Source organism: Theropithecus gelada, chromosome 8 (assembly GCF_003255815.1).
Source record: "Theropithecus gelada isolate Dixy chromosome 8, Tgel_1.0, whole genome shotgun sequence".
NCBI classification, from domain to species: Eukaryota; Metazoa; Chordata; class Mammalia; order Primates; family Cercopithecidae; genus Theropithecus; species Theropithecus gelada.
The window spans coordinates 146232621-146301426 of NC_037676.1; the positions used below are offsets into that span (position 1 = coordinate 146232621).

The 68806-nt window shown below is 55.2% G+C and overlaps 3 protein-coding genes across 4 annotated transcripts; 2 read left to right on the plus strand and 1 right to left on the minus strand.

The window, feature by feature from the left end:
* The first annotated feature begins 2060 nt into the window (after window positions 1-2060).
* SPATC1 (spermatogenesis and centriole associated 1) lies at window positions 2061-41193 on the plus strand. 2 transcript variants are annotated; one of them, XM_025393451.1, is made up of 5 exons: window positions 2061-2386; window positions 34789-35343; window positions 35447-35986; window positions 36111-36250; window positions 40706-41193. In XM_025393451.1, the coding sequence occupies exons 1-5, from the start codon at window positions 2176-2178 to the stop codon at window positions 41033-41035; spliced, it is 1776 nt and encodes a 591-aa protein (XP_025249236.1). In that variant the 5' UTR covers window positions 2061-2175; the 3' UTR covers window positions 41036-41193. The 2 variants fall into 2 exon arrangements, with proteins under 2 accessions (XP_025249236.1, XP_025249238.1); XM_025393453.1 differs by lacking the exon at window positions 36111-36250.
* Window positions 41194-43180: 1987 nt separating this feature from the next.
* On the plus strand, window positions 43181-44429 carry SMPD5 (sphingomyelin phosphodiesterase 5). Its single transcript, XM_025394347.1, has 3 exons — window positions 43181-43984; window positions 44071-44143; window positions 44383-44429. Exons 1-3 carry the CDS (start codon window positions 43181-43183, stop codon window positions 44427-44429), a joined length of 924 nt encoding a protein of 307 aa, XP_025250132.1.
* An 862-nt stretch (window positions 44430-45291) lies between these two features.
* Window positions 45292-58198, minus strand: OPLAH (5-oxoprolinase, ATP-hydrolysing). Its single transcript, XM_025394275.1, has 27 exons — window positions 57875-58198; window positions 54073-54296; window positions 53810-54001; window positions 53185-53284; window positions 52978-53101; window positions 52702-52897; window positions 52285-52450; window positions 52056-52194; window positions 51912-51979; window positions 51504-51769; window positions 51264-51376; window positions 51003-51173; window positions 50680-50817; window positions 50447-50585; window positions 50209-50321; window positions 49849-50000; window positions 49078-49238; window positions 48819-48920; window positions 48568-48742; window positions 47200-47384; window positions 46974-47120; window positions 46758-46892; window positions 46445-46594; window positions 46166-46323; window positions 45914-46074; window positions 45721-45818; window positions 45292-45498 (listed from the first exon to the last, which is right to left on the minus strand). Exons 1-27 carry the CDS (start codon window positions 58107-58109, stop codon window positions 45352-45354), a joined length of 4155 nt encoding a protein of 1384 aa, XP_025250060.1. The 5' UTR covers window positions 58110-58198; the 3' UTR covers window positions 45292-45351.
* Between the last annotated feature and the right edge of the window lie 10608 nt (window positions 58199-68806).

Here is a 68806-nt window from a genome sequence, read left to right on the forward strand (position 1 = left end):
TCAATAAGGTGGGGACAATGCCTGCTATGACTAGCACTGAACCCCCAATTCCTAACACAATGCCTGCCACAGTCGGTGACAACACTGGCATATACAAAAGGAAATAGAGATGGTGCATCAGTCAGAGTTCTGTTATATTAGGAGATTTATTTTAAGGGCTTGGTCACATAATTGTGGGGGCTGGCAAGTCCAAAATCTGTAAGGCAGGCTGGAAACTCAGGCAGGATTTCTATGCTACAATCTTCAGGCAGAATTCCTTCTTTTCCAGAAAACTTCAGGTTTTTTTCACTCTTAAGTTCTTCTGCCAGGCACAGTAGCTCACACCTGTAATTCCAGCACTTTGGGAGGCTGAGGCAGGAGGATTGCTTAAGCCCAAGAGTTTGAGGCCTGCCTGGCCAATGTGGTAAGACCCCATCTCTACAAAAAAATGTTTTAAATAAAAATTAGCTGAGTGTGGTCGCACACACCTGTAGTCTCAGCTACTTGGGAGGCTGAGGCAGGAGGATCGCTTGATCATGGGAGGTCGAGGCTGCAGTGAGCTATGATGGTGATACTGCATTGCAGCCTAGGCAACAGACTGAGACCTTGCCTCAAAAAAAGTAAATCAATAAGTAAGGAAATAAATAAACAAATTTCAAAATTAAAAAAATAAAGTTTTAAAAAGTGATTCAACTGAATGGATGAGGCCCACCCAAATGACTGAAGGTAATCTCCTTTACTTAAAGTCAGCATAATAGCTTCACAGCAATGTCTAGGCTAGATTTTGACCAAACACCTGGACACTATAGCCTAGCAACATTGACACATAAAATGTAACCATAACAGACGGCATCAACCCAAGAGGCCAACAGTGAAATAAGACCATGATAAGCTAATTTTCACATGTTGAAGGAAAACCCAACAGATACACTCTATAAAGTTAGAGGGATGACTGAAGAGACCTCAACTCTGGGTCTTGGGACTCTGGTCCCTGGGGCCAGAGTGACTGAGCCAGGATTACAGTCTGAAGCATTAGAGGAAGGGTAGGGGTAGGCCCCCCATTGTGAGGTCCAGGTAGAATGCTCAACTCAGACTGATCCCAGCCCTGGCTGACCTTCTTCCCCTTCCTCATTCCCACATTCTACCAGGAGTCTGCCCTCTGGCCTGTACCTGGACTTTGCTATCCTCTCCCTGCCCTAAAAAGAGGTTTGAGGTAGAACAGCCACAGAGCCAGTGGAGGCCACTAGGACACGGCCTCACTCAGTACTCAAGGTCAGGACCGTAGAGTTATCTGCAGATAGCTCTAAGAGAAGGGTAGCATGATGAGGACTGAGTCCTGAGTTCTTAGAGCCAAGTGAGGGATACAGTCTTGGTTTCTTGAAGGACTAAAGTCAGGAAAATTCAAGGAGCTGAGGAATAGAGATCCAAGTACAGAGAAGGCACCGATGGGAGATTTTGAATAGAGAACCCTGAGTCACCAGAAATGGAAACTCCAAGTTGTAGAGAGCTCCTGGACCAGCAGTAAGATAGAGACTCTGAGCACCTGGGTCAGAAGAAATAATGGGCGAGTGTCCAGGCCTTCAAGACACAGCATCCCAGGAGAAGGCTGAGAGGTCAAACCCAGGCATGTTCAAGATCACAAGGAAGGGGCATTCTGGCCAGGAAGGTGGAGTGGTGGGTTTTCGTTCAACAAATATTTACTGGTTACCTACAAACCTTGTGCCAAGCCCTTTGCTGGACACTGGGGTTTCCAGGAACGTGTTACAATCCTTGACCTTACTGTAAAGCCAGTGGACAGCGTTAAGGAACTAGCACGGAACTGGAACCGGGGGAAGTGCTATGACACAGGACACATCTGCTGGGGAAACCCAGCGGGCAGCAATTAACTTGCGGTGGGGGAGAGGAAGTTTCACAGAAGAGGCACCGTGAGGGTGAAGTTGGCCAGAGAGAAAAGGTCAGGACATTCCAGGCCAGGGCAAGGCCTGTGCATAGGCCTGGTGGCATGGAGAGCTGAGTGTGTTAGAGCAGAGAGGGCAAGGAGGAGGGCACAGCCTCTGACCTCACAATACCCAGGGCCCGCTGGGCCAGCCTTGCAGACTCTGCACCCTCCTTCAGCCCGGGCAAGGCCCGGGGCCCTGGGCAGCCTCCAGGTGCAGTGCCCTCCCATAGGCCGCACCCTTCCCACTGCCCCAGGGCATGTCTCTACTCACCAATTATGAGGGGCTTCGGCATCAGATAGAGAGGCTGGTGCGGGAAAATGAGGAACTGAAGAAGCTGGTGCGGCTCATTCGGGAGAATCACGAGCTCAAATCAGCGATCAAGACTCAGGCAGGCGGGCTCGGCATCAGCGGGTTCATGACTGGGCTTGGTGAGGCAACAGCAGGCCTTCCCTCACGCCAGAGCAATGGTAAGAGGCCTTGGTCCCATGAGAGTGGGGAGGGAAGCGGGTATGCACCAGAGAGGACAGACTCGGTGTGCTGAGGTCTCAGGAGGTCATGGAGGGAATGCCCTCCTCCTTGCTCCTCTGCAGCTTGGCAATGAACCCTGGCACCGCTGCTCTAGAATGGTCACAAGCGGCTTCCTGGGTGCTGCATCCTTCACCTTCACATGGCATCTGAGATCGATAGCTCTCCTCCGTGCCCCTCTTTCTGAATTCCCAAGCCATCTTGTCCACACCCCTGGCTCATCTTAGTGGAGGCTGCTCCCAGGCTGTGGGTCCAGGACCTGTCCCTCCACCCTCAACCAGCCTACCCACAGCACAGCTTCAACACTCCACTAGAAGTCAAGATCCCCTACAGATCCTGCAGGCTCAGTGAGTCACTGGAACTTGACTCACTCCAAACTAGACATGCTGGTTAACTTGGGTGTTTCCAGAGGGTAAAGCCCTTCAGGCTTGTGCTCACTCCCCTCCTGTCTTAATTCCCTGCTCCCTACCCACTGAGTTCCCTGCCATACAACCTGACTGTGGCATAGGACTGGTCTCCAGTTCCCCCACGCTGATCACGAGCACACAGACACCTCGTTTTAAATGTTACACCTCTAGTGACACAGAGACAACAGACAGGGTAAAAAAAATCATACACATGGGGCCAGGTGCGGTGGCTCACGCCTATAATCCCAGCACTTTGGGAAGCCGAGGCAGGCAGATCACCTGAGGTCAGGAGTTTGCGATCAACCTGGCCAACATGGCGAAACCCCGTCTCTACTAAAAACACAAAAATTTTCTGGACCTGGTGGTTCATGCCTATAATCCCAGCTACTCAGGAGGCTGAGGCAGGAGAATCACTTGAACCTGAGAGATGGAGTTTGCAATGAGCCAAGATCACACCACTGCACTCCAGCCTAGTTGACAGGGCGAGACTCTATCTCAAAAACTAATAATAGGCTGAGTGCAGTGGCTCACCCAGGAATCCCAGCACTTTGGGAGGCCAAGGTGGGTGGATCACCTGAGGTCAAGAGTTTGAGACCAGCCTGGCCAACATAGTGAAATCCCATCTCTACTAAAAATACAAAAAGTTAGCCAGGTATGGTGGCACACACCTGTGGTCCCAGCTACTCGGGAGGCTGAGACAAGAGAATCCCTTGAACTGGGAGGTAGAGGTTGCAGTGAGCTGAGGTGGTGCCATTGCACTATAGCCTGGGCCAAAAGAGTGAAATTTCAAAAGAAAGAAAGAAGAAAGAAGGAAGGAAGGAAGGAAGGAAGGAAGGAAGGAAGGAAGGAAGGAAGGAAGGAAGGAAGGAAGGAAGGAAGGAAGGAAGGAGAGGAGAAGGAGGAGAAGAAGAAGAAGACGAGGAAGGGGAAAAGGGGAAGAAGAAGAATAAGGAGAAGGAGAAGGAGGAGGAGGAGAAGGAGGAGGAAGAAAGAAGAAGAAGGAAAGAAACAAGGAAGGAAGGAAGGAAGGAAGGAAGGAAGGAAGGAAGGAAAGAAAATTTTCCTGTTTAAGAAGCTAGACTCTGGTTTCGTACTCCCAGGCTAACCAAGCAAGCCCTCTCCTCCCAGCTTTCATTCTTAAGGGAATCCTTGGACCACTTCAGATCTTCCACCTCCCCAAAGGTCAAGTTTTGAGGGTGAGGAAAAGCTTCCTGGAGGAGGTGAGCCCAGCCAACTGGTTGTGAAGGGGAAAGGAGCATGCCACAAGTAGAAGTTACTCATACAAATGCTTGGCCCCAGGGATTGCAGGAATGAGAAACAGATGTGCAATTAAAGCCCCGACCCGTGTGTGTGTGTGTAATGTGGGTATATGTGTGTGAATGTGGTATGAGAGTATGTGTGGTACACATTTATGCACCACACATACTCTGTAGTGTAAGTATGGAGTGTGTGGTATGGGTGTGTGAATGAGTGTGTATGAATGTGTATAGGAAAATGTGCATGATGCTGACTCTGGGCAGGCTGCCTAGGAGTTAGCCTTGTTCACAAGGAGCAGTGCTGTAAAAAGAAAATTAAATCTAATTTTTAAATTTTTTTTTTTTTTTTTTTTGAGACAGAGTCTTGCTCTGTCAATCAGGCTGGAGTGCAGTGGCACAATCTCAGCTCACCGCAACCTCTGCTTCCTGGGTTAAAACGATTCTCCTGCCTCAGCCTCCTGAGTAGCTGAGATTACAGGTACGTGCCAGTACACCCGGCTAATTTTTCTTTTTTTTTTTTTCTGGTTTTTTTTTTAGTAGAGATGGAGTTTCACCATGTTGGCCACGCTGGTCTCAAACTTCTGACCTCAGGTAATCTGCCCACCTCGGCCTCCCAAAGTGTTGAGATTACAGACATGAGCCACCGCGCCTAGCACAGGGAGCAGTACTGTAAAAAGAAAATTAAATGTAATTTCCAAATATTTAAAATTTTTAAAAAATAAAACATATAAAATAAAAATGAAAAGAAGGAAAATGTGGGCCGGGCACAGTGGCTCACGTCTGTAATGCCAGCACTTTGGGAGGCTAAGATGGGCGGATCACCTGAGGTCAGGAGTTCAAGACCAGCCTGGCCAACATGGTAAAACCCCATCTCTACTAAAAATACAAAAATCAGCCAGGTGTGTTGGCACACGCCTGTAATCCCATCTACTCGGGAGGCTGAGGCAGGAGAATGGCTTGAGCTCGCAAGGCAGAGGTTGCAGTGAGCCAAGATTGTGCCACTGCACTCCAGCCTGGGCAATTGAGTGAGACTCTGTCTCAAAAAAAAGAAAAAAAAGAAAAAAGAAAAAATAGGCGGGGCGCAGTGGCTCACGCCTGTAATTCCGGCACTTTGGGAGGCTGAGGTGGGGGGCTCACGAGGTCAGGAGATCGAGACCATCCTAGCTTACACGGTGAAAACCCGTCTCTACTAAAAATACAAAAACAAAATTAGCCGGGTGTGGTGGGGACGCCTGTAGTCCTAGCTACTCGGGAGGCTGAAGCGGGAGAATGGCAAGAATGGCATGAACCCGGGAGGCAGAGCTTGCAGTGGGCAGAGATCGTGCTGCTGCACTCCAGTCTGGGCTGGAGACTTTTGAGGCTCTGTCTCAAAACAGAAAAAAAGAAAGAAAGAAAGAAAGAGAGAAAGAGAGAAAGAGAGAAAGAGAGAAAGAGAGAAAAGAAAGAAAGAAAGAAAGAAAGAAAGAAAGAAAGAAAGAGAAAGAAAGAAAGAAAGAAAGAAAGAAAGAAAGAAAGAAAGAAAGAAAGAAAGAAAGAAAGAAAGAAAGAAAGAAAGAGAAAGAAGGAAAGGAGAGAAAGGAGAGAAAGGAGAGAAAGGAAAGAAAGAAAAAGAAAGAAAAGAAGGAAGGAAGGAAGGGAAAGAAAGAAAGAAAGAAAAAGAAAAGAAAAAAAGAAAGAAAAAGAAGGGAAGGAAGGAAGGAAGGAAGGAAGGAAGGAAGGAAGGAAGGAAGATTAGCTGGACATGGTGGCAGGTGCCTGTAATCCCAGCTACTTGGGAGGCTGAGGCAGGAGAATCGCTTGTACCTGGGAGGTGGAGGTTGCAGTGAGCCTAAATTGCGCCACTGCACTCCAGCCTGTGCAATAAGAGCAAGACTTCGTCTAAAAAAAAAGTGCATGTGTGTGTGAGAGGATATGGTGTGTCTGCTTTGACAGTGTGTGATTTGTGAGTGAATGTGTGCATATGGCTGTGTGTGTGTTTGTGAGTTGCTGTGTGTGAATGTATGTAAGAGTGTATGTGGTATGTATGTGTTATGTGGGTGTTTGAGTGTATGTTGGTGTGTGTCTGATTATGTGAGTATATATGGTGTGTGTGTGTGGTGTGTTCATGTGTGACAGGGGCCAGGGAGAGGTGAACAATGCAGCCAGAGGGGTCAGATCACCAAGGACGGCAAATGACATGCTGAGGAGCTTGGACTTGCTCCTAAAGGCACTAAGAAGACACTGGTGGTTTCTTTTTTCTTTTCTTTTCTTTTCTTTTCTTTTCTTTTCTTTTCTTTTCTTTTCTTTTCTTTCTTTCTTTTTTTTTGAGACAGAGTTTCGGAGTTTCACTCTTGTTGCCCAGGCTGGAGTGTAATGGCGCAATCTCGGCTCACTGCAACCTCCGCCTCCCTAGTTCAAGCAATTCTCCTGCCTCAGCCTCCCGAGTAGCTGGGACTACAGGCATGCACCACCACGCCTGGCTAATTTTGTATTTTTTTAGTAGAGACGAGGTTTCTCCATATTGGTCAGGCTGGCCTCAAACTCCTGACTTCAGGTGACCTGCCCGCCTTGGCCTCCCAAAGTGCTGGGATTACAGGGATGAGCCACCATGCCCAGCCGAAACTGGTGGTTTCTAACAGAGAATAATCATGTTTGTGCTTCAGCAATGTTCTCCCAGATGCTACGGGGAAAATGGCTTGGAGGGAGAGTAGAGTAGACTGAGACAGGGAGATGGATTAGACTGAGGCTGTTGCGGTCATCCAGGTGGGAGATGACAGCATGAGCTACAGGTAGAGAGAAATCCATTCACATTATTTAATAAGAAAATGGAAAGCCTAACTGCTTGGATGTGAGGGATGACAAAGAGAGCATCCAGAATGTATCTGTTGTCCCAGCCAAGGCAGATCTCTACAGTTGCCTTGGAGAATCTTTCTCTGGCCACTTCCTCACCCTGCCTGTTCTCCTTGGCCATTCCCTGTGACTGGCCTCCTTCATAGAGTTGGGTTCTTATTCTTGATTTGCCCTCATGAACTCGGCCTTCAGTTCCTCTTTCTGGGTCTACCCTTCTCCCTTATGCTCTGTGCACAACCCTACCTCTGAAATCCCCCTGGTCCAGAGACCTGGCCCAACCCCATTTAGGAGGAACACAGGAGGAAACAGCTTGGGAGGTATGAACAGGGCTTGGTCTGGTGGGCTGTGGGTGTTTATAAGCATGTGCACCAGGCTCCTCTCAGTGCAGGACAGAGCTCAGATGGGAAGCGAAGGGGTGCAGAAGGGCAGGGCCAGGGGACCAGCTCTCTCCAATCTACCACATCCTGGCACAAAACTCCAGAGAGTACAAGAATTTCAAATTCAAATCTGACCTTCCAGGTTGTTACAAAGGTTTATTTGTCAGGTTAAGAAAACAGAAAGTAGCCGGGCGTGGTGGCTCAAGCCTGTAATCCCAGCACTTTGGGAGGCTGAGACGGGTGGATCACGAGGTCAGGAGATCGAGACCATCCTGGCTAATACGGTGAAACCCCGTCTCTACTAAAAAGTACAAAAAACTAGCCGGGCGAGGTGGTGGGCGCCTGTAGTCCCAGCTACTCGGGAGGCTGAGGCAGGAGAATGACGTAAACCCGGGAGGCGGAGCTTGCAGTGAGCTGAGATTGCGCCACTGCACTCCAGCCTGGGTGACAGAGCGAGACTCTGTCTCAAAAAAAAAAAAAAAAGAAAAAGAAAACAGAAAGTAGTTTAACAGTTAGCCTGAGTAGTAACTTTTAACTACTCTGACATTTGGTAAATGGGCTTTCATTTATGCTCTTGACATAAATGCTCTTGACCACAGCCCTGCAAATGTTAGAGGTGAGCTTGGGAAAGGCAGTTTTGGAGGAAGAAAATGAGTTGCATTTGGGACAAAATGATTTTAAGATGTCCACACAACATCCACGTGGAGTGGCCAGAAGCAGTAGCACTATGAGCCTGAAGTTTGGAGAAGTCAGGTCTAGAGAGAAAAGATTCAAGAGTTACTGATAATTCAAGCTGAGGTAGGGGGTGAGGCCATCTGGGAAGAGAGTGCACAGTAAGAGGCTGAAGGACAGATCCTAACTGAGGACAGGTAGAGGAGCTGGCAAAGGAGCATGCAGAGAGGCAAGGGAAACTTCAAAAGCAGAATGTCACAAAAGCCAAGAGACAGCTTCAAAGGGGACAGTTTCAGCAAGGTAAAGGACAGTGTCAGCAAGAGGTCAAGCAACAAAAGTACTAAAAATATCCATAGCATTTAGTGGACAATTCATGACACTGGCATTCATGACCTTGGTTAGAGTGATTTCAACCATCATAGGTGGAATGACCGACCAGGGTGAGGTGAAAAGTCAGCAAGAAAATGGAGAGAAAAGATGATGGAGATACTTAATTCAAGAAGTTTGACCTTGGGGTGAGGGGAGTGGACAGGGAGAGGGCAGTAGCTGGGAAGGCATGGGGTCTAGAACTTCTTTTCAAGGTGGCAGAGACCTGAGTTTGTTTATATGTGGAAGGAAGAGGCCAGGAGAGACTGTTGGAAAATACGCAAGACACAAAGGAAGAGAGTCTCTTCCACTGTCCTGGAAGGGAAGGAGGAAGGAGAGCATGAGTGTGCATGCCAGGTGGTGGGAAGCTGAAGGAACTCCAGACCTATGGCTTCAATTTTCTCTGTTCAAATGTTCTTCTCTGAGAGCAAGGATGGAGCAGGGAGGTCTGAAATAGACTAATAATGGGGGGCCGGGCACGGTGGCTCACGTCTGTAGTCCCAACAGTTTGGGAGGCCGAGCCGAGCGAATCACCTGAGGTCAGGAGTTCAAGACCATCCTGGCTAACACAGTGAAACCCCGTCTCTACTAAAAATACAAAAAAAAAAAAAAAAAAAAAATAGCTGGGCATGGTAGCAGGTGCCTGTGGTCCAGGCTACTCAGGAGGCTGAGGCAGGAGAATGGCATGAACCCGGGAGGCAGAGCTTGCAGTGAGCCGAGATCGTGCCACTGCACTCCAGCCTGGGCGACAAAGCGAGACTGTCTCAAAAAAAAAAAGGGGAGGGGGAAGGAACTGAGAGAACTTGGAGGGTCTGACTGAATGGCGCAACCATCTCTGGGATTTGCAAATGCGGCAGCCATCAATCTCCTGCCTTCTCCAGCAGCATTTGGCAGCCTGAGGGCAGGCATGGGGGAGGCAACCAGGCAGTGCTGAGGATGGCTCAGCAAGAGTTCAGGGACATAAAAGCTGCTCTGGCTGAGAGGGCAGCCAAAACTAAGAGTGTAATCAGATGGAGAGAAAATAAAGAGGCCTTTGAGTAGAGATCTGGAGAGGCTCAGAGACCAGGTGGCCAGGAGCGATCTCTGACCAAGACAGAAGGTACAACTGTGTGGTCAGTGTGGGTAATCTGAAGAGGCAGGAAATCAGAAAAGGTTGGCCGCTGGCCGAATTAACTTCACCAGGACAAAACAGGCACCAAGAGCTTCAGACTTGGCTCTGTGCACAGGGCAGGTGGGAGATGCAGCCAGGACAGCATTCAGACTGCAGGGCCTCCTGCTCCTGAGGGCTCAGGGACTTGCAGGGAGATATGGCTGTTGGAGTAGCTGAGGAGACAAGAAATGAGGGCCAAGATGGGGGCCCAAAACACTAAAACAGTAACTGCACTGAAAACTGGCTCCTGCCCCCACTGGTCAGATCTGGCTCCTCCACACAGAGGTCAGGTGACGGGTGGGACAGCCGTCAGCATGGGACAGGCAGTCAAGAAAGGAAGACTGAGGGCCTGCTCTAGCCACCAGCATCCTCCCCATCCCAGCCCTCACCATCCCTCCCTCACCTGAGCCCATATACCTACCTGAGGACCCTCTCCCCTTAAGGCCACCTTGTCCTGCTCTCACACTGCCTCCCCCAGGGGCTGCAGCAGGTTTCCTCCGGCAGGGGGCAGCCTTCCCTTAGTTCCAGAGGGCCTCCCAGCACTAACGCCGGCCCCCATGCCACAGCTTCCCACACACCAGAACCTGCCTTGATTTCAGGACCTGCAAGCTCCACAGATGCGTCCAGCCCCTCAGGACCCGTCAATTCCCCACAAGACTCTACCCCACAAGAAACACGTTCCCACTCAAGATCTGTCCCTCCCTACTCAGGACACAGCCTTCCCCTCTCAGGACCCTCCCCGCTCAGGACCCACTTCCCTCAGGATCATCTACCCTCAGGACGCTGTTCCCTCAGGACACTCTTCCCTGAGGACCCTCTCCGCTGAAGAACCTCTCGCCTCAGTACTCTCTTCCCTTGGAATCTTCTCCCCTCAGGACCTTTCCCCTCAGGACTCTCTCCCCTCAGAACCCTTTCCCCTGAGGACTACCTTCCCTAAGGACGCTCTTCCCTGATAACCCTCTCCCCTCAGTACCCTCTCCCCTCAGAATGCTCTTCCCTCAGGACCACCTTCCTGTAGGACACTCTTCCCTCAGGACTCTCTTCTCTGAGGAACCCCTCACATCAGGACCCTCTCCCCTCAGGACCTTCCCCCGCAGGACCCTCTCCCCTCACACCCCTCTTCCCTCAAGATCCTCTTCCCTCAGGAACCCCTTCCCTCAGGAGCCTCTTCCCTCAGGACCCACTGCCCTTAGGACCCTTTTCCTTCAGGACCCTCTCCCATCAAAACCCTCTTCCCTCAGAACCCTTTCCCCTTAGGAACCTCTCCCCTTAAGTATCTCTACCCTCAGTACCTTCTCCCTCAGGATCCTCTCCCCTGACAACCTTCTTCCCTGAAAACCTTCCCCACTCAGGACTCTCTTCCCTCAGGGTATTTTCTCCTGAGGACCCTCTGCCCCAGGACCCCCTCCCCTCAGGACCCTCTCCCCTCAGGACCCTCTCCCCTCAGAACCCTCTTCCCTCAGAGCCCTCTTCCTTCAGGACCCTCTTCTCTGAGTATACTCTCCCTTCAGGACCCTCCCACCTCAGGTCTCTCTCCCCTTAAGGACCTTCTCTCCTCAGGACCTATCATCTACCCTCAGAACCCTCTTCCCTCAGGACTCTCTTCCCTCAGGACCCTCTTTCTAAGGAACCTCTTCCATGAGGACCATTTCCCCTCAGGACCCTCCCGCCTCAGGTCTATCTCCCCTAAGGACCCTCTCCCCTCAGGACCTACCCTCTCCCCTCAGGACCTTCCCCCTTAGGACCCTCTCCCCTCAGAATGCTCTTCCCTCAGGATCGCCTTCCCTCAGGACATTCTTCCCTCAGGACTGTCTCCCCTCAGGACCCTCTTGCTTCAGGAACCCCTTCCCTCAAGACCCTTTTCCTTCAGTATCCTCTCCCCTCAGGACCTTCACCCCCCAGGACCCTCTCCCCTCACACCTCTCTTCTCTCAGGACCCTCTTCCCTCAAGACCCTGTTCCCTGAGTACCCTCCCCCATCAGGACCCTCTTCCCTCAAGACCCTGTTCCCTGAGGACCCTCTCCATCAGGACCCTCTTCCCTGAGGACCCTCTTCCCTCAGGAAAGGGAGGGAAACCTTTCCTGAGAAACCTGTTCCCTGAGGATCTTTTCCCCTCAGGACCCTCCCAACTCTGGTCCCTCTCCCCTAAGGAACCTCTCCCCTCAGGACCATTTCACCTCAGGACCCTCTCCCTTCACACTTCTCTTCCCTCAGGACCCCCTTCCCTCAGGACTCTCTGCCCCAAAGAACCTCACCCCCAGTACCTTCCCCCTCAGGATCCTCTCCCCTCAGGACCCTCTTCCCTGAGGACCCTCTTCCTTCAGGACCCTCTTTCCTGAGGAGCCTCTTCCCTGAGGAGTCTTTCCCCTCAGGACCCTCCCACCTCCGGTCCCTCTCCCCTAAGGACCCTCTCCCATTAGGACCCTCTCCTCTCCAGACCCTCTACCCTCAAGACCTACCCTCTCCCCTCAGAACCCTCTCCCCTCAGGACCACCTTCCCTCAGGACCCTCTCCCCTCAAAACCCTCTTCCCTCAGAACCCTTTCCCTAAGGACCGTCTTCCCTCAGGACTCTCTTCCCTCAGAAACCCCTTCCCTCAGGACCCTCTCCCTTCACACCCCTCTTCCCTCAGGACCCTCTTCCCTCAGGACACCCTTCCCTGAGTACCCTATCCCCTCAGGACCCTCAGTCCTTCAGGACCCTGTTCCCTGAGGACCCTCTCCCATAAGGACCCTGTTCCCTGAGGACCCTCTCCCCTCAGGACCCTCTCCCCTCACAACTTATTCTCTCTGTCAGGACCCTCTTGCCTTAGGACCCTCTTCCCTCAGGAAAGGGAGGGAAACCTTCTTTCCTGAGAAACCTGTTCCCTGAGGATCTTTTCCCCTCCCAACTCTGGTCCCTCTCCCCTAAGGACCCTCTCCCCATAGGACCATTTCACCTCAGGACCCTCTACCCCTCACACTTCTCCTCCCTCAGGACCTCCTTCCCTCAGGACTCTTTGCCCCAAAGAACCTCACCCCCCAGCACCTTCCCCTTCAAGACCCTCTCCCCTCAGTAAGTTCTTCTCTCAGGACCCTCTTCCCTGAAAACTCTTCCCCCTCAAGATCCTCTCCCCTCAGGACCCTCTTCCTTCAGGACCCTCTTCCTTCAGGACCCACTTTCCTGAGGAACCTCTTCCCTGAAGTCTTTCCCCTTAGGACCCTCCCACCTCAGGTCCCTCTCCCCTAAGGACCCTCTCCCCTTAGGACCCTCTCCTTTCTGGACCCTCTCCCCTCAGGACTGCCTTCCCTTAGGACCCTCTCCCCTCAAAACCCTCTTCTCTCAGGACCCTTTCCAAGGACCCTCTTCCCTCAGGACCTTCTCCTCTCTGGACCCTCTCCCCCTACAACCCCCTCTCTCCCCTGTAGAATCTCTCCCCTCAGGACCTTCACCCTCAGGACTCTCTCTCCTCAAGACCCATTACCCTAAGGAACCTCTTCTCTCAGAACCCTCTTCCTTCAGTATCCCCTCCCCAAAGGACTCCCTTCCCTCAGGACTCTTCCCTCAAGACCCTCTCCCCTCATGACCCTCTCCCCTCCGGATCCTCTCCCCTCATGACCCACTTTCTCCCCTGAGGATTCTCTCCCTCAAGACCCTCTTCCTTCAGTATCCTCTCCCTCAGGACCTTCTCCATCAGAACTCTCTCCCCTCAAGACCACCTTCCCTCAGGACCCTCTCCCCTCAGGACCTTCTTCCCTCAGGACACCCTTCCCTCAGGACCTTCTCTTCTCTGGACCCTCTCCCCCCACGACCCCCTCTCTCCCCTGTAGAACCTCTCCCCTCAGGACCTTCACCCTCAGGACCCTCTCTCCTCAAGACCCATTCCCCTCAGGAACCTCTTCTCTCAGAACCCTCTTCCGTCAGGATCCCGTCCCCAAAGGACTCCCTTCCCTCAGGACTCTCTTCCCTCAGGACCTTCTCCCCTCCGGATCCTCTCCCCTCTTGACCCACTTTCTCCCCTGAGGATTCTCTCCCTCAGGACCCTCTTCCTTCAGTATCCTCTCCCCTCAGGACACTCTCCATCAGAACCCTCTCCCCTTAGAACTCTCTCCCCTCAAGACTGCCTTCCCTCAGGACCCTCTCCCCTCAGGACCCTCTTCCCTCAGGACCCCCTTCCCTCAGGTCCCTCTCCCTTCAGAACCCTCTTCCCTCAGGACCCTTTTTCTTGAGGAACCTCTTCCCTGAGGACCCTCCCACCTCAGGTCCCTCTCCCCAAAGGACCCTCTCCCAAAAGGACCCTCTTCCCTCAAGACCCTCCCTTCTTCCCTCAGGAACCTCTTCCCATAGAACCCTCTTCCCTCAGAACTCTCATCCCTCAGGATCCTCTCCCCTCAAAACCCTCTTCCCTCATAAACCTTTCCCTAAGGACCCACTTCTCTCAGGATCCTCTCACCTGAAGAACCTCTCCCCTCAGGACCTTTGCCCTCAGGACCCACTTCCCTCAAGACCCTCTCCCCTCAGGAACTTCTTCCCTGAAAACCCTCCCCCCTCAGGACCCCCTTCCATCAGGACCCTCTTCCTACAATATCCTCTCCCCTCAGGACCTTCCCTTTCAGGACCCTCTCCCCTCACAGCCCTCTTCCCGCAGGACCGCCTTCCCTCAAGACCTTTTTTTCTCAGGACGCTCTTCCCTCATAACCCTCTTCCCTCAAGACTGCCTTCTCTCAGACCCCTCTTCCCTCAGGACCCTCTCCCCTCAGGAAGCCCTCCCCTCAGGACCATCTCCCCTCAGAACCCTTTCCCTCAGGACCCTCTTCCCTCAGGACCTTCTTCCCTCATAACCCTCTTCCCTCAGGACCCTCTTCCCTGAAAACCCTCCCCCCTCAGGATCCTCTCCCCTCAGGACCCTCTTCCATGAGGACTCTCTTCCTTCAGGACCCACTTTCCTGAGGAACCTCTTCCCTGAAGAGTCTTTCCCCTCAGGACCCTCCCACCTCAAGACCCTCTCCCCTAAGGACCTTCTCCCCTCCGGACCTTCTCCCCTCAGGACCTACCCTCTCCCCTCAGAACCCTCTCCCTTCAGGACCACCTTCCCTTAGGACCCTCTCCCCTCAGAATCCTCTTCTCTCAGGACCCTCTTTCCTCAGGACCTGCTCCCCTCAAAACCATCTTCCCTCAGAACCCTTTCCCTAAGGACACTCTTCCCTCAGGACCCTCTTCCCTGAGAACCCTCTCCCCTCAGAACCCTCTTCCCTCAGAACCATCTCCCCTCAGAACTCTCTTCCCTCAGGACCCTCTTCCCTCAGGACCTTCTTCCCTCATAATCCTCTTCCCTCAGGACCCTCTCCCCTCGGGATCCCCTCCCCTCAGGACCCTGTTCCCTGAGGACCCTCTTCCTTCAGGACCCTCTTTCCTGAGGAACCTCTTCCCTGAGGAGTCTTTCCCCTCAGGACCCTCCCACCTGAGGTCCCTCTCCCCTCAGGTCCCTCTCCCCTAAGGACCCTCTCCCCTTAGGACTCTCTCCTCTCTGGACCCTCTCCTCTCAGGACCTACCCTCTCCCCTCAGATCCCTCACCCCTCAGGACCACCTTCCCTCAGGACCTTCTCCCCTCAGAGCCCTCTTCTCTCAGAACACTGTTCCCTCAAGACCTGCTCGCCTCAATACCCTCTTCCTTCAGAACCCTTTCCCTAAGGACCCTCTTCCCTCAGGACCCTCTCCCCTCAGAACCCTCTTCCTTCAGGACCCTCTTCCCTCAGGACCTTCTCTTCTCTGGACCCTCTCCCCCCAACAACCCCCTCTGTCCATGGTAGAACCTCTCCCCTCAAGACCTTCACCCTCGGGACCCTCTCTCCTCAAGACTCACTCCCCTCAGGAACCTCTTCTCTCAGAACCCTCTTTTGTCAGGACCCACTCCCCTCAAAACCCTCTTCCCTCAGAACCCTTTCCCTCATGACCCTCTCCCCTCCGGACCCTCTCCCCTCATAACACACTTTCTCCCCTGAGGATTCTCTCCCTCAGGACCCTCTTCCTTCAGTATCCTCTCCCCTCAGGACCTTCCCCATCAGGACCCTCTCCACTTAGAACTCTCTCTCCTCAAGACCACCGTCCCTCAGGACCCACTCCCCTCAGAACCCTCTTCCTTCAGGACCCCCTTCCCTCAGGTCCCTCTTCCCTCAGGACCCTCTTCCCTCAGGGCCCTCTGCCCTCAAAACTCTCTTCCCTAAGAACTTTTTTTCTAGGACCTCTTACCTCAGAATCCTCTCCCCTCAGGACCCTCTGCCCCAAAGAACGTCACCCCCCAGTACTTTCCCCCTCAAGACCCTCTATCCTCAGGAAGCTCTTCTCTCAGGACCTTTTTCCCTGAAAACCCTCCCCCCTCAGAATCATCTTCCCTCAGGACCTTCTACCCTGAGGACCTTCTTCCCTCAGGACCCTCTTTCCTGAGGAACCTCTTCCCTGGGGAGCCTTTCCCCTCAAGACCCTCCCACTTCAGGTTTCTCTCCCCTAAGGATCCTCTCTTCTCAGGACCCTCTCTCCTCAGGACCGCCTTCCCTCAGGACTATCTTCCCTGAGGACCCTCTCCCCTCAGGACGCTCTTCCCTCAGAACCCTTTCCCTAAGGACCCTCTTCCCTGAGGACCCTCTTCTCTGAAAACCCTCCCCACTCAGGACCCTCTTTTCTAAGGACCTTCCTCCCTGAGGACCCTCTCAGGACCATATCCCCTCAGTACCCTCCTCTCTCATGACCCTCTCCCCTCGTGGCCCTCTTCCCTAAGGACACGCTCTGTGCAGAACTCTTTCCCCTCACGACCTACCCTATTCCCTCAGGACCCTCTTCCCTGAAAACCCTCTTCCCTCAGGACTCTCTTCCCTGAGGAACTTCATCCCTGAGCACCCTCTCCTCTCAGGACCCTCCCACCTCAGGCCCCTGTTCCCTAAGGATCCTCTCTCAGGACCCTCTCACCTCTGGACCCTCTCACCTCATGACCCACTTTCTCCCCTGATGATTCTCTCCCTCAGGACTCTTCCTTCAGTATCCTCTCTCCTCAGGGCCTTCCCCATCAGGACCCTCTCCACTTAGAACCCTCTCCCCTCAAGACCGCCTTCCCTCAGGTCCCTCTTCCTCAGGACCCTCTCCCCTCAAAACTCTCTTCCCTCAGAACTTTTCTTCTAAGGACACTCTTACCTCAGAACCCTCGCTTCTGAGGACCCCCTGCCCGGAAGAACCTCACCCCCCAGGACCTTCCCCCTCAAGACCCTCTCCCCTCAGGAAGCTCTTCTCTCACTAACCTATTCCCTGAAAACCCTTCCCCCTCAGGACCCTCTTTCCTGAGGAATGTCTTTCCTGAGGAGCGTTTCCCCTCAAGACCCTCCCACCTCAGGTCCCTCTCCCCTAAGGACCCTCTCTTCTCAGGACCGCCTTCCCTCAGGACTATCTTCCCTGAGGAACCTCTCCCCTCAGGACTCTCTCCCCTCTGAAAACCCTCTTCCCTCAGGACCCTCTTCCCTGAGGAACTTTGTCCCTGAGGACGCTCCCCCTCAGGACCCTCCCACCTCAGGTCCCTCTTCCCTGAGGACCCTCTCTCCGCAGGACCCTCTCCCCTCATGACCCTCTCCCCTCCGGACCCTCTTTCTACCCTGAGAATTCTCTCCCTCAGGACTCTTTTCCTTCAGTCTCCTCTCTCCTCAGGACCTTCCCCATGAGGACTCTCTCCCCTTAGAACCCTCTCCCCTCAAGACTGCCTTCCCTCAGGATCCTCTCCCCTCAGGACTGTCTTCCCTCAGGACCCCCTTCCCTCAGGTCCCTCTGCCCTCAGGACCCTCTGCCCTCAAAACTCTCTTCCCTCAGAACTTTTGTCTAAGGACCCTCTTACCTCAGAACCCTCTCCCCTCAGGACCCTCTGCCCGGAAGAACCTCACCCCCCAGGACCTTCCCCCTCAAGACCCTCTCCCCTCAGGAAGTTCTTCTCTCAGGACCCCCTTCCCTGAAAACCCTTCCCCCTCAGGACCCTCTTCCCTCAGGACCTCTTTCCTGAGGAAACTCTTCCCTGAGGAGACTTTCCCCTCAAGACCCTCCAACTTCAGGTTTCTCTCCCCTAAGGACCCTCTCCTTTCAGGACCCTCTCTCCTCAGAACTGCCTTCCCTCAGGACTATCTTCCCTGAGGACCCTCTCCCCTCGGGACCCTCTCCCCTCAGGGAGAGGTATAGTCCTCAGGGAAGAAGGTCCTTAGAAAAGAGGGTCCTGAGGGGGGAGGGTTTTCAGAGAAGAGGGTCCTCAGGGAAGAGGGTCCTGAGGGGAGAGGACCTCTTCCCTGAGGACACTGTCTATGCAGGATCGTTTCCCCTCACCACCTACCCTATTTCCTCAGGACCCTCTTCCCTGAAAACCTCTTCCCTCAGGACGCTCTTCGCTGAGGGACCTTGTCCCTGAGGACCCTCTCCCCTCAGGACCCTCCCACCTCAGGTCCCTGTCCCCTAAGGATCCTCTCTCCTCAGGACCCTCTTCCCTCAGAACTCCTTTCCCTCAGGACCCTCTCCCCTCAGGACCCTCTCCCCGCAGTACCCTCTTCCCTCAGGACTCCCTTCTCTCAGGACTCTCTTTCCTCAGGACCCACCCTCTCCCCTGAGGACCCTCTCCCCTCAGGACCTACCCTCTTCCCTCAGGACCTCTTCCCTGAGGATCTTCTCCCCTCAGGACCATCCCACCTCAGGACCATCTCTCCTCAGGACCCTCCCCCTTAGGGCCCTCTTCCCTTAGGACCCTCTTCCCTCAGGACCCACTCTCTCCTCTGTAGAACCTCTCCCCTCAGGACCTTTATCCTCAGGACCCTCTCTCTTCAAGACCCTCTCTCCTCAGGAACCTCTTCTCTGAGAACCCTCTTCCCTGAGGGCCCTGTTCCCTAAAAGCCCTCCCTCTCAGGACCCTCTGCCCTCAGGATCTTCATCCCTGAGGACCCTCTCCTCTCCGGACCCTCTCCCTTCACGACTGCATTTTCTCAGGACCCCTTTCCCCTAGGTCTCTCTCCCCTCAGGACCCTCTCCCTTCAAAACTCTCTTCCCTCAGGACGTTTTTTCTAAGAACCTTCTTACCTCAGAACCCTCTCCCCTCAGGACCCTCTGCCCAGAAGAACCTCAGCCCCCAGGACCTTCCCCCTCAAGACCCTCTCCCCTCAGGAAGCTCTTCTCTCACCAACCTATTCCCTGAAAACCCTTCCCCCTCAGGACCCTCTTCCCTCAGGACCCTCTTTCCTGAGGAACGTCTTCCCTGAGGAGCCTTTCCCCTCAAGACCCTCCCACCTCAGGTCCCTCTCCCCTAAGGACCCTCTCTCCTCAGGACCACCTTCCCTCAGGACTATCTTCCCTGAGGAACCTCTCCCCTCAGGACCCTCTCCCTCTGAAAGCCCTCTTCCCTCAACACCCTCTTCCCTGAGGAACGTTGTCCCTGAGGACCCTCTCCTCTCATGACCCTCCCACCTCCGGACCCTATCCCCTCATGACCCACTTTCTACCCTGAGAATTCTCTCCCTCAGGACTCTCTTCCTTCGGTATCCTCTCTCCTCAGGACTCTCTCCCCTTAGAACCCTCTCCCCTCAAGACCGCCTTCCCTCAGGACCCTCTCCCCTCAGGACCGTCTTCCCTCAGGACCCCCTTCCCTCAGGTCCCTCTGCCCTCAGGACCCTCTGCCCTCAAAACTCTCTTCCCTCAGAACTTTTGTCTAAGGACCCTCTTACCTCAGAACCCTCGCCCCTCAGGACCCTCTGCCTGGAAGAACCTCACCCCCTAGGATCTTCCCCCTCAAGATCCTCTCCCCTCAGGAAGCTCTTCTCTCAGGACCCTCTTCCCTGAAAGCCCTCCCCCCTCAGAATCCTCTTCCCTCAGGACCCTCTTTCCTAAGGAAACTCTTCCCTGAGAAGACTTTCCCTTCAAGGCTCTCCTACTTCAGGTTTCTCTCCCCTAAGGACCCTCTCCTCTCAGGACCCTCTCTCCTCAGGACTATCTTCCCTGAGGAACCTCTCCCCTCAGGACCCTCTCCCCTCAGGACCCTCTTCCCACAGAACCCTTTCCCTAAGGACCCTCTTCCCTGAGGACCCTCTTCTCTGAAAACCCTCCCCCTTCAGGACCCACTTTTCTAAGGACCTTCTTCCTTGAGGACCCTCTCTCCTCAGGACCATATCCCCTCAGTACCCTCCTCTCTCATGACCCTCTCCCCTCGTGACCCTCTTCCCTGAGGACATTCTCTATGCAGGATCCTTTCCCCTCACCACCTACCCTATTCCCTCAGGACGCTCTTCCCTGAAAACCCTCTTCCCTGAGGACCCTCTTCCCTGAGGGACCTCGTCCCTGAGGACCCTCTCCACTCAGGACCCTCCCACCTCAGGTCCCTCTCCCCTAAGGATCTTCTCTCCTCAGGACCCTCTTCCCTCAGGACTCCTGTCCCTCAGGACCCTCTCCCCTCAGGACCCTCTCCCCGCAAGACCCTCTTCCCTCAGGACCCCCTTCTCTCAGGACCCTCTTTCCTCAGGACCTAAGGTCTTCCCTGAGGACCTTCTCCCCTCAGGACCATCCCACCTCAGGACCATCTCTCCTCAGGACCCTCTTCCCTTAGGACTCTCTTGCCTTAGGGCCCTCTCCCCTCTGGACCCTCTCCCCTCACAACCCACTCTCTCCTCTGTAGAACCTCTCCCCTCAGGAACTTCGCCCTCAGGACCCTGTCTCTTCATGACCCTCTCCCCTCAGGAACCTCTTCTCTCAGAACCCTCTTCCCTGAGAATCCTGTTCCCTAAAAACCCTCCCCCCTCAGGATCCTCTTCCCTCAGGACCTTCTTCCCTGAGGACTCTCTCCCCTCAGGACCCTCTCCCTTCACGACTGCCTTTCCTTAGGACCCTCTCCCCTCAGAACCCTCTCCCCTCAGGACCCTCTTCCCTGAGGACCCTCTCCCCTCAGAACCATCTTCTCTCAGGACCTTCTTCCCTCAGGACCCTCTCTCCTCTGGACCCTCTCCCCTCATGACCCACTCTCTTCCCTGTAGAACCTCCCACCTTAGGACCTTCACCCTCAGGACCCTCTGTCTTCAAGACTCTCTCCCCTCAGGAACCTCTTCTCTCAGAACCCTCTTCCCTGAGGACCCTGTTCCCTAAAAAGCTTCCTCTCTCAGGACCCTCTTCCCTCAAGACCTTCCTCCAGGAGGATCCTCTCGCCTCAGGACTGTCTATCCTAAGGACCCTTTTCCCTCAGAACCCTCTCCTCTCCCCTCAGGACCACCTTCCCTCAGAACCCTCTTCTCTGAGGAGCCGGTACCCTTAGGACCCTCTCCCCTCCGGATCCTCTCTTCACAGGACCATCCCACCTCTGGACCATCTCTCCTCAGGACCCTGTCCCCTTAGGACCCTCTCCCCTTAAGACTGTCTTCCCTCAGGACTCTCTATCCTCAGGACATTCTCCCCTCCAGACACTCTCCCTCATGACCTACTTGCTCCCCTGAGGACCGTCTCCCTCAAGACCCTCTTCCCACATAACCTTCCTCCCCCAGGACTGCCTTCTTTCAGATCCCTCTTCTTTCAGGACCCCCTCCCCAAAGGATCCCCTTCCCTCAGGACCCTCTTCCTTCAGGACCCTCTTCCCTCTGGATCCTCCTCCCTCAGGACCCCCCTCTGGATCCTCTCCCCTCAAGACCCCCTTCCCTCAGGACCCTCTCCCCTCAAAACTCTCTTCCCTCAGAACCTTTTCCCTAAGGACGCTCTTCCTCAGAACCCTCTCTCCTGAAGAACCTGTCCCCTCAGGACCTTCCCCCTTATGACTCTGTCCTCTCAAGACTCTCTCCTCTCAGGAACCTTTTCTCTCAGGACCCTTTTCCTTGAGGACCCTCTTCCCTGACGACCTTCTTCCCTGAAAACCCTCCTTCCCTCAGGACCCTATCCCCTCAAGACCTACCCTCTCCCTTCAACACCCTCTTCCCTCAGGACCCTCTTTCCTGAGGAATCTCTTCCCTGAGGATACTTTCCTTTCAGGATCCTCCCACCTCAGGACCATCTCCCCTAAGAACCCTCTCCCCTCAGGACCTACCCTCTCCCCTCAGGACCCTCTTCCTCCAGGATCCTCTTCCCTCAGGACCCTCTACCCTCAGGACCCTCTTATTTCCAAACCCTCTTCCCTCAGGACCCTCTTCCCTAAGGAACCTCTCCCTCAGGACCCTCTCCCCTCAGGACCCTCCTCCCTCAGTACCCTCCCCCCTCAGCAGCCTCCCCCTCAGGACCCTTTTCCCTGAGGACCCTCTTCTCTCAGGACCATCTCACCTCAGGACCCTCTCCCCCTAGGACCCTCTCCCCTCAGGACCTACCTTCTCCCCTGAGGAACCTCTTCCCTCAGGACTCTCTTCTTTGAGGATTCTTTTCCCTGAGGACCCTCTCCTCTCAGGATCATTTCACTTCAGGACCCTTTCTCCTCAGGGCCCTCTCCCCTTAGCACCCTCTCCCTTCAGGACCCTCTTCCCTCAGGACCTTCTTCCCTCATGCCTTCTCCCCTCAGGATCCTCCCCTTGGCTTAAATGATCCTCCCACCTTGGCCTCTCAATGTGCTAGGATTACAGTCGTGAGGCCAGATATTTAGCTTTTGCTTTTCTTTTTAACTTCAATTGTTTGATGTAACAAACCTTGCTGAGAGACCTAAATAATTAAATAATCATATAAACGCAGTGAATCTGAAGTCCTCTTCGACGTTCTCTTCAAGTTCTTTTCAACGTACTTGTACTGGAGCCTAAGATTTTCAACTCACAAATCTCAATAAATTAAACACAAATTATCAAAAGGTTAAGAAATCATTTGTGCATATCGCATCGGAATATCACGCAATGGGACTGAAATCTCTTTGCATTGGAATATCAAGCGATGGGACTGAAATCTCTTTAACACAAGCTAATAGTGGGTGTCTGTTAGCTGAGGACTCTCCCTCCACCCATGGCATCCTGCAGTCATGCACCCAAAGGCATCCTGTCTCCTGACCAGGGACATGGGCAAGGCAGCTGCTGAGATCTCGTCAGTGATTCTGATGGGTTGTAGACTGAGGTCATCCCAGTGTGAGCAGGGGACATACTCCTCATGGTCTGTGCCTGCAGAGCCTGTAATGCCTCCCAGGTGTGCACTAGATTGGCCCCTGAACCACAAATGTGCGTTTTCTGCCACAATAAATGCCTGTAACCCCAATGAATCTTTTTTAAATAACAGCTTCACTGAGATGTAGTTCATATACCATACAATTCACCCACTTAAAGTGCATAATTCAGTGGTTTTTAGTATATTCACAGGTATGTACAAACATTACCACAATCAATTTTAGAATACTTTCATCACCCCAAAAAGAAACCTCATCCCTTTTAGCTATCACACCCCTACCCTTTCACCACCCCCTTTCCAGCTCTAAGCAACCACTAATCTACTTTCTGTTTGTATGAATTTGCCTATTCTCAACATTTCATAAGCATGGAATCATGTATGTGGTATTTTGTGCCTGACTTCTTTCACTAAGCATAATGTTTTCAAGGTTCTCAGTACTCCTGGTTACAGTTAGGGTTTTTTGTTTTGTTTTGCTTTTATGGCTGAATACTATTCCAGTGTACGGCTCTACTACACTTTGTTTACTCATTCATTAGTTGGTGGACATTTGGGTTATTTCCTCCTTTTGGCTATTATGAATAATGCCGCTATGAACATTCATGTACAGATTTTGTGCAGACATGTTTTCATTTCTCTTAGATATATGTAGGAGTAGAATTACTGGGTCATATGGTAACTCTATGTTCAACATTTAAGGAACTGCCAGATTGTTTTTCGAAGCTGCTTCACCATTTCACATTCCCACCAGAAACGTATGAGGGTCCCAATTTCTCCAAATTCTTGCTAATATGTGTTATCTGATTTTTTTAAATTATAACCATCCTAGTGGGTGTGAAGTGATATTACAATGCAGTTTTGATTTGTATTTCCCTGATGACTAATGATGTTGAGCTTCTTTAGGTGTGCTTATTGGCCATTTGTATATCTTTGAGAAATATCCATTTAGATCCACTTCCCATTTTTATTTTATTTTTTAATTTCTTTTTTCATTTTTCTTTTTCTTTTTTTTTTTTTTTTGAGACGGAGTCTCGCTCTGTCGCACAGGCTGGAGAGTGCAGTGGCGCGATCTCAGCTCACTTCAAGCTCAGGCTCCTGGGTTCACACCATTCTCCTGCCTTAGCCTCCCAAATAGCTGAGGCTACAGGCACCCACCACCACGCTTGGCTAATTTTTTTTTTTTTTTTTTTTTTTTAGTAGAGACAGGGTTTCACTATGTTAGACAGGGTGGTCTCGATCTCCTGACCCCATGATCTGCCTGCCTCGGCCTCCCAAGGCACTGGGATTACAGGTGTAAGCCACCGCGCCCAGCCTATTTTTTAATTTCTATATAAAAATAGAGACAAGGTCTCATTATGTTGCCCAGGTTTGTCTTAAACTCCTGGACTCAAGTGATCCTGCCACCTCGGCCTCCCAAAGTGCTGGGATTTTAGGCACAAGCCATCCTGTGCAGACCATTGCCCATTTTTTAATTGGGCTGTCTTCTTACTGTTGACTTGTAGGATGCTTTATATATACTGGATATAGTCCCTCCTCAAATATATCACTTGTAAATATTTTTGCCAATTGTTTAGGTTGTCTTTTCACTTTCTTACTAATGTCTTTTGAAACATAAAAGCTTTTGATTTTGATGAAGTCCAATTTATCTATTGTTTCTCTTGTTATTCGTGCTTTAGGTGTTATAGCTCAGAATCCACTGCCAAATCTGAGGTCATGCAGATTCACCCCAAGTTTTATTCTAAGAGTTCTATGGTTTTAGCTCTTACATTTAGGCCTTTACTCCATTCTGATTTAACTTTTGTATATGGTGTGAAGTAGCGGTCTGACATCATTCTTTTGTAACCTGGATATCCAGTTATCCCAGTGCCATTTGTTAAAAAGATTATTTTCTCAGGCCAGGCACAGTAGGTCATGCCTATAATCCCAGAAATTTGGGAGGCCAAGACAGGCGGATCACTTGAGGTCAGGAGTTCGAGACCAGCCTGGCCAACATGGTGAAACCCCATTTCTACTAAAGTAATTAAATAATCATATAAACGCAGTGAATTAACCGGGCATGGTGGTGCACAACTACAATCCCAGCTACTCAGGAGGCTAAGGCAGGAGAATCACTTGAACCTGGGAGGCAGAGCTTGCAGTGAGCCAAGATGGTGCCACTGCACTTCAGCCTGGGTGACAGAGCAAGACTCCATCAAAAAAAAAAAAAAAAAGATTTTTTTTTCAATTGAAACTGGACGCCTTAAACCTTATAGAAAAAATAACTCAAGATGGATTAAATACTTAAATGTAAAACCCAAAACTATAAAAACTCTAGAAGAAAATCTAGGCAATACCATTCAGGACATAGGCACAGGCAAAAGATTTTATGACAGAAACTTCAAAAGCAATTGCAGCAAAAGCAAAAATTGACAAATGAGATCTAATTAAACTAAAGAGTTTCTGCACAGCAAAAGAAACTATCATCAGAGCAGAGACAACCTATAGAATGGGAAAAAATTTTTGCAACCTATCCATCTGACAAAGGTCTAACATCCAGAGTCTACAAGGAACTTAAACAAATTTACAAGAAAAAAAAAAACATCAAAAAGTGGGCAAAGGACATGAACAGACACTTCTCAAAAGACGACATTTAAGCAGCCAATGAACATATGAAAAAAAGCTCATCATCATTGATTATTAGAGAAATGAAAATCAAAACCACAATGAGATACCATCTCACACCAGTCATAATGGCAATTTTTAAAAAGTCAAGAAACAACAGATGCTGACAAGGCTGTAGAGAAATAGGAACACTTTTACACCGTTGGTGGGAATGTAAACTAGTTCAACTATTGTGGAAGGGAATGTGACAATTCATCAAAGACCTAGAACCAGAAATACCATTTGGCCCAGCAATCCCATTACTGGGTATATACCCAAAGGAATATAAATCATTCTATTATGAAGAATGCATGCATGTGTATATTCATTGCAGCACTATTCACAATAGCAAAGACATGGAATCAACCCAAATGCCCACCAATGATAGACTGGATAAGGAAAATGTGGTACATACGTACCTTGGAATACTATGCCATAAAAAGGGACAAGATCATGTCCTTTGCAGGGACATGGATGGAGCTGGAAGCCATTATCCTCAGCAAACTAACCCAGGGAGAGGAAAGCCAAACACTGCATGTTCTCACTCATAAATGGGAGCTGAACAATGAGAACGCGTGGACACAGGGAGGGGAGCATCACACACTGTGGCCTGTCGGAGGGGTTGGGGGAGGGAGAGCATCAGAAAAATAGCTAATGTATGCTGGGCTTAATACTTAGGTGATGTGTTGATAGGTGCAGCAAACCACAGTGGCACACACGTACCTATGTAACAAACCTGCACATCCTGCACATGTACCCCGGAACTAAAAAAAATTTTTTTTAAATGATTTTCTCCCATTGAATTGTCTTTACACACTTGCCAAAAATCAGTTGGTACAGGGTCAGGCACAGTAGCTCATGCCTGTAATCTCAGCACTTTGGGAGGCCAAGGTGGGCAGATCACTTGAGGTCAGGAGTTCTGAGACCAGCCTGGGCAACATGTTGAAACCCCATCTCTAATAAAAATACAAAAATCTGACAAGTGTGGTGGTGTGTGCCTGTAATCCCAGCTACTCGGGAGGTTGAGGCAGGAGAATCACTTGAACCTGGGAGGCAGAGGCTGCAGTGAGCAGAGATCGCACCACTGCACTCCAGCCTGGGTGACAGAGGGAGACTCCGTTTATTTCTGGACTCCCAGGCTATCTCATTGATCTATATGTCTGTCCTTACGCCAGTGCCACTAAGATTACTTAGCTTTGTAGTGAGTTTTGAAATACAGGAATCCTCCAACTTTTTATTTTTATTTTTATTTATTTATTTTTTTTGAGATGGAGTCTTGCACTGTTGCCTAAGCTGGAGTGCAGTGGCGCATCTTGGCTCACTGCAAGCTCCGCCTCCTGGGTTCACGCCATTCTCCTGCCTCAGCCTCCCAAGTAGCTGGAACTGCAGGCACCTGCCGCCACTCCTGGCTAATTGTTTGTACATTTAGTAGAGACAGGATTTCACCCTGTTAGCCAGGATGGTCTCAATCTCCTGACCTCGTGATCCACCTGTCTCAGCCTCCCAAAGTGCTGGGATTACAGGCGTGAGCCACCGTGCCTGGCCAACTTTTTCAATCTCAGTTTGGCCATTCTGGGTCCCTTATAACTCCATGTAAATTTTAGGATAAACTTGTCGATTTCTACAAAGTGGTCAGCTTGGATTCTGAGAGGGATGGCACTAAATCTGCATATCAATTCAGGAATTATTGCTCTCTTTACAATATTGTCTTCTAATCTATGAAAATGGGTTGTTTTCCCATTTATTTATATATTCTTTTTTTTTTTTTTTTGAGACGGAGTCTCGCTCTGTCGCCCATGCTGGAGTGCAGTGGCCGGATCTCAGCTCACTGCAAGCTCCGCCTCCCGGGTTTACGTCATTCTCCTGCCTCAGCCACCAGAGTAGCTGGGACTACAGGCGCCCGCCACCTCGCCCGGCTAGTTTTTTTGTATTTTTTTTTAGTAGAGACGGGGTTTCACCATGTTAGCCAGGATAGTCTCGATCTCCTGACCTTGTGATCCTCCCATCTCGGCCTCCCAAAGTGCTGGGATTACAGGCTTGAACCACCGCGCCCGGCCTATTTATATATTCTTTAATGTCTTTCAACACTGTTTATAGTTTACAGGGGGTAAGTTTTATATTTATTTTGTTAAGTTTATTCCTAATTTATTCTTTTTGATGCTTGTCAGTTATTTTTTCGATGTAATTATTAGATTGTTTATTGCAAGTGTATACAAATACAATTGATTTTTTTTTTTTTTTTTGAGTCAGAGTCTTGCTCTGTCGCCCAGGCTGGAGTACAGTGGTGCAATCACTGCTCACTGTAACCACACACTCCCAGACTCAAGTGATCCTCCCGCCTCAGCCTCCCGAGTCTCTGGGACCACAGGTGTGCTCGGCCAATGTTTGTATTTTTGGTAGAGACAGGTTTTCACCATGTTGGCCAGGCTGGCCTCAAACTCCTAACCTCAAGTGATCCACCCACCTCGGCCTCCTCCAGTGCTAGGATTACAGGTGTGAGCCACCACACCTGGCCATGCTGTGTTTTCATTTTTACTTGTATCAAAGTATTTTCTAACTTATCTTATGATTTGAGCTATTGGTTATTTAAGAGTGTATTGGCCAGGCGCAGTGGCTCACACCTATAATCCCAGCACTTTGGGTGGCCTAGGCAGGCAGATCACCTGAGGTCGGGAGTTCAAGACCAGCCCAACCAACACAAAGAAACCCCGTCTCTACTAAAAATACAAAAAAGTTAGCCGGGTGTGGTGGTGCACGCCTGTAATCCCAGCTACTCAGGAGGCTGAGGCAGGAGAATCGCTTGAACCTGGGAGGTGGAGGTTGCAGTGAGCTGAGAGCACACCGTTGCACTCCAGCCTGGGCAACAAGAGCAAAACTCCGTCTCAAATAAAAATAAAAATAAAAATAAAGTGTGTTGTTTAATTTCCACGGTTGTGAATTTTACAGATTTCCATCTGTTATTGATTTCTAGTCTCATTCTTTTTTTTTTTTTTTGAGACGGAGTCTTGCGCTGTCGCCCGGGCTGGAGTGCAGTGGCCGGATCTCAGCTCACTGCAAGCTCCGCCTCCCGGGTTTGCGCCATTCTCCTGCCTCAGCCTCCCGAGTAGCTGGGACTACAGGCGCCTGCCACCTCGCCCGGCTAGTTTTTTTGTATTTTTTTAGTAGAGACGGGGTTTCACTGTGTTAGCCAGGATGGTCTCGATCTCCTGACCTCATGATCCGCCCGTCTCGGCCTCCCAAAGTGCTGGGATTACAGGCGTGAGCCACCGCGCCCGGCCTCTAGTCTCATTCTTAAGGTCAGAGAAGATACTTTATATGATTTCAATATTTTAAAACATATTGAGACTTTTTTTGTGACCCATCCTGGAGAATGTCTCACGTGCGCTTGAGAAGAATGTATATTCTGCTGTTGTTGGATGGAAATGTTTTGTGTATGTCCATTGGGGCTAGTTGGTTTGTAGAAAGGTTTGAGTTCTCTATTTCCTTACTGATCTTCTGTCTAGTTCTATCCACTACCGAAAGTGGGGTCTCCAAATATTATTGTAGAACTGTCTATTTCTGACTTTGATTCTATCAATTTCTCCTTTATACATTTTGCAGATCCGTTATTAAGCGCATGAATGTTAATATTGTTACATTTTATTGTACTGAACCTTTTATTAATATGTAATGTTCTTCTTTGCCTTTTGTAACAAGTTTTGATTTAAAGTCTATTTTGTTTGATATCAACAAGAGCAATCAGCCTGGCCAACATGGTGAAACTCCATCTCTACTAAAAATACAAGAAAGTTAGCTGGGCATGGTGGCACACACCTGTAATCCCAGCTATTTGGGAGGCTGAGACTGGAGAATCGCTTGAACTCAGGAGGCAGAGGTTGCAGTGAGCCAAGATAGTGCTGTTGCACTCCAGCCTGGGCAACAAGAGTGAGACTCCATCTCACAAAAAAAAAAAAGAAAGAAAGAAAGAAAGAAAAGTTAAAATGTCAATGTTTTCTTCCCAAAATTTAATAGCTTCTTCATTAAGCATTCCCCTAGTTATTGTAAGATTTTTATTAGATTCTGGAGACCCCAAAAAAGTTTACTCTGATCATTTTTGCCAGCTTAACCATAGCTTTGGTAGAGGGCTGAAATTGTGGAGCTCTCTAATCCTCCATTTTCCGTTGCTACCTGTCTGACTAGTTTGAGTCCAAAGGGAAAGACAAACGCAGCACACACATCCTTACTCATGGGCAGTGAAAGCAGATGTGATGGGCCCTGCGGACTGGTGTGGGTGGCATGCACTGGCCTCAGTGACTTTGCATCTTCAGTGCCTCATCTGGGCTTTGGTTTTATGCTAACATTGGATTTTCTCAGTCCACGCTGAAATATGTTGGGTATCACCACCAGCAGAGGCACAGGGCCCTGGGAGAGGCGGCCACATCACTATTCAGCACTGGCAAGCAAATCCCATCTGAAAAGGAAGGAGAGGACAAGGAGTCCTGATGGGGAGGTGGTCCTATGGGCACTCTGCTCTACCTGCAAGAGCTGAGGTTGCATTTGTGCTGGTGGGATGCAGCCAGGTCATTTGGATTTGAAAATCCCTTATTTTTCAGGGCCTAACCTTTACTTCTATCCATCTGAGTTCTCCCCGTCCCTCCTCTGCAGTTGGCCTATTTACAGGGCTCTGCCCAGTTGACCACAAAGGCCCAGCATTGGCCAGGGAAGGCAGGAGGTCTCCTGGGGAGGCGCACTTTGTAGAGTGAGTGCTGGAGGACAGGGAAGCCAAAGGTGCCACAAAGAGGACTGGGCACGCAGGGGCCTCCATGGCACAGCCTGGGAAGGAAGCACAGATCCCTCTCCATGTGAGGCTGGGCCACCCCTGAACCAGCCTTGCCCGTAAGGGCCTAGCTTTGTTTGCTAAGTGTGAGCAGGGCTGTGGCCCCTCCTGGTCTCAAGACAAAACCAGGCAGAAATGTACTTTTTTTTTTTTTTTTTTTTTAGAAAACACTTTTCTTCATAAAGTGTGTTTTTTAAAATACACACTCATATTGTGAAGATTTTGGAAAGTACACGAAAATATAAAGAAAAAAAATTAACTTGATATTCACATACACCCCTTAAAGGACATCACCAGATACATGGGGAGTATTTACCCACCTCTTTTTCAGAGTGCAGAATGCAACTCTCAGCTTTTATTTATTTATTTATTTATTTATTTATTTATTTATTTATTTATTTTTAGATGGAGCCTCGCTCTGTCACCAGGCTAGAGTGCAATGCCACAATCTCGGCTCACTGCAACCTCCGCCTCCCGGGTTCACACCATTCTCCTGCCTCAGCCTCCTGAGTAGGTGGGACTACAGGCACCCGCCACCACTCTCAGCTAATTTTTTGTATTTTTAGTAGAGATGGGGTTTCACCATGTTAACCAGGATGGTCTCGATCTCCTGACCTTGCGATCCGCCTGTCTCGGCCTCCCAAAGTGCTGGGATTACAGGCGTGAGCCACCGCTCCCGGCCAGTTGTGCCAGGTTTTGCCATTAACAGACAAACAGGATGGGTCTTTCTGAGGCCTGGCATCTACCCCCTGCTCTCACAGGCTCTCCTCCCCAGGCCCGCCTGCCCTCCCCTTATCAACTCTGTCCACATGCTTCTGTTTCTGATTTGTACTTGGCCTTCCCTGGAGTCCTTGTTCCTGGCAGGATGAGGGCAGCATGCGAAGAAAGTGGGTAGCACTTACTGTATTTGGGTGAGGGGCAGAGGGTACCAATAGCATCCAGCTCACAGCAGCCACACCACCCTCTCAGTGTGCAGCAGCACATTAGATAGTAGACTGGCTTTGTAATTCCACCATCTGTGCCTGCGCCATGTTCCTTCTGTCCTGGACCTTGACAAAGCGGCCACTCCAGCACCTCCTGGGAGTCCCCGTTTCTGCTTTATACATTTTGGTGTTAGACTTTCTGTGGATTGCTCCTTTGGTTACCTTCTGTGTGCTATGTGATGGTCTGCCTGGAATCCAACTTGGTCGAAAAACACTGGGTCATTTCCCTCTGGGGACGAGGCCATGGCCTGTCCAGTGCTGTGCTCCCTCTCAGCCCTGACCAGCTGGTCCCTCCACAGCGGTCATCTTCCCAGAGCAGGCGACAAGAGGAAGCATTTGTCCTGTCTTCTCGCCTGACCTGGCTGCTTCAAACATTGGGACCACTGGTGCTCCTTAGGCTGCCCTGGCCGTGCAGAGACAGTGGCCCCTGACTGCCTCTCCCCGGCCATCCTGGACATGTTCCCCCAAAGTGGTCCTTTCCCACATCGCCCAGACCCTGGGCTCTCCTAAGGAAATGGAGGCCAAGCAGGACAGACAGCCCCACTCTGAGCTCCATCCTCCACCTCAACACATGCAGCCCATCCCTCCATCTGCCCCACCCTGTGCTCCCTCTCCTTCAAGTCTGCCTTCTGCATGAACTGCTTGCCTTTGGCCCATAAGCTTTATTGTCTCCTGGGTCCTAAAACAAAACTTTCTAAAAAGTCAAAACAAGAAATCATAAAAGACCAGGCTGGGAGTGGTGACTGACAACTATAATCCCATCGCTTTAGGAAGCTGAGGCAGGAGGATTGCTTGAGGAGTTTGAGACCAGCTTGGGCCACAGAATTAGATTCCCATCTCTAAAAATAAAAATAAATACATAAGTAAAAGAGCAGTTGATTGGATTGTGCAATTTTGATTTATTTGTTTGGAAAACGGAACTTAGAAGTTTTTCGGTTTTTATGAGACACGATCTCACAGACTGAAGTGCAGTAGCACGATCACGGCTCGCCACAGCCCTGACCTCCTGGGATCAGGTGATCCTCCCACCTCAGCCTCCCAAGTAGCTGGGACTACAGGCATATGCCACCATACCCGACTAATTTTTGGATTTTTTGTAGAGACGGAGTTTCACCATGTTGCCCAGGCTGGTCTCAAACTCCTGAGCTCAAGCGATCCGCCCATCTTGGCCTCCCAAAGTGCTAGGATTACAGGCATGAACCACCACACCCGGCCCAGAACTTAGAATTCAAAAGGCAAATAATGTGGCAGAACATCTCACCACATATCACAGAGGATTAGCGACAGAAGAGATAGAGGTAGTGCACCCAGAGACTTCCTGGGGAACATTAGAACTCTTTCGAGGAAGCCTCTAAAATGTCTATTTTCAGGAAAAAAAAATCAATCATAAAGACTTACATAATAGGGTTTTTGTCATCAGGGAACACAGGAATCAATTTAAACGCCCAACCATTGGGATAGGCTCAGTAAAAAAAATAGCATGTCCGTAAGATGAGGCCTCTGCAGCTACAATAGTGTCATTCTCAAAGAATCACAATGCCGGAGCTGCCGTAGTGTGGGTCCCGTGAAAAGAGGCAAGGTACAAAAGGGCATGTGATCTATGCCACTACTACCTTTGCACACAACCTGTTAAGAATGAATTTTACGGCCGGGCGCGGTAACTCAAGCCTGTAATCCCAGCACTTTGGGAGGCCGAGACAGGCGGATCACGAGGTCAGGAGATCGAGACCATCCTGGCTAACACAGTGAAACCCCGTCTCTACTAAAAAATACAAAGAGAAAAAAAATTAGCCGGGCGAGGTGGCAGACACCTGTAGTCCCAGCTACTCGGGAGGCTGAGGCAGGAGAATGGCGTAAACCCAGGAGGTAGAGCTTGCAGTGAGCCAAGATCACGCCACTGCACTCCAGCCTGGGCGACAGAGCGAGACTCCGTCTCAAAAAAAAAAAAAAAAAAAGAATGAATTTTACGGCTTGGCGCGGTGGCTCATGCCTATAATCCCAGCACTTTGGGAGGCCGAGGCAGGCAGATCACGAGGTCAAGAGATCGAGATCATCCTGGCCAACATGGTGAGACCCGTCTCTACTAAAAACACAAAAATTAGCTCGGCGTGGTGGCATGCACCTGTAGTCCCAGCTACTCGGGAGGCTGGGGCAGGAGAATCGCTTGAACCCGGGAGGCGGAGGTTGCAGTGAGCCGAAACTATGCCACTGCACTCCAGCCTGGGCAACAGAGCCAGACTCCATCTCAAAAAAAAAAAAACAAAAAACAAAAAACAAAAAAAATGAATTTTACTTTTTAAAAATGATTATATTGAGATGGGGGTCTCACTCTGCCGCCCAGGTTGGAGTTCAGTGGTGCGATCATGGTGCAATCATGGCTCACTGCAGCCTCAACCTCTTGGGCTCAAATGATCCTCCCACCTCAGCCTCCCAAGTAGCTGGGACTACAGGTTCATGCCACCACGCCTGGCTAATTTTTGTATTTTTTGTAGAGACAGGGTCTCTCCATGTTGAGCAGGCCGGTCTGGAACTCCTGGGCTCAAGTGATTGAATTGTACATTTTTAAATGGTTAAAATAAAACTACTATTACGTGACACATGAAATCCAAAATGTAGTGTTCATCTATAAAGGTTTATTGCCATACATCCTCCCTCATTCACCTCCGGGTTGCCTGTGGCTGCCTTCTCAAGGCAACGGCAGGCTTGAGCGGTTGCAACAGGGACCATACAGCTGGCAAAGGTGGAAGTATTTACCTCTGGACCTTCACAGAGAATGCTTGCCAACTCCTGATCTATATACACACGGTGGAGAAGGTTTCCAAGGCAACACGCGGCTCCTCAATAGAGACTAACCGTGGGATGATGGAACTATCTGTGGTTTTTCATCTTTTTTTCTGTATTTCCATTCTTTGTCTATAATAAGCATGTACTGCTTTTATAACAACAAAAGTGGACGTTTTCAATGAAATTGCATACTCACAAAAACCTTCTCTGCACTCCCACCACTCCTGCCAGCAGCTGCACCCCCAGGGGACCGGGGGCTTCTCCCCGAAACAGTGGCCAGTAAAAGGAGCACTCCTCCAGGACCAGGGAGAGCAGGCTCCGGGGGCAGGAAGAGCGCATAAAGCAATGTCTGGGACCGGGGTGTGTGACCAGCTCTGACCTGCATCCCTGTTCAGGCCACAGCAAGCTCCACAGGGCAGGGACCAGGCATGGGTGCTGGGCCACGTGAGGCTCTGCCCATTGCAGCACTGACCCCCTGAGGAGCCCCCACCTGGTGGGGCTTATTCCCCATCACAAAGATAGTGGTCAGGAGGCCTGGGCCCTCTTCTCTCCACCGAAAAACAGAGGGGCCAACTTGGTGACCTGAGAGTCCAGCTGCTTGGAGACCCTCTGCTGGGCAAGGGGTGGGCACGGTTGAGGAAAGGGCAGCGGGACGTCCCCATGGCTGGGGGCAGTGGGCAAGTGGTCCGAGAAGTGAGCCTGGGAGAACTGACAAAAAAATCAGGGCTGGAGATGAGGCCTTGGGGAACCACTCCCAGGCTCCTCTGAGCAGGCACAGACTCCCCACAGAGGCAGAGAGGCCACCACCCTGGCCTGCCTAAGAAGTGAGGCTCGGAGAGGCCAGGTCAGACCAGTCAGCTCATCGGGGACAGATGGGCACTGTGGCCAGGCCCTACCACAGAGGGAGAGCCTGCGACCACCCTCCCCTTGGTCTGGAGGGGCTCCCCTAGAGCCTCAGTGCTTTCTCTGTGTTCCCAGGTGTCTTCCTGCCCCCGTCCCCAGCAGTGGCAAATGAACCAGTCCTGGAAGAAGTGGGGATCATGGCCTTGACACCCCTGGCCGAGATGCTAACCAGCTTGCAGCCCAGCACCATTCCGGGCTCACTCATGAGCCCCCTGACAGGCACCCTCAGCACGCTGCTGTCTGGCCCAGCACCCCTGTCACAGAGCAGCCCCCTCACCGGCTTCCTGACCAGCCCCGTGGCGGGGCCCCCAACGGGCACACTGGCCAGTTCCCTGGGCCTGCCCTCCACTGGCCCCCTGACTCCCAGCAGCCCCCTGGCAGGCCCTGTGGCCGTGTCCCAGAGCAGCCCCCTGATAGCCCCCGTGACGGGCACGGTGGCCGTCTCTCTGAGCAGCCCCCTCCTCAGCTCCACTGCCACCCCACTAGGGGTCTCTCAGAACCTGCTGGCCAACCCCATGGGCAACCAGGTCCTGCCAGAGGCCCCAAGGCTGCGGCTGGCTGAGCCCCTCCGCAGAGGCCCCTCTGGGCCCCACTCCCCAGCTTGCATGGTACCTGCTGCCACCACCAAAGGTAACGGGTGTGCTGGGTGGTGGGTGGCATAGTGGGCGGGGCAGAGCCCTCCCACCTCACTCTAATACCCCTCCTTTCATTTCTGTCCCCTCCACATCACTAGTCCCACTCTCCACTGAGCCCCCCCGGTCGACTCAGGACCCAGAGCCTCTCAGCACGGCGTTTGCAGGCACACCCCTCCAGACCTCCACCCCCGTCGGAGCCATGGGCACACCTGCTCCCGAGACGGCCTTCTCCTTCAACACTTCAGACACACAGACTCAGCCCAGTGCCACCCAGGAACAAGTGGTCCCTGCATCTGTCCCCAGCTCCCCCACTACCTCCCCCACAGTCACTGTCCTTGCCTCTGCCCCCGCCCTCACCCCCCAGGTTGCCACCAGCTACACCCCCTCAAGCACCACCCACATCGCCCAGGGTGCCCCCCATCCCCCTTCCCGAATGCACAATTCCCCAACCCGGAACCTGCCTGCCCCCCACTCTCCTCCACACAACCCCCACTCCCCACCTCGTACATCATCCTCCCCGGCTTCAGTCAATGACTCTCGGGGTCCACGCGCCACGGAACCATCGAGGAAGAGCATGATGGAGGTGGAACGGAAGCTGGCCCACCGCAAGATGAGCAAGTTCCCCGAGAGCGCCCGAGGTCAGTGACACTGCGGGCTCCATGTGGGTCGGGCCCCCAGGCCCTCTCCCTGCCGCCTGCCTGGGCTGCTAACCCCAGTCCCTCTCACCCTCTCACCTGGGCTGATGAGACCCTGTGTCCCCAGAGTCGAAGCAGCTGGCCTGGGAGAGGCTGGTGGGTGAGATCGCCTTCCAGCTGGACCGAAGGATCCTGTCCAGCATCTTCCCAGAGCGCGTGCGGCTCTACGGCTTCACTGTCTCCAACATCCCGGAGAAGATCATCCAGGTGTGTGGCCAGGGGCCTGCAGGGACAGGGGGCAGGCTGGCCCATGAGGGGCTGTGGGGACCCTGCATTCTGGCCAGGCCAAACGTGCCATGACCTGAGGAGTCCCTGGGATAGAGGAAGCTGACTGCTCAGTGCCAGCGGCCGGCGGGTGTTGGGGCGTCTGGCAGTGGGAGCCCAAGGTCTCCTCGGAGGAAGGCGAGGTGGGGGTTTCAGCAAGGTCGGGCGGCTCTTGCCCTTTGCCACCAGGATGGCCTCCTCTGTGGACACATGTGGAGAATGATGCTTTGCCAACATGCCTGAGTGTGCGTCTGTGCCACGTGTGTGGCAGGCTGTAGAAGGCATGGGGAAGCTGGATTGGGGGTGTGCGCCTGCCGGGCAGGGAGGGCAGCTGCATCGCTACTTACCACTCGGGCTTCTCTTGAGAAAACAGCCCAGCCGCACTCCCGGCCGCTTTTTCTCTCCAGCTGTGATTATCTGTGGATTGCAGGCCTCTGTGTAGCCTGAGCAGGAGCTACTGTGAGCCGCGTGGGTCCAGGTTTGAGCTTTGCCTCTGGTTAAAGCATCCTTTGGTTAGTTTTGTGTGTGGAGGTTTTTATTTGTTCGTGTTTTTTGTTTTCAGATGGACTCTCGCTCTGTCACCTGCCCAGGGTGAGCTGAGATTGCGCCATTACACTCTAGCCTGGGCAACAAACCAAGACTCCACCTGAAAAAAAAAAAAAGAGTACACAATAGTGTATGTACCCAGCTCACTGCAACCTCTGCCTCTCAGTTCAAACGATTCCGCTGCCCCAGCCTCTTCTCTCAAGACAGCCCAGGCTGAAGAACAGTGGCGTGATCCTAGCTCACTGCAAGCATGAACTCCTAAGGGTTCAAGCCTCCCAAGTAGCTGGTGACCACAGGTTTACACTACCACGCCCAGCTAACATACATATATATATATTTTGTTGTTGTTGTTATTTGAGATGGTGCTTCGCTCTTGTCGCCCAGGCTGCAGCGTAATGGTGTGATCTTGGATCACTACAACCTCTGCCTCCCAGGTTCAAGCAATTCTCCTGCCTCAGCCTCCCAAGTAGTTGGGATTACGGGCACGCACCACCACGCCCGGCTAACTTTTTTGTAGTTTTAGTAGAGACAGGGTTTCTCCATGTCGGCCAGGCTGGTCTCAAACTCCCGACCTCAGGTGATCCGCCCGCCTCAGCCTCCCAAAGTGCGGGGATTACAGGCATGAGCCACCACGCCCGGCCCCAAAAGGGAAGCTTTTAAAGACAGAGACGTCCATGTAAGCTGCCTTGAAACCAAGTTTAGAAGTCACAGAAGCTCACTGCAGTGGCCTTGTTCATTGGTGAAGGCCACTGTTAAGCGAGTGGCCTTGAGCAAGCAGTGTCTTGGAATCCTGCACTCTTGAGGAAGTTTTTGTGATAAATCCTGTTACAGGCCTGCGTGCAAGAGGACTTCTTCACAGCCTTTCCCTACTGCAACTTTTTTTTTTTTTTTTTTTTTTTTTTTGAGACGGAGTCTCGCTCTGTCGTCCAGGCTGGAGTGCAGTGGCCGGATCTCAGCTCACTGCAAGCTCCACCTCCCGGGTTCACGCCATTCTCCTGCCTCAGTCTCTCAAGTAGCTGGGACTACAGGCGCCCGCCACCTCGCCCGGCTAGTTTTTTTTGTACTTTTTAGTAGAGACGGGGTTTCACCGTGTTAGCCAGGATGGTCTTGATCTCCTGACCTCGTCATCCGCCCGTCTCAGCCTTCCAAAGTGCTGGGATTACAGGCTTGAGCCACCGCGCCCGGCCGCAACTTTTTTTTAAGATGGGGTCTCACTCTGTCGCCCAGGCTGGAGTGCAGTGGCATAACCATGGTTCACTCAAGTGGCCCTCCCATCTCAGCCTCCCTGCTAACTGGGACTACAGGCATGCACCAACATACCTGGCTAATTTGTTTATTTTTTTTTAATTTTTATTTATTTATTTTTGAGATAGAGTCTTGATCCTGTCACCCAGGCTGGAGTGCAGTGGTACAATCTCAGCTCTCTACAGCCTCCACCTCCTGGGTTCAAGCAATTCTCCTGCCTCAGCCTCTCGAGTAGCTGGTATTACAGGCACCCGCCACCATACCTGGCTAATTTTTGTGTATTTTTTTGGTAGAGATAGGGTTTTGCCGTGTTGGCCAGGCTGGTCTCAAACTCCCTGCCTCAAGTGATCCGCCTGCCTCTGCCTCCCAAAGTGCTGGGATTACAGGCATGAGCCCAGCCTTAAATTTTTTTTATTTTTTTTTTAATTTTTTTATTTTTTTTTTTTGAGACAGAGTCTTGCTCTGTCACCCAGGCTAGAGTGCAGAGGCCCAACCTTGGCTCACTGCAACCTCCGTCTCCCAAGTTCAAGCAATTCTCTTGCCTCAGCCTCCCAAACTGAGGCTTGAGCTGTGGCCAGGTGTGAGCCACCATGCCTGGCCTTGAAGGAATATTTTTAAGACAGGGTGATATTTATAAGACACAACTGACACACCTCAGCCAGGCGTGGTGGCTCACGCCTGTCATCCCAGCACTGTAGGAAGCCGAGGCGGGCAGATCACCTGAAGTCAGGAGTTTGAGACCAGCCTGGCCAACGTGATGAAACCCCGTCTCTACTAAAAATACTAAAACATTAGCTGGGCGTGGTGGCATGCGCCTGTAATCCCAGCTACTTAGGAGGCTGAGGCAGAAGAATCCCTTGAACCCGGGAGGTGGAGGTTGCAGCGAGCCGAGATCGAACCACTGCACTCCACCCTGGGCGACAGAGCAAGACTCCGTCTCAAAACAACAACAAGACACAACTCGCTGCACTGTGAGATGTGAGGGCACTGCCATTCCCCGGGGTGGGGGCCCCCGCGTGACCTGGTGCTCAGTGCTCACCGGGGCCGCTGCCTGTAACCCTCAGAACACTCCTGCACGTGGCACCATGATTTCCTTCACATCCCAGCAGCAAAACTGAGGCTCAGGCCCAGGGTGGTGCAGAAGCAGCCGTTAAGCATGGCTGTCCACGGGCCCTTACTCCTGTGCTGAACCTCGATGGTGTCTTCCTGCTCCCACAACTGTGCATATTGCTCATTTGCCTAGAAGGCTCAGGGGCCAAGAACCTCCCGCTGGGGAGAGACGGGCGCATCCCAGGCACGTCCCAGGCAACAGGGGTGCTGAGCGCAGGCTCTGGGAGCACTTAGCAGAGGTTGGCGTCACATTAACTGGGCCCAGTCCTAAGTCCAGCCCCAAGCCTGGTACCCCGCACACACGACGACCAGCCTGGGAGCCTTCCCCAAGGGGTGGTGCCTGAACAGCTTGTCTGGGCAAGAGTGTTCCCAGCAGGTTGGGGACTACCACGTCAGGCATCTGGGACACAGTAGGACGTAGCTGGAAGAGAGGTGCAGGGACAGATTGGGGGACACTGGAGGGTGGCCCTCCCCCAAGTGTTGGAGCAGTGGAAACTATACGAGGAGCTCAGGCAGGGGCTAGCCCACCCAACTCCACTTCAGACCCGCGGCTCTGTGGGCCTGTGCAGAGAGTGGGCAGGGCCAAGCCTGGAGGCGGGGGCAGCTGCACCTGAGACAGGCTGCAAAATTGGCAGGGCCCAGTGCAAAATGAAAATAATTCAAAACTTAGAATTTCAGGATGGTGCCAACAGAGCATTGAGCTGGGCACTGGGCTTTCCACAACTGCCCAGGTCACACATCCAGGGGGCAGTGGCAGGCGGGGTGGGAGGGGCTGCCTTCATGATTACAGGCCTTAGGGTGGGACCCAGTCACTGCCTGGCTGGTGGGAGGACACAGGGCATGAGGAAGTGAGTGGAAACTGACCCAGATGTGCTGGTTTCCAGGCCCAGGAGGAGGCAGGTGAAGGAGACAGGCCCCTCAGTGCTGGGGCCAACACTTGGCTGGGGTTGTCAGTTCAGTGCTGGGGGAAGAAAGGGAGTTCCCTAGGGGGTGTGCAGGCTAGAGGGTGTTGAGGATGGAGGCCAGGGTAAGGAAGGGGGGGCCTTCAGACGCTGAGAGGGAGCAGAGCAGGGAGCCAGGAGGAGGCCTGGGAAAAACCCCAGACCCCTGGGTCAGGGAACCCTGTGCGCCTCCAGATGCCTAGCCACGGCCCCTGTCCTCAGTCCCTGGAGGCCTCAGCCCAACTGCAATCCCTGGTGGTGGGTGGAGCAGATGACAGGGTTGGGGCATCCTCTTTCACCCTGTGGATGAGGCCCCACTAGGGAGCTTTGGGAGCCACCTGCCCCGCCCGGATCAGGCCTTGAAGACCTCTCTGTCCGGCTCTGCCCACTGGGCTTCCCTGTCCTAAACCCTTGAGGTCCCTCGCAGAACCTCCCCACCGCACACCCCTCGGATCCTGGCCGTCTCGCAGCCTCACGTACCCCTCGGTCTTCCCCTTACCTGCCCGTGTGTGGAGGTGTGGCAAAGGAGGGTCCCTGATGGCCGCTCTCCCCGCAGGCCTCTCTGAACCCCAGTGACCACAAGCTGGATGAGGAGCTGTGCCAGATGCTCACACAGCGTTACGTGAGCATCATGAACAGGCTGCAGAGTCTGGGCTACAACGGGCGGGTGCACCCTGCGCTGACTGAACAGCTGGTGAACGCCTATGGCATCCTGCGAGAGCGCCCAGAGCTGGCAGCGTCCGAGGGCGGCACCTACACTGTGGACTTCCTGCAGCGCGTGCTAGTGGAGACCGTGCACCCTAGCATGCTCACCGATGCGCTGCTGCTGCTCTCCTGCCTCAACCAGCTGGCGCACGACGACGGCAAGCCCATGTTCATCTGGTGACACTGGAGCTGGGAGGTCCAGGCTCACTCAACCCCACAGTCTTCTGCACAGCCATTAAAGCTTCCCACAGACGCTGGTCGCTGGGCCTGTGCCAGCACTCCTGGGTGGTGCTGCCTCCTCTGAGGTGGCTCACCAGGCCCCTGCACCGTGCCCCTTCAGCCCTGCCTGCCCTGGAGGTCAATGTCCATCCTGGACCCTCTGCGAGAGCCCGAGAGGCCAAGGCTCAGCAGTGGTCTGCGAGGGGTTGGTCTGAAGGCCCCCAGGCTCCCCTCCCATGGCACTGAGAGCAGTGGGAGCTCCTGGGACCTGGATGGGGAAGGGTAGGAACCAGGAAGGGGTGGAGCGGGGAGGGAAGGGCTGTGGCTCTGTGCCTGCCACAGTGGTGAGGGGCACGGAGCTGGCAGAGGTGGGAGGAGACAAGGATGTGGGTGTGGGATCCCTGCCTCCATACTAGGCCGGGGCTGGGTGAGGGGTGGAGGGGGGCAGTCTTCCAGGCCTTGAGGACAAGAGGACATTCAAGGGAGAAGAGCCAGGAGAAAGCATCCTCACCCCAACCTGGGCATGGGGCAGCCCAGAGAAGTGGCGGCCCCTTCCCAAGACACCCAACGCCATCCCACAGGTCCTGGAGACTTTGAGAGGGATTCAGAGCTGGCAAGGGCAGACGCCACCTGCTGCAGGAGCTGAGGAGCACAAGCAGGATTTGGGGGCAGGCCAGGGGCCTCCCACAGTGCACTAAGGGCAGATGGGGTGCTGGGAAGGGCTTGTGGAGAGTGCAGGAAGCTGAAGGAGCCGGCCAGGATGGGAAGTCCCTGGGGAGGAAGACATGGGAGGGGAGAAGTGCAGTGTAGGAAAGCGCAGAGGGGCCCACACCACAGGGTGAGACAGGAGCCAAGTCTGCAGGCAGGAAGGCAAGGAGGCTGGCTGCCATGGGAGGGAGATCAAAACCCCAACTGAGGAGGGTCCTGGGGCACCAGTGCTTGCCAGACAGAGAGGATAGCACGAGGCAACAGTGGACCCACAAGGTCTGAGTTCCAATGGGAATCTTTCAGCAACCAGCAAGGAGTCCAGGGAAGGAGCGGGTATGCAGGGTGTGCCAGGCCCTCCGAGGATGCCTGGGCTGCTGAGCTTCCTGCCTCTGCCCTCCCCACTCCCAGGCCTCCAGGGAATCCAGCCAGACACCCAGCCTCTTCGTCCCTGGGAAGGGCAGGGAAGAGCTCCGCCAGAAGCCTCTCCACCTCCCTGCCAACTCCCAGGGCTATTTAAGAGACGCTTGCAGCCAGCTGACTGGGAGAGTGTGTGCTGGTTCACAGGCCCAATTAGAAAGGTGGGAGGCTAGCAGAGCCTGGGAGCTACCGGCCATCCTGTCCTGGGAGCTCCTGAGGGTATGCCGGAGCGCTCCACGAATGGGGAGAATGGGGAAACGCTTCCGTCTGGCTCGCATGCAGCAGCAGAGCTACCCGCAGGGCAGAACCAACAGTCGCTCTCCTTAGATTGGAAGCTCCATGGGGTAGGGCCACAGGGCCATCACCACTGCGGGCTGGCCTTTTGGGGGACTTTGTGGGGCGCTAGGCGGGAGTCCATCCCTCCTCAGGTGTCAGGTCTTTGAACTCAGGCGCCCGACACCACCGGGCCGCAGAGAGACGGGTAGCGGGTGGGGTGGATTCTGCCGTCTGGGCAGCCGGAGTGCGCGACTTATTCCATGCTGACCTGCGTGGGGGCGGGTACAGGGGAGCCGGGGGCAGAGCACACTGTTTGCTCCTCACCAGCCCTGCGCAGCCCGCACTCAAGAACGGTCGTCCTCCACTTGCCGCAGGCTGCATCCCGATCCCGCTTGCGTTGGGCGGACCTCACAGGTTCCCTATGTGACCTTCGCGGGTGTATAGGGCGGGGCAAGGAGGATCCAGGGTGGGGATTTGAGATCAGGTCCCTTTCGGGTTTTCTTTCTGAAGCGCCCCTCTGCCTACACCCGCACCTCCGCCAGGCTCGCTGGGTCAGCACCTCACCGGCTTTGCGCACACGCTGTGCCACGCGGCCTTCACCCCTGTGACTCCCCCGCAGCTCGCGCTGATGCACCGACAAGTCAGCTTGTCCTCTGGAAGCCAATGAGTCTCCCCGGCGCCCCGCGGCCGAAGAGTTAGGTGTACCATGCAATCCCCGCCCAACTGGCCCCGGGCGACTGACGCCCTGCGGCCCTCGCCCTTCCCGCACCCGGCTTTGCACGCCCTCTTCCGCTTGGCCCACGAGCTGCTCTCCCCGGCCTGCTGGGCCCTGGACCAGCTGCTGGGCTGCTGTGCACCAACGGCGAGCCCGATCAGCCTGGGGTGGCTGAGAAGGGCGGCGAGCGGCGTCGTGGCGCTGCTGCTGCTGGTGGTGGTCGGCCTGCCCTTGGCGCTGACCCGCCTGCCACTCTGGCTGGCGCTGCAGGTTTGGCGCCGCCCCTTCTGCTACCGCCCCCCTCCGCTGTGCTGGGCGCCGCCCGCGCTCTGGCGCCCGCCTGCTGAACCCGGGCGCTGCTTCATCTTCCTCATGGCCAATCTGTGCCTGCTCCTGGACAGGCTGTCGCGCTTCAGCAACCTGCCGCACAGCCAGCGACGGGCTGAGGCCATTGGCGCCGCGCTCTATAGGGCTACGGACTGCAGCCAGCTGTGGCCCAGGGCGCTGCGTGGGACGCTGGTGGGCTCGCTGCCCGTGGGTCTGGACGTTGTGTGCCTGCAGGAGGTATTCGATTTGCGCGCAGCTCGTCACTTGGTGAATCGCCTGACGCCCAGCCTGGGCCCGGTGCTGTACGACATGGGCACACTTGGCCTACAGACCGGGCCGCACCTCAAGCTACTGGACAGCGGGCTGCTGCTGGCCTCGCGCTACCCGCTGCTGTGCGCCACCTTCCGTTGCTTCCCCCACGCGCGTGGCGAGGACACACTGGCCTCCAAGGGACTACTGTCCACACAGGTACTGGCCTACCCCGCCCAGAGCACAGAGGGGGCGGGGTTCGGCCAAGAAGGCGAGGGAAGCTGGGGCCGTCCGTGGTGTTGCAGGCGCAGCTGGGCAGCCTGGACGGGCGCCACATCGTGGGATTCCTGCACTGCACGCACTTGCAAGCACTGGCTGGTGAGCCCTGCGGGTGGGTCCTCAGAACAGGTCCCGCCTCTCCGTGGCGGCTACGGATCCCTACATTTGCCTGCACCCCGCCCCCACCTCCCGCCCTATGTTCACTGCCCCAGGCATGGGAATTCCTGAGAGGTGCCTGTCGGGCTCACAGATCAGGAACTGGGGAGCCGGGAGCTGACTGTCCAAGATGGGGGTCCGAATCTGGAGGCGAGCCCACCCCACCCCCCTTCCCCGCGCAGAGGACGGGCCCTTGCGCAGCAAACAGCTGACGCTGCTGCTGGACTGAGCCGAGAAGTTTGAGGCTGAGAGCGAACAAAGTGGAGGGGTCGTGGCTTTACGCGTGCTCCTGGGCGACCTAAACTTCGATAACTGCTCGAAAGGTCCAGCAGGAGGGGAGGGCAGGGAGGCACGGGCGGAGCCAGGAGGCCCGGCCCCGCCCACCGCGCTCCAGCCTCTCTCTGCGCTGCAGCAGTAGCACAAGCTCTTCTGCCGCTTCAAGGACCCCTGCCGGATGGGCACGCGCCAAGAGCAGCCCTGGGCCCTGGGTATCGTGCTTGGGGGGAGGGTACCAGAGCGGGGAGTGGACCTGGGGAGCGCTGTCGGCCGAGGCTCTGGCTGATGCCTCCCTCCCCCAGATCCCCCAGGGACCGCACTGCGCAGCTCCATGCTCCACCACTCCGTGGCCTCCTCCCCCGAGATGCTGAGGCGGTGAGTGGCGACCTGGAGGTAGGCACTGCCCGCCTGAAGCGCGCAAAGGGGCCCTGGCCTTGGTGACACCGCCCCCTTCCAGGACCCTGGAGCAGGAGAAAGGGCGCTACCTCTACCTGGCCGGCCCTCCCGGCAGAAGCCACCGAGCTAAGCCCTGGAGGGGTCAGCACCTGGACTACATCACGTACTGCGGAGTTCCTGGGGGCCTGCTGAGCCCAGTGAGTGCCAGGGCCCGGGTGGCTGGGCCTGCGGCGCTGGGACGACCCTCAACCTGATTCCCGCCCCCAGGAGGTGGAGCAGGTGACGTTCAGTACCGCCCTGGCGGGGCTCACGGACCACCTGGTAGTGAACCTGCAGCTCCAAGTCTGGGTGTCCTCCTAAGGCAGGCACAGATGACAGGCGTGCAGCCGGCGCGCACAGACACGACTCGGAGCACGAACTAGGCGCCGTAGCTGCGTCCCCAGAACCGGGTGACTTAAGGCATCTTTATTGCAGGACCTTCACACGGCCTCCTGGGCACGGCGGTACTCATAGACGCTGCCGTGCTCGGGAAAGGCCAGTGCTTGCGGGGGTGACCCCGGCGGTGGGGCGGGGTCCTCCGGGTCCCCATAGCCACCGCCGCCGGGCGTGTGCAGACAGAACACATCCTGTTGGGGGGGGGTACGGGCTCAGCGCAGTTGTGGCCCCTCCCTGTCACCTGCGCAGTCCCCTCCCCACAGGGCAGCATCCATCACCCACCCCCAGGGACCACAGAGGCCTGGTACTTTGGGGGCCAGATTAAACTCGGCCTCTGGTCATGTCTGCAACTGTTCCCCGTCTGTGGGATGGGGCCGGGAGAGGAGAGGGACAGGACAGGCCATGGCCCTTACCCCAGGGTACACGGTCACCGACGTCTTGCCGCCCAGATTCACCGTCCGGCCGTTTTTGCGTATCAGCAGGTTTAGGCCGCGGGCACCAGGCTCGCCCCCTGCAGAGGGACGCGAGGAGTCCAGAGGGACCCGGGGCGGGGACGGGGGCGGGGGCGGGGGCAGGGAGGGCCGCGAGGGCTGGGGACCCGCTCACCGTGGAGCCCGTAGGGCCGGAAGGCGCGGCGCTCGGTCAGCACTGACAGCAGCGCCTCCTCGCGAAAGACCAGCTCGCGGGTGACACCGTCGCCGCCCCGGAAGCGGCCTCTGCCCCCCGAGCCCCGCCGCAGCTCGAAGCGGCGCAGGATGACCGGGTACCTGTGAGGGCGAGGACAAGGGCGAAGACTTAGTGTGGCCGAGCCCCGGCTCCCACCTGGTCGCGCCCCCAGGCTCCGCGCACGCCGCTCACCGGCTCTCCAGGATTTCAGGGTCGGTGATGCGCGTGTTGGTCATATGGCTGTGCACGCCGCTGCGCCCATGCCAGCTGGGACCCGCGCCCGCGCCGCCTGCCACCGTCTCGTAGTAGCCCATGTGGGCGTTGCCCAGCGTCACGTTGTTCATGCAGCCCTGGCGAGAGCACTCGGTAGCTGCGCTGGGCTGGGGCGGGGCATCCCCACCTCGCCCGCCCACTCCTACTCCAGCCTGCCCACCCGGCCCGCCCCCGACCGCGCTCACCCCGTCCCCGCACCTGGGAGGCGGCGCAGGCCCCAAAGGCCCCCAGGATGACATCCACCACGCGCTGCGACGTGAGCACGTTGCCGCCCACCACGGCCGCCTCGGGCGACGGGTCCAGGATGGAGCCTTGGGGAATCACTACGCGCACTGGCGCCAGGCAGCCCTGTGCGGGGAGGGCGGCTCTCAGGGGCTCTTGGGGTGGGCTCCAGGAGAAATAGCACCTCCGCGCCCCAACACCCATGGGGTCAGTCCGTGGCTGGGCCCCAGAGGCGCACTCAGGGTGACCTCGGGCTGGGGCCCGCCCTCGCTCACACACCCCTGCGAACCTGGTTGAGCGGGATGTCGCGGCCCACCAGACAGCGCAGGCAGTAGATGAGGGCGGACAGGGTTATGGCCCGCGGTGCGTTGAGATTACCGAACACCTCCGGCCCAGTGCCGCTGAAGTCAAACACAGCGCTGCCCTGTGCACCGGAGGGAAGAGAGAGGCAGTCAGCAGCTGCGCCATGCCCCTGCCGCCCAGAAGCGCCATCCCTGCGGCCCACCTGACTCAGGTTGATCTGCACGCGAAGGCGGATAGGGGAACCGTCGTCCATGTGGTCTTCCGAGGACACCTCCAGGGGCAGGCCCCGGGCCTGCCGAGAGGTTCCAAAGGCACGCAACATGTCGCGCACAGCCAGCTCAGCGTTCGCCTGGCAGGGAGCAGGATCAGTGGCAGCCAGGCCACCTGCAGGATGGCCCTGCTGCCCATACTCCTGTGCCCAGGCCCACCTGAATATGGCCCATGTAGGCCTGCACCACGTCCAGGCCGTACTGCCCAATGAGCTCCCCCACCAGCTGGATGCCCTTCTGGTTGGCTGCCACCTGGGCACGGAGGTCCGACAGGTTGTCGTGCAGGTTTCTGGTTCCGCTACAGTTGGGGACCTTGCCTGGCGCCCGCAGGGCCTCAGTCACCGCTGGATGGACAGTGTCATCACTGAGCCCCTGGCCAACCCTGTCTGCACCCCCAACCCCGGTTTCCCAAATCCAGACAAGGTCTCTGGCCCCTAGAAAGCAGTGAGGTCTGGCCTGGGACTGCTCCCCACCTCAGGAAAGCTCCTGCCCTTGAGCCTGGCTCAGGGTCCTCTCTGAGGCAGCCACAGGGCCCTCTGCAGTGTGCCTGCACATGTCCCTCTGTGGTCCACACCCCCTGCCCCCAGCTCACACTGATCAAGGCAGCAGCCGGAAATGGGCCACTCTATTTGTGTCCTCAACACCAGAACAGCCTGTGGTTCCATTACACCCACCCTCCGTCCCCACCCTCCACCCCGGCCATGCCACTTCCCCTGGGCTCCCAGACCTGCAGCCTCAGACCAGGGCTTGTTTTCCCTGCCTTTCCTACCCCCACCCCCACCACAGGCACCGCTGCAGCCTCCATCCCACCTTTCCTGCCACTGCTCAGTGCCAGGGCCTCCACCTCCAGCTGCCCAAACTTGACCCCTGGCCCCCTCTCCCAAATCCCTCCAAATACCCACTTCCTTCCACATCCAAAACAGTCCCCCACCCCCCGCCCTCACCCTCCACTCAGCCCAAGACTCAGCATCATCCAGGGCAACTGCAGCTGCCCCCACTCTTGTCCTCCAGCCTCCAGGCCACTCTGAGGCCCCGCATCCTCTCTGCACGTGGGCACAGTGGGAGATTAGTGCAGGACCAGCTGAAAGCCCTTCACGGCCACCCACCACCCAGTGACTCAGACCTAGGCCCAGAAAACACTACAGGGGCCTTTGGGCCCTGCCCCTGCCCCTGCCCTGCTGTTTCTCTGCAGACTCTACCCAGTATGACTGCACACACAAGCAGCCACCCACCTTGAAACAGGCTTCTCTCCTTCCAGCACCCTGACCCTCCACGTCTTGGCTAACTCTCCACCCACAAAACCACCCCTCAGGAGGCCTTCCTGGGCCCAGGCTGCATTCATCTCAGCTCCTGGGATCCGATCTGCAGTTGCCCTTTGGGGTAACCACCTATCTCCTCCCAGCCTCAAGGCAGGCCTGGGTCTATGGGCTGCATCCCACGGTCCAGCCAGGCCTGCTTGCCAGCAGTGGCCATGTGTCCCAGAATGCAGAAGGCCCAGCCCACCCCACCCCACCCCACCCCACTCACCCTCCTCTTGGAAGACACCCCCCTGGACGAGTTTGAAGGACAGAAAGACGGCACCCTCCTGTTGCAGCGTGGTGGAGTGGGGGGGCATGGAGCCTGGTGTGATGCCGCCAATGTCTGCATGGTGCCCTCGGCTGGCCACATAGAAAACAGGCCGCGTCTGACCCGGCCAAAACACCTAGCGGGTGGAAAGCCACGGTCAGCTACATCGGCCACCCCTGCCCCAGCAGAGGCAGGTGGGCAGCACCCCTCACCGGTGTGATAACAGTCAGGTCTGGCAGGTGGCTGCCCCCGGCACTGGGATGGTTGCTCAGTAGCACGTCGCCAGGGTGGAGATCAGCCCCCAGGTGCTGGATCTGAAACCAGGAAATGGGTGCAGAGTGGGCACAGTGGAGCAGGGGCCAGAGTGGGGTGGGGTGGAGGGTGAGGGAGGGGGATGGAAGGGTGAGGCGAGGGAGGGGTGGGAGGGCGAGATGAGGGAGGGGTAGGAAGGCGGAGGAGGGTCCACCGCACCTGGAACTGCACCGTCTCCTGCATGGCACCCAGGTGCACAGGGATGTGGGGGGCATTGGACACCAGCCCCCCATCGGGCCCAAAGAGAGCACAGGAGAAGTCGAGGCGCTCTTTGATGTTGGTGGAGATGGCTGTGCGCTGCAGGATGCGGCCCATCTGCTCTGGGAGCACAAAGTGACCAGATGCCTGCTGGCCCCATCCACCCACAGCATGGCCCCAGGAAAGGAAGGAACAGGAACCACCGGGGCTCAAACCCAGAACCCAGCAGCTTTTTCCTGGGGAAGACCAAGGAGACCGTGTGCCCACTTGGCCACGTGTCTTAGCCTATGTAAAGGACACCACCTTCCTCCCCAGTCCCGCCTGGAGCCCCCACCAAGAACCCAGTGCCACTCCTCGACCCTTCCACCCTGCCTGGCACAGCAAGAACCTGGTTCCTAGGCTCTTGACCCCTGGGCTCCCAGCAAGCCGCTGGCCTGACCCTGCACAGATGGGTTCCCTGTGCTGCCCTCAGTATCTCATCCTTAGCTAGAAGTTCACTCCCCGGATCACATGGCTGCAGGTAAGAGGGGGAAGGTGTCCTCCTTGCCCAAGGCTTGTTCTCATGGCCAACTGCACCATGCCAGTGCTGCAGCCACACTGCCCGCCCCATCACCAGGGGGTCCTGCTTCTGCCTCTCCCTTTGGGCACAGCCCTGCCAGCCACCCCATGACACAGCCGGCGCCTCATCCCACAGGGAGCCAGGCAGCAGGGAACCTGGCCTCAGCCACTCACCAGCAATGCTCATGAAGCGGTGTGAGAAGATGGACAGCTGGATAGGGTCCAGTTGGGTGCCCATTGTGCCAGGGACTTCGGCCCCCACAGAGATGCGGATGTCCCCTGTCTCGGTCACCTCTGCCTGGCAACCTGGCTCCACCAGGATGGTGCTGGGGAGCAGAGGGCACAGAGGGTCTGCATGGAGCCGGACGACACCCCTCCAACCAGAGATGCCACAGCCCCAGGCCAGGGGACACCCCAACAATGGTAGGATACAGAGTCCTGCAGGCCCCTGCAGCCTTGGGCCAGAGAACCCTGCACCAGGGGCCCCACGGTTGACCCCTCCATATCCTCCACCCTGGTTGGACCTCAGCCCACCTGTTACTGTCGATGATGAGGCAGGGCCCATGGAGCTTGTGCCCATAGCCCAGCTCTCCCAGCAGGTACACAGGGGTCTCCTGGTAGCCCCCCTCAAAGTAGCACTGGGTCATCTGCAGAGGGTGTGGGTGAGTGCAGCACCCGGGCCCAGCACCCTCCCCGATGCCTCTCACAGGGCTTGGTCCCCATCCCAGTGCCCCATGGGTGCTGTCAGGCTGGTACGGGCAGGACCACCAACCTTGTCCACCCGGGGAGGCCCGGTCTGGGCTTTGGGGGCATCCTCGAGGTGAAGACCACTGCGGCCAGTGCCCCTCACTCGCACATCGTCCACGACCACTGGCCGCTCAGGGATGACAAAGCCAAACTCCCTCATGTACCTGCACTCCCCACGGGGCCCAAGGAGTAGTCAACGAGAGGTGGCCAGACAGGAAGGCCCTTTGCCAGGGATCCGGAGTTGGCAAACTCACGTACCGCTCCACGAAGGCTGCCCCGAAGTCCCCCGCACGGGGCGAGCGGGCTGTGGCTGGGTGCTGGTGGGCAGACACCATCAGGGCACAGTCGGTGCCCCGGTAGCGCAGGTGCAGGAAGCTCTCAGTGCTGATCTGGGACCTGCAGCAGGTGGTTGGGGACACTCACACCAAACCCCCTGCCCTGCCCCCCACCCCACCCAGCGCCCGGCAAGGACACCTGTTCTGTTTCTCACGCACCCCGGGACCACCTGGGAAGTCATCAGGCAGAAAACCCACCAAGGGGGACAACGTAAGCCCTCTGTCCAGGGCACCCTGGGAGCCCACCTGGGGAAGCCCTGGGCCTGCAGGGCGTCCACACACTGCTCCTCCAGGCGGCTCAGCCTCTGGTCCAGCTGCATGAAGGTCTCAGGCGCGTAGAGCAGGGAGCAGGGCTCCTGTGCCTCGTGCACCACGTCAGCCAGGGCCAGCCCCAGGGCCGACAGCAACCCACTGTGCCTGCAGGGATGGGCAGCGTGGCAATAGGGGGGCCACCTCCCAAGCCAGTGCAGATCACACGCATCTCCGTGCACCCACACCTAGGCCCACCTGTGGATGTGCACGGTGTCCATGCCCAGGGCCCGGGCAATAGCACATGCATGCTGCCCACCAGCTCCCCCAAAGCAGGCCAGCACATGGGCTGAGGGGTCATGGCCTCTTGCCTAGGGAGACAGAAGGGGTCAGTGGGCTCTCCTACCCTACCCCATCCAGCCCCCCGCCTGAGCAGGAGGCGTGGGGCAGGGAGCAGGGCTGGGGGCAGGACAGGCGGGAGAGCAGAGGTGGACGTACCTGCGTGAGTGCACGGATGGGCCGGCACATGGCCTCGTTGGCCACGCGCACAAACCCCATGGCTACCTCCTCCAGGCTCAGCGGGGAGGCCGGGCAGGGCCCGTTGGTCAGGAAGCTGTTGACCTCAGTGGCCACAGCCTCCAGGGCTTTGCGGGAGGCCTCGGGGGAAAGTGGTTGGTCCTCTCCCGGCCCAAAAATGCAAGGGAAGGAGGCAGGCAGCAGGCGACCCAGGATCAGATTAGCATCCGTCACTGTCACAGGGCCCCCTGGGAGGTGGACAGGATGTGGGGCTTGGGGGCTGGAGGCAGCGGAGCAGGAGCAGGCAGCAGGGATAGGGCTGATGGGAGGGGCTGGGCCTGGGGCAGCAAGCGGAGGGCAAGGCCAGGCCAGGCAGATCCTGACTCTTACCTTTGCGGTAGCAGGCGGGTCCCGGGTGGGCTCCTGCTGACTCGGGCCCAACCACAAAGAGGCCAGACCTAGGGGAAGGGCTGGGGTTGGACGTGAGGAGGCAGACAGGGCTGGGGTCCTGGCCTGGGAAGCAGGAGAGCTGACCTGAAGAAGAGGCGGGAACCCCCTCCCGCCGCCACTGTGTTGATGTCCAGCTGCGGGGCCTGAAGGGTGACGCCAGCTGTGGTGGCCTCGAAGACATGCTCGAACTCCCCAGCGTAGCGGCTCACATCCGTGGACGTGCCTGGCAGGGGTGGGGTGCTGGTGGGTCGCTTAAAGACCCAGGGGCCCAGCAGCGGGGCCTCCCCGAGACCCCAGCCCTCAGCCCTCATACCTCCCATGTCAAAGCCGATGACAGGCTGGCCACACTCCTGCTGGTACGTGGTCGCTGAGTAGCCCACCACGCCGCCGGCCGGGCCCGAGAGCACAGCACGGGAGCCGCCGAAGGCGTCCATGGGCGCCAGGCCGCCATCAGAGCGCATGAACAACACCTGCACGTCCTGTGAGCGGGCAGCAGGTGCACCACAAGGGGCTGTGAGCGGGCAGCAGGTGCGCCACAAGGGGCTGTGTGCGAGCAGCAGGTGGGCCATGAGGTGAGCGGGCAGCAGGTGCGCCACAAGGGGCTATGAGCGGGCAGCAGGTGTGCCATGAGGGGCTGTGAGCCAGCAGCAGGTGGGCCACGATGGGCTGGGCAGGCCGAGGCCCAGGCCCAGGCCCAGGAGTGGGTGGTGGAGGGGCCTCATGGCCTCACCTTAAGTTGGCCCTGGAAGCCACGGCGGAAGCCCTGGACGTAGCGTTGGATGGCGGGTGTGAGGTAGGCATCGGCACAGGCCGTGTGCCCCCGAGGGACGATGCGCACCATGGGCATGGCCTCCGAGGACAGTGACACGTGCGAGAAGCCCAGCTCCCGGGCCAGCGCACCCACCTGCTGCTCGTGCTGGGCCCACCTATGACAAAAACCCAGTGGCACCTCGTCTCCCACCAGGCCCAGCACCTGCTCCCGCGGCCCACAGCCCACCTCACTCACGTGTACGAATGCATGAGCACCACGGCCAGGCTGCGGATGCCTCGAGACAGCAGCCCTTCCAGCTTTCCACGCAGGGTCCCCAGGTCCACAGGCTGCTGCACGTCCAGCAGGTCCCCCGTGCGGCCTGCCAGAAAAGCCCAGGAGGCCCCGTCACAGGCCAGCAGGACCCTCCGGCCCCAGATCCCACACCAGCGACAGCACACACACCCTTGACAGGCGTCCCGGTGCCTGCCTCTCCACGGTGCAGCACCACGCGTTCGTCCACCTCCAGCACCTCTTCATACAGCACCTCGGGCATGGGCACAGCCTGGGGGCAGGCAGAGGCTCAGAAAAGGCCCAGGCCCAAGGGTGCATGCCAGGGTCCCGCGTGGGTGTGTGGTACAGGCGAGTGGTTATGTCCCAACAGGCAGGTTGGCAGGCTCAGGAGAGTCATACCTGGCAGCCCCAGCAAGGCTCACCCAGGGGGCAGCTCTCCACCCCCTAGGCAGCTGAGTGCAGCCAACTGTTCCACCCCCACGGAGGCAGCTTCTTCCGGAAATGCAGCAGTAGGTGCAGAGGTTCCACCCTCCCCTGCCTGAACAGGGCTAGCTTGGGTGGCCCCACGCCAGCGTCCAGGGCGGGCATGGCGGCAGGCAGGAACAGGGCATCCTGTGCCCACTCCAAGGGCTAGGGGAACTTGGGGTCCCACTGAGAATTCCTGGAGCTTCCTCTTTCTTTGTCAGCTGGTGCCCATGAGCCATCACTCATCCAACAACTGCTCTCCCCACAGGGTCAAGGCATCCCTGGGGGGTGGATGCCACACACCCTGGTCCCCAGCCAGCAAGGAGCTCACCAGGTCAAAGAGGTCCCCGCGGGCTTGGGTGCCAATGTGCAGCAGGTCTCGGAAGCCACGTGTCACCAGCAGCGCCACCCGTTCCCCCTTCCGCTCCAGCAGTGCATTGGTGGCCACTGTGGTGCCCATGCGGATGCTGGCGATATGACTGGAGTCCAGCGGCCGGTCCCGGGGCAGGAGCATGCCGGCCTCCTGGGGACCACGTGGTCAGTGTGGTGTTTCTGGCCGTGGGGTCCCTGTCCACCCGCTCTGGCCTGGCCCACCTGCTCCAGGATGCGGCGGATCCCTTCGGTTGGCGCATCTGCATAGTTGGCAGGGTCTTCTGAGAGCAGTTTTAAGACCCGCACCTGCCCCCCTGGGCACTGGGCAAAGACGTCTGTGAAGGTACCCCCACGGTCGATGGCAAAGTGGAAGCGGCCCTCAGGGCTGCCCATGGTGGTGGGGCTGGGATCCCACAGGAGCTCTTCAGCTGGTAGCCCTGGAAAAACTAGACAGAGGCGGTCAGTCCGGGCTCACCTGCGAGTGGGACTAGAGGTTCCCCAGCCCTGCCCTGCGCGTGCCGGGGGTTCCTGAGGGAGAGACCCACGGGCACGACTCTGGGCAGAGCCAGAGCAGCAGGCCCAGCTCCGAGGGCAGCCTGGGCCCCAGCGAGACCCTGGCCGGGGGTCAAGGGCCTGATGCCCCCATGCCCCGCATCGCGCTTCTCTGGGCCCTGGATTGGGCTGAAACCCAGGCAGTGGAGCAGGCACGGGAGGTGGGGGCGACGCTGGACCCTGGAGCCCTCGGAGGGGGGTCCCTCAGCACGAAAAAGGCACGGGAGTGCGGGGAGGGTGTTTGGGGCGAGCTGGCCGGGGGACCCCCACTTCCCTCTTTGCTCGACCTTCGGCCCAAGCCAGGTGGGCCCGGGGACTGGACGGAGCCTGAGCACCGACAGGGCGGCCCGAGGCGGGGACGCGTGAGTAGCGGCCCGGGAGGCAGCGGGGAAAGGGCTGAGGAGGGGAGGCCGCCCTGCGCAGGTCCCACCTGGGCGCTCGGCTCCGGCTGGGTCGCTCGCGGTCGGCTCTGGCTGCGCTCCCAGCGGCCCTGCCCGCACCAGCCTCGCCTCGGGGAGGAGCCTGCGGGGCCCGCCCCCCGCGCCACTGGTCCCGGCACTCGCGGTTGCGTCAGGCCCGGTCCGCCCCCCGCGCCTCTGTCCTCGCCCTGCGCCTTCCCAGGCCGCCCGCGCCGGCTCAAGGGCACCTTGGCTCTGCGGCCCTCGGGGCTCCAGCGCAGGGCCTGGGCTCGCCGAGCGTGGGCGCCCCGGGATCCCACCTCCAGGTGTCCCGGGCAAGGGGAGCTGGCAGCCCGGGCCACAGCAGGGCTTCCCACTGGCGGACGTCCTTCCCCGCGTGAGAGGGCATTGAAGCACAGACAGGAAAGGGAAGGAGGCCCTGCGGCTTTCTCTACCAGCCCCGCTCCCGGCCCCGCGGGCCTCTCCTGTGCGGTATCTCTGGCCCTCTTCACCGGGTCTCCCTCCCCTCCAGCCCTCCTTGTGTCAGAGGCGTGTGAACCAGAGCAACTCCATCTTGAATAGGAGCTGGATAAAATGAGGCGGAAACCTACTGGGCTGCATTCCCAGACGATTAATGCATTCTAAGTCACAGGATGAGATAGGAGGTCAGCACAAGATACAGGTCATAAAAACCTGTATCTCCCAGCCTGGCCAACATGGTTGAAACCCCGTCTCTACTAAAAATACAAAAATTAGTCGGGCATATGGCATGTGCCTGTAATCTCAGCTACTGGGAGGCTGAGGCAGGAGAATCGCTGGAACCTGGGAGGCAGAGGCTGCAGTGAGCACAGATCGTGCAACTGCACTCCAGCCTGGGCAACAGAGCGAGGGGCGAGACTCCGTCTCAAAAACAAAAAACAACAACAAAAAAAAACCTGTATCTGATAAAACAGGTTGCAGTAAAGAAGCTGGCCAAACCCACCAAAACCATCGTCCTACACTCCCCCCAGCATCATGACAGTTTACAAGGGCCACAGCAACGGCAGGAAGTTACCCTATATGGTCTAGAAAGGGGAGGCACTAATAATCCACCCCTCGTTTAGCATATCATCAAGAAATAACCATAAAAATGGGCATCTGGCGCGAGACGGTGGCTCACACCTGTAATCCCAGCTCTTTGGGAGGCTGAGGGGGTGGATCATGAGGTCAAGAGATGAAGACCATCCTGGCCAACATGGTGAAACCCGTCTCTACTAAAAATACAAAAATTAGGTGGGTGTGGTGGCACATGCCTGTAGTCCCAGCTACTCAAGAGGCTGAGGCAGGAGAATCGCTTGAACCTGGGAGGTGGAGCTTGCAGTACTCCACCGTACTCCAGCCTGGCAACAGAGCGAGACTCTGTCTCAAAGAAAAGAGGGCAACCAGCAGCCCTCGGGGCTGCTGTCCATGGAGTAGCCATTCTTTATTCCTCTACTTTCTTAATAAACGTGCTTCCACTGTAGGCACTCGCCCTGAATTCTTTCTTTCAAGAAATCCAAGAACCCTCTTTGTGGTCTGGATTGGGACCCCTTTCCTCTAACATTTGTGCCAAGGGCCGTGGACTCCAGCTCCCCATAGACAGGGATGGGGCCCAGGATCAGGCACTCAGGACCCCCTCCCCGTGGATGGGCTGCTGCTCATGTCCGGATGACTGCCCTCTGAGTGGCAGGTGCCCGCTGTGATGTCACCCCCAGACCCCATGCCCACAGATCTCCTAGTGCCTTCCCCATCCTGAGGCCCAGCTGAGGCCCCAGATGATCATGCCATGCCCACGTGCAGGAGCCCCACCTGCCTGCTCTGAGCAGTCCCTGGGAAGCAGCTCTGGTCAGCAACCCCACTTCAGCCCAGGACCCTCCCCACCAGCCACACAGCCTCGCCCCAGCCAGCCCATACTCCTGCGGAACTGCCCTGCCTTCTGGTTTCCACCTGTCCCCAGCACAGCCTCTCAGCCCAGGATCTATCAGGAGAGATTCCCACACCCCCCCCACCCACGCCCCCACCATCTGCCACCCTGTACGCACTCAGGTTGCCCGCCAGGCCTATGCTGCAGACCCCAGACTCTCTCACTGCCCACCACCATCCCCAGCCACCCCCTCACCCCTCTGTTCACTCTAGGGGCCTGTGCTATCCACTCACAGATGCACCCTCTAAGGGCCTGTCCCCATGCTCCCCAGGGGCACCCCACTGCTGTGCACCTCCAGGTGTCCACCTCCCACCTCTGCCTGCATCTGGGGCTCTCCTGACCCCACTCCACTGCACATCTCAGGCGCAGACCAACGAAGGCCAACTCCCACCCACCCTAGGCTCAGGCCTCCCCTGGCTGCCCCACCTGCCTGCCCCCACCCCCACCCCCACCTGCCTCCTGCCCCACTGGGCCTTTATCTCTGTCCCTCAATGTTGGTGGGTCCCAGCTTCCCCTTGGCAATGCCATGCAGCCCCTCCACAGCGACCAGAGGCAGCTCCAGGCCTGCAGGATGGCCTGGCCCCTAGTCTCTAGTGGCGCCTCTGACTGCATGGCCAGACACGTCCCAAAACCAGGCCCCAGGCCACCTACCAGTGGCCCACTCCAGCAGCAGCTCCTGCACCTGGCCCCATTCTCATCCCCACACCCAATCTGCCAGAAGTCGTGTTACGTCCACCTTCAGAACACAGAGCCGCTACTTCTCACACCTGCACCCCGGGCCAGGCTTCCATCATGTTCCCCCAGGGCTGTGGCTGGTCCCCACCACCGAAGAACAGAGGGCTGGGAGAAGAGTCTGCCACTGCGGCGGCTCTGACAGCTTCAGGCACAGCCAACTTGCACCCACCTCAGGGCCTGGCACAGGCTGTTCCCCGGGCCTGGAAAGCCACGCCCTAGCCTTGCAGCTCCCTTGCCCGCTCAGGCTCTGCTCAGAGGTCACTTTCCCAGACCTGGCACCTTCTCCCTGCTGCACGTCCTGAAAGAGCCCCAGGGCCCTGGCTTTGTTCCAGATGCCCTGCAGCACCCAGCAGGTTTGCCCAGCTCCACAGAGTCTTGGGGCCCCGGTACAGCTCACCTCTCTCAACATTCTTGAATTTGATTGTTCTCCGCCTGAGCGGCCGGGGACTGGCAGCCACCTCAGCCAGGAACCCGGAGCTGCAGAAGCCCAGGCTGCTGCTGCGGTTCCTGAGCACCAGCTTCAGCTCCTGGTTCTCCTGGATGAGCTGCACCAGCCGCCGCAGCTCTTCGTTCTCCTGTGCCAGCCGCTGGATCTCCTGCCGCAGGCCCTCATAGCTGCTGAGGAGGGACATGCCTGGCAGCCAGGGGCGGCAGCTGGCGGGGGCCAGCGGGCCAGCCAAGGACAATAGACCCTGCCATTGTGAGGTCAGCGGCTGCCCCTGCCCCCAGGCTTCAGCCACATTCCAGGCCTTCAGGGTCAGGACCCAGCAGTTCCGATCACCCCCGTGGCAGGGTTGGCCTGACCTCTGACCTCCGGTCCCCTACGGGCCAAATGACCAGTGGGTGCCCAGAACTGTCCCAAGTCTCTGGCTCCCTCCAGGAATCCTCCTCCTAGAAGATGGACGCTTCTTTGGGCCAGCCAAGCCCAAGTGTGTTGTGGGAGAAGGGATATGGGATTCAAGCCTCTGCACTCACCCATCTGACTGCCCACTGGCCACCAGTCACAGCCTGCAGGCCTGGCCATGCCAGGACATGGGTCAAGGCAACTGGGTGTGGTATCTGGGCAGTCGCGGTTGGCACAGCATCTGAAGGGATCGAGAAAGGTGGGTGTGTGGCTGCCCTGCAGGATGGGGCCCCGCAACAGCAGGAGCTGGACAGCAACAACCAGGGCAGGTCAGGGCTACAGGGGCAGAGCCAGCTGAGAACACACTAGGAGAGCATAGGAGGGGGCTGAAGGCAAAGGGGTGCACCAGGCAGTGCTGGAGCTGCCACAAGGGAGGCTGGGCCTGTTTCTGGGGGGAGAGGGCCCTGGTATTGTCACATGGAGGTCGCAGCAAGCAGGCAGGTGCCCTGGAGGAGGCACCACATCTGGGCCATAACCTCAAGGAAGGGGATGGGGCAGGTAGCCCACCAGAGGCTGAGGACCAGGACCTAAAGACAGACCTCCCCAGGGACAGGGGAGCCACCCTCAATGCTGACAGTAGGCTTGCATTTTAGATCATATGAAGGACTTTCTTCTTCTATCCAATCTGTCTTTAAAGAGACACTTCTGCACGGTTACTTTGGTTTTCTGGCTTTTTCTTACGTTATGATTATTACGTAGTTTACATCATTTTTCTCTTTTGCTTGTTTGATGGGTCTAGTTTCCACTTGCTGATTTGTAGACTCTCCTGGGATTCTCATGCTCCCTTCCCTGTGGCTCCTTGAGTGAAGCCATCGCAGGGCCCCTCACCTTTGCGAGTGGGGGCAGCACCCCTGAGACTACTACTCCAGGAGACTGGGGAAAACTGTACTGAATCCCAACAGAAATCATGACAATTTAAGTAATTATTGGCCAGGCGTGTTGGCTCACACCTGTAATCCCGGCACTTAGGGAAGCTGAGGCAGGCAGATCACCTGAGGTCAGGAGTTCGAGACCAACCTGGCCAACATGGTGAAACCCCGTCTCTACTAAAAAAATACAAAAATTAGCCAGGTGTGATGGCAGGCACCTGTAATCCCAGCTACTTGGGAGGCTGAGGCAGGAGAATCGCTTGAACCCAGGAGGCAGAGGTTGCAGTAAGCTGAGATCACGCCACTGCACTCCAGCCTGTGCAACAGAACGAGACTCTGTCTCAAATAAAATAAAATAAAATAATCCCTATAATTAAGAAAAAAAATGGAGTATTTTTCTTTTTTTATTTTATTTACTTTTTTTTTTTTTTTTTTGAGATAGGGTCTCACTCTGTCACTCAGGCTGGAGTGCAGTGGTGCAACCATAGCTCATTGAAGCCTTGACCTCCCAGGGTCAAGTCATCCTCCCACCTCAGCCTCCTAAGTAGCTGGAACCACAGATGCATGCACCACCATGCCTGGCTAGGTTTTTTTGTTTGTTTGTTTGTTTGGTAGAAACAGGGTCTCACTATGTTTTTTTGTTTGTTTGTTTGTTTGTTTTGACACGGACTCTTGCTCTGTCCCCCAGACTGGAGGGCAGTGGCGCGATCTCGGCTCACGCAAGCTCCGCCTCCCGGGTTCACGCCATTCTCCTGCCTCAGCCTCCGGAGTAGCTGGGACTACAGGTACCCGCCATCAAACCCAGCTAGTTTTTTTTTTTTTTTTTTTTTTGTATTTTTAGTAGAGATGGGATTTCACCGTGTTAGCCAGGATGGTCTCAATCTCCTGACTTCGTGATCCCTCCACCTCGGCCTCCCAAAGTGCTGAGATTACAGGCATGAGCCACTGTGCCCAGCCCGGGGTCTCACTATGTTGCCCAGGCTGGCCTTAAACTCCTGGCCTCAAGTTATCCTCCTGCCTTGTTCTCCCAAAGTGCTGGAATTACAGGTGTGAGTCACCACACCTGGCCAAAGTAGAGTTTTTCTTTTTTTTTTTTTTGAGACAGAGTCTCACTCTGTCACCCAGGCTGGAGTGCAGTGGCGCCATCTCGGCTCACCGCAACCTCCGACTCCCGGGTTCAAGCAATTCTCCTGCCTCAGCCTCCCAAGTAGCTAGGACTACAGGTGTGTACCACCACGCCTGGCTAATTTTTTTGTATTTTTAGTAGAGACAAGGTTTCACCCTTTCGGCCAGGCTGTTTTCAAACTCATGACCTCAGGTGATCCACCCACCTCGGCCTCCCAAAGTGCTGGGATTACAAGTGTGAGCCACCAAGCCCAGTCCCGAGTAGAGTATTTCTGATAGTTGGAGAGATTCTACCCCAAAAGAATGAGAGGCTTGGCTGGGCGCGGTGGCTCATGCCTGTAATCCCAGCACTTTGGGAAGCTGAGGCGGGTGGATCACCTGTGGTTGGGAGTTTGAGACCAGCCTGACCAACAAGGAGAAACCCTGTCTCTATTAAAAATACAAAATTAGCTGGGCGTGGTGGTGCATGCCTGTAATCCCAGTTACTCGGAAGGCTGAGGCAGAAGAATTGCTTGAACCTGGGAAGCGGAGGTTGCGGTGAGACAAGATCACATCACTGCACTCCAGCCTCGGCAACAAGAGTGAGACTCTGTCTCCAAAAAAAAAAAAAAAAAAAAGAATGAGAGACTCAGAGTGTCAACTTTCAACTCACACACTCTGACAGCCAGAGGGTAGAGCGTGATAGGCAGAATTATCAGAAGGTTTCCAGGATTTCCTGCTGTATGTGCCCTGCATCATCCCCAGGACTGTGAATAAGACGGACTTTACTGCCATGATTAGGTTATGTCGCTTGACACTGCTGGGGGATAAAGGAGATGGTCTTGGGTGAGCCTAACCGAATCAGGTGATCCTTTCAAAGGACAGGGCTCTTTCCAGTGGAAAAAACTCAAAGCATGAAAGAGATTCCACCCAGGGCAGAGTCTCCACTGCTGGAGGAGTCTTATGGCAAGGAATGTGGGCAGGTTCCAGGAGCTCACATATCATGGTAAAAATATTGGAAAGCAAAGACAAATAAAAAGTTTTGAAAGTAACAACATAAAAAAATGATTCATCACATATAAGAGAATCCTAAATAAGATTAACACCGGACTCCTCAGAAGCAGCAGCGGAGACCAGAAGACAATAGGATGGCATACTCAAAATCAGAAAAACACTGTCAAGCAAGAATCCTGTATTTAGGAAAACCACTTTTGAAAATGAAAGTGAAATAAAGACAGTTCCAGATGAACAAAGAGAGAAAATATGCTGGCCGGGTGCGGTGGCGCACACCATAATCCCAGCACTTTGGGAGGCTGAGGTGGATGGATCACCTGAGGTCAGGAGTTTGAGACTAGCCTGACTAACGTGGTGAAACCCCATCTCTACTAAATACATAAATTAGCCGGGCGTGGTGGCAGATGCCTGTGATCCCAGCTGCTTGGGAGGCTGAGGCAGGAGAATCGCTTGAACCTGGGTGGCGGAGGTTCAACCTGCCGAAACGATCTGCCAGCCTGCATTCCTTCCTGATAGAGACCATTGGCCATGGAGTGGCTCTGTGGCCATGGGGGAAGCACAGGGAGGGGTTTCGTGTCCTCTGCTGCACCATTTGACGCTGGAAACCTGAAAACCCCACCCTCAGATCATGATAATGCCACCATTTTTTGAACATGAGTCCCATGGGGAGGTGTGAAGCTCAATTGTGCGTTTGTGTGCTCCCCTTTCATAAATATTCATGACTCCTCTTACAGCTCATTGAATATGTATATTTGGCCACTCCCTTCAGCATAAATTCCTGTTCCCCTTGCCCCTCCCATGAAGTGTCTGTTTTTGACTTCTCACTGGAGGTTACACTTCCCTGCTGGTCAGAATGGCCTCCCTTCAGGCTGCAACCCTTTATGAGAAATAAAGCTCTCCTTTCCAAATGTATGAACCTCGCCATTCTTCAGTTGACACCACCACCATGCTGCCGCTTTAGATGAACACGCTCCCCTGGCCCTTGGGAGGCAAGTCCAGTTCTCATGCTCTGGAATCTGACTGGCCTGTGCAGGAAGAGGGTGGGGAAGAGACACTCTGTGTGCTCCAGGCCTCCACCTGGGACCCCACACAGGGCAGGACGCCCAGCGGGCTGTGCAGCCCTCTCGCCTTGGAAACTGACCAAGGGACATACAGCAAAGCAAGAAGCATTTATTCAAGAAGATCTACTAAGCCTTGGTCAGAACAGGGGGACTCTGTGGGGCTTGAGCTCAGCCTGCTCCCCGCTGATCCCTGGCTCCCTGTCATAAAAGCTCTACTCCAGGAGGTGCAGCTGAGAACAAGGGTTCCTTCCTCCCGGCTCCCGGCTGCAAGGCAGAGGCACCACACAGGGAGGGACACACAGAGAAGACGAGGCCTCCCGTCCCCCAACACCTGCCGCAGCACAGGGGTCTCACTCTGGGAGAAGCAGAGGCCACCACGCCCTACCCCAGGTCCACAGATGCTGCCCCAGTGAGAGGCAGTGGCAGGGCTGGTAGCTGCATGGGGCTGCCTTCCTTAGGAAGCACAGTGTGGGAAAATCGTGCCTAAGGTGCATGGCAGGCTGTGGGAAGCTCAGTGCAAAGCAAGTAGGAAAAAGCTGACAGCAGCAAATGAAATGGCAGGCCGGCCTGGAGTGTAGCTGAAAACCAGGGACAGAGACGACAAAGAAAGGACCCTGCAGATACTGCATTCACCCCTGGGTGTCCAGAAGCCGCTGCACCTGGGTGCCAGGCTGCACCCAGGCTGAGTGGTTGGGCGTGCTGGCTGTCTATTGCTGCCCTCACAAATCACCACAAACTTGCAGATTTAAAACAACAGAAACTTACTAGCTTACAGTCCTGGAGACCGTAAGTCCAAGATGAGTCTTATAGGGCTCAAATCAAGGCTTTTACACGAATGGTTCCTTCTGGAGGTTCCAGAGGAAAGCATGTGCCTTGCCTCTTCCAGCTCCTGGTGTCAGCTGGCACTCCTTGGCTTGCAGCCAAATCACTCTGATCTCTATCCAGCCTTCTCTTCTCCTGTAGTCAAATCTCCCTCCATTTCCCTCCTATAGGGACCCACCTAGGTCACCCAGGATCACCTCCCCATCTCAGGCTCCTTCACTTCATCACATCTGCAAAGTCTTTTGTGCCAAATGAGGTACATTCTTAGGCTTCAGTGATTCGGACCTGAGTATCTTCGGGTCGTTATTTAGCCCATCACACTTGCTGAATGCAGAGCAGACTGGAAAACTTTCCAACCACATACACATCCATCAGCAAAGGACGGAGCTGCTTCATCCCACCGAACCCCAGGCTGGAGTCACCCCAAACGCAGCAGCATGGGAGTTCCCCCAAGGGAGTGCCCCGAACTGTCACAAGATGGAGCCTACTGGGATTCCAAAGGAAGAAGCACTAAACGCCAGGGTGACTAGTCCAGAGCATTAATGAGGGGAACTCAGGGACAGAGAGCGGCAGCAGTCCTTGAAACAGATAGCGAGAGAAAAGGGGTGTTCTGCCCGGGTGTACCCGCAGCAAGGGGGCCGGGGTACGGAGTTTCTGTGTGGGTTTAAAGCATTTGGCTCAGGGCCAGGCCAGTTTCTTTCTTGTAAACCCAGATACCTTTATTAGTGCCTAGGAATGTTCAAGGTCCCAGTGTGGGTTCAAACCTGCTGGAAAAAATCTGTGGCTGATGAGTCACAAAATGGTCAAGGACCTCTGATTTTTTGGTCAGGATACAGAAAGAAATTGGGAGAAGGTTGGGCGCAGTGACTCACGCCTATAATCTTAGCACTTTGGGAGGCTGAGGTGGGTGGATCACTTGAGGTCAGGAGTTCAAGACCAGCCTGGTCAACATGGAGAAACCCTGTCTCTACTAAAAATGAAAAATTGAGCCAGGTATGGTGGCGGGTGCCTGTAATCCCAGCTACTTGGGAGGCTGAGGCAGGAGAATTGCTTGAACCCAGGAGGTGGAGGTTGCAGTGAGCCAAGATCACACTACTGCACTCCAGCCTGGGCAACAGAGTGAGACTCCACCTCAAAAAAAAAAAAAAAAAAAAAAAATTGGGACTGGGTGTGTAGCTCATGCCTGTAATCTCAGCACTTTGGGAGGTTGAGGCGGGTGGATCACCTGAGGTCAGGAGTTCAAGATCAGCCTGACCAAAATGGTGAAACCACCTCTCTATTAAAAATACAAAACATGGGCCGGGCGTGGTGGCTCAAGCCTGTAATCCCAGCACTTTGGGAGGCTGAGACGGGCGGATCACGAGGTCAGGATATCGAGACCATCCTGGCTAAGACGGTGAAACCCCGTCTCTACTAAAAAAAAAAAATACAGAAAACTAGCCGGGCGAGGTGGTGGGCACCTGTAGTCCCAGCTACTTGGGAGATTGAGGCAGGAGAATGACATAAACCCGGGAGGCGGAGCTTGCAGTGAGCTGAGATCCGGCCACTGCACTCCAGCCTGGGTGACAGAGCAAGACTCCGTCTCAAAAAAAAAAAAAAAAACAAAAAATTAGCTGGGCATGGTGGCGCGTGCCTGCAATCTCAGCTACTCGGGAGGCTGAGGCAGGAGAATCCCTTGAACCTGGGAGGCAGAAGGTGCAGCGAGCTGAGGTCGCGCCATTGCGCTCCAGCCTGGGCAACAGCAGCAAAATTCCGTCTCAAAAAAAAAATTTTTTTTCAGAGAAATTGGGGGACCTACAGGAGCCTCGTTGGCTTGGGGAGGTTCAACACAACCTTTGGCCAATTGGTGGTGAGCGCTAAACTAGGCTGACCCAGGCGTGATTTCTAGGAAGCCAGAAGTTCTTAAAAATAAGGAGGAGCGGGGAGCTGAGCAGAAATATTAGAAGCTACACACTGTGGGGGAAACAGACACATGGAACTGGCCCAGGTGAGCCACTAAACAACATGAAAAACCAGGAGCAAAATCACAAGGGCCATTGGCCAATCCTAACCCAGAGTTGATGTGATATACGCTCTAAAGTATCCAGTTTTTTTTGTTTGTTTGTTTGTTTTGAGAAGGCGTCTCGCTCTGTCTCCCAGGCTGGAGTGCAGTGGCGCGATCTTGGCTCACTGTGCAACCTCCGCCTCCTGGGTTCCAGTGCTTCTTCCGCCTCAGCCTCCCAAGTAGCTGGGATTACAGGCACGCGCCTAGGATTACAGGTGCGTGCCACCACACGTGGCTAATTTTTTGTATTTTCAGTAGAGACAGGATTTCATCATGTTGACCAGGCTGGTCTCGAACTCCTGACCTCCCGCCTTAGCCTCCTAAAGTGTTGGGATTACAGGCATGAGCCACCTCACCCAGCCTAAAGTGTCCAATTTTCTACAAAAATGATGAGACAAAGAAAGAGAATAGTGGGATTCTTTATATTTTTTATTGATGCATACACATTGTACATATTGGTTGGGTGTGGTGGCTCATGCCTGCGATCCCAGCACTTTAGGAGGCCAAGGCGGGAGGATCACTTGAGCCTAGAGGTTCAGGGCCAGCCTGGGCAACATAACGAGATCCCATCTCTGCAAAAAAAACACAAAAAAAGTATCTGGGGGTGGCGGCAGGCACCTGTAATCCCAGCTATCAGGAAGGCTGAGGTGGGAGGATTTCTTAAGCCCAGGAGGTCGAGGCTGCAGAGAGCCAAGATCGAGCCACTGCACTCCAGCCTGGGCGACAGAGTGAGATGTTGTCTCAAAAAAATTAAAAAATAAAATAAATTTGGGCCGGACGCGGTGGGTCACGCCTGTAATCCCAGCACTTTGGGAGGCCGAGGCAGGCGGGTCACCTGAGGTCAGGAGACCAGCTTGGCCTGCATGGTGAAACCCCATCTCTACTAAAAAATACAAAAATTAGCCAGACATGGTGGTGGGCACCTGTAATCCCAGCTACTTGGGAAGCTGAGGCAGGAGAATCGGTTGAACCCAGGAGGTGAAGGTTGCAGTGAGTTGAGATCGCGCCACTGCACTCCAGCGTGAGCAACAGAACGAGACTGGTCTCAAAAAACAACAACAACAACAAAGACCTCAGGCCCCTCCCCCTGGAGGAGCAGCGATTTGTTCTTCCCAGAACCGACACCTACTCTGAACCAACTTTGCTCTTCCTGCCTGTAGCTCCTCCACCTCTATCCCAAGCTTACCTCCCACTGGACCATGCTAAATACTAACAACCGGCCCACTGCAGTGGCTCACGCCTGTAATCCTACCACTTTGGGAGGCCAAGGCAGGCAGATCACTAGGTCAGGAGTTTGAGGCCAGCCTGGTCCACATGGTGAAATCCTGTCTCTACTAAAAATACAAAAATTAGCCAGGCACGGTGGCATGCGCCTGTAATCCCAGCTGCTCAGGAGGCTGAGACATGAGAATCGCTTGAACACAGGAGGCGGAGGTTGCAGTGATCCCAGATCGCACCGTTGCACTCTAGCCTGGGCGACAGAGTGAGACTGTATCTCAAAAAAAAAAAAAAAAATCCTAACAACCCACCTTAGTGCCTACCGTGTGGCAATGAGCTCACATCCCTGGTACTCACTGGTCTCTCAAACCCTTCTCGGCCCAACAGAATAGTGGCACAGTCTGCTGAAGGCCCTGCCCCGCTGCCAGCTGGATGTCAGCCCCTTCCAGGGCGGGGCACTTCTGCTGGGATGCGCCTGTGCTGCCCTAAGAAGTTGGAGCTCGAGAAACAGGTTCACCAGGAATCTCGGGAATCCGTTCCAGGATCCTCAGTCCCACAGCCCCTTCCCAGCTTGGGCCCCAGCAAACTATTTACAGAGTCAAGTCATATATTTCATAAAATTTGCAAAAGTGAGATATTTTAACCACAACCAGCTAAAACTGTCTCTTCCCCCTGCAACCTGCCATCAGTTACCCCCTCCCCTGCTGCACAGAGCTGGAGGGGGCGTTGTGGGGTCCAGCTCCTGGGAGGCTGAGTTGAGGGTACGTTTTGCTTGGGCTTGGTGGGAACAGTCACTTCCTGATACAGTTATGCTGTCGCTAGTCATGCTGGTGTAGAAATGGCTTCCAGAAACACCCATCTATCTCCCTCAGCTGCATGTTAACACAACAAGCTGATGAAACTGGCCAAGTTTCATCAAGGCGGAGCTTGCAGTGAGCCGAGATCATGCCACTGCACTCCAGCCTGGGGAACAGAGCAAGACTCCGTCTCAAAAAAAAAAAAAAAAAACAGTGTTGTCATCTTAAGAGAGCATCAGAGAATGCATCCTCAACTCAAAGAGGATCTAAGAGTAGTCACAAGCAAGAAAACCCAAACTCAAATTCATTTTTATTTGGGGGGAGGGTTCTGGGTTTTTTTGTTTGTTTTTTGAGATAGAGCCTCACTCTGTGGTACGGGCAGGAGTGCAGTGGAGCGATCATAGCTCACAGCAGCCTTGAACTCCCTCGGCTCAGGCCAACCTCCCGTCTCAGTCTCTCAAGTAGCTGGAACTACAGGCGTGTGCCACCATGCCCAGTTAATTTTTAATTTTTTTTTTTTTTGTAGAGATAGTGTATCACTATGCTGCCCAGGCTGGTCTCGGACACCTGGCCTCAAGCGATCCTCCTGCCTCAGTTTCCCAGAGTGTTGGGATTACAGGCATGAGCTACCTCACCCAGCCAACACCTGAACTGTTATGGCTCACATGTGGAAAAAATTTGATAAGCGATTTCCTCAAATTTAATGACAATTCTAAAAATGTACATATTACCCAAAGGAGCTTTTACCTGAAAGCAACTTAACTATAAGTAATAAAATTAAATTTTGATCAAACATGTGAGAGGAGAAACTAAATCATTTTCTTTCTTGGTTTTTGTTTATTTGTTTTTTGTTTTGACAGCATCTCATTCTGTTGCCCAGGCTGGAGTGCAGTGGTAGGACCACAGCTTACTGCAGCCTTGACCTCCCCAGCTGAAGTGATCCTCCCACCTCAGCCTCCCAAGTAGCTGGGACCACAGGTATGCACCACCATGTCCAGCTAATTTTTTGTATTTTTTGTAGATATGGGGTTTTGCCATGTTGTCCAGGCTGATCTTGAACTCCTAGACTGAAGGGATCCACCTGCCTCTGCCTCCCAAAAGTGTTGGGATTACAGGCGTGAGTCACCGCATCTGCCACCTTCTTTCTACATATAGGAGGTTACGTTATAAAAAGTGTTGTCGTCCGGGCACGGTGGCTCAAGCCTGTAATCCCAGCACTTTGGGAGGCCGAGGCGGGCAGATCATGAGGTCAGGAGATTGAGACCACCCTGGCTAACATGGTGAAACCCCGTCTCTACTAAAAATAAAAAAAAAAATTAGCCAGGTGTGGTGGCGGGCGCCTGTAGTCCCAGCTACTTGGGAGGCTGAGGCAGGAGAATGGCATGAACCCAGGAGGCGGAGCTTGCAGTGAGCCGAGATCTCCCCACTGCACTCCAGCCGGGGGAACAGAGCAAGACTCCGTCTCAAAAAAAAAAAAAAAAAAAAAAAAAAAAAAA

Bases quoted from the DNA above. Each gene is read 5' to 3' on its own strand.
- SMPD5 (XM_025394347.1), top strand. From the start codon at position 43,181: ATGCAATCCCCGCCCAACTGGCCCCGGGCGACTGACGCCCTGCGGCCC. The intron at 43,985-44,070 runs GTACTGGCCTAC...GTGGTGTTGCAG, and splicing joins AGGGACTACTGTCCACACAG to GCGCAGCTGGGCAGCCTGGA. The intron at 44,144-44,382 runs GTGAGCCCTGCG...TTCCCCGCGCAG, and splicing joins GCACTTGCAAGCACTGGCTG to AGGACGGGCCCTTGCGCAGC.
- OPLAH (XM_025394275.1), bottom strand. From the start codon at position 58,109: ATGTCCCTCCTCAGCAGCTATGAGGGCCTGCGGCAGGAGATCCAGCGG. The intron at 51,980-52,055 runs GTCAGCTCTCCT...CCCTTCCCCTAG, and splicing joins GGTTCCCGCCTCTTCTTCAG to GTCTGGCCTCTTTGTGGTTG. The intron at 51,377-51,503 runs GTACGTCCACCT...CTGTCTCCCTAG, and splicing joins CCATCCGTGCACTCACGCAG to GCAAGAGGCCATGACCCCTC.
- SPATC1 (XM_025393451.1), top strand. From the start codon at position 2,176: ATGTCTCTACTCACCAATTATGAGGGGCTTCGGCATCAGATAGAGAGG. The intron at 35,344-35,446 runs GTAACGGGTGTG...CCACATCACTAG, and splicing joins ACCTGCTGCCACCACCAAAG to TCCCACTCTCCACTGAGCCC. The intron at 35,987-36,110 runs GTCAGTGACACT...CTGTGTCCCCAG, and splicing joins GTTCCCCGAGAGCGCCCGAG to AGTCGAAGCAGCTGGCCTGG.